General features: G+C 37.9%; 1 protein-coding gene across 2 annotated transcripts; it reads right to left on the bottom strand.

Moving 5' to 3' along the window:
* Positions 1 to 2,500: 2,500 nt before the first annotated feature.
* LOC104111569 (1-aminocyclopropane-1-carboxylate oxidase homolog 1-like) lies at positions 2,501 to 6,311 on the bottom strand. Of its 2 annotated transcripts, XM_009621295.4 has the most exons (4): positions 5,721 to 6,305; positions 4,188 to 4,509; positions 2,972 to 3,019; positions 2,501 to 2,847 (listed from the first exon to the last, which is right to left on the bottom strand). In XM_009621295.4, exons 1-4 carry the CDS (start codon positions 6,233 to 6,235, stop codon positions 2,596 to 2,598), a joined length of 1,137 nt encoding a protein of 378 aa, XP_009619590.1. In that variant the 5' UTR covers positions 6,236 to 6,305; the 3' UTR covers positions 2,501 to 2,595. The 2 variants fall into 2 exon arrangements, with proteins under 2 accessions (XP_009619590.1, XP_009619591.1); XM_009621296.4 differs by lacking the exon at positions 2,972 to 3,019 and having other exon boundaries at positions 5,721 to 6,311.
* Positions 6,312 to 62,305: the final 55,994 nt, after the last annotated feature.

Below are 62,305 nucleotides of genomic sequence, written 5' to 3'. Positions count from 1 at the left end.
TTGAGTTATTATTTGTTCTTAATGTATCTGTGATTTCAGATTTAGGTTGTGTTTACGTTCACCCTTCTGTGTCATTATTATGGTATTCCCCTGATACATGTTGTTGCCCTTTCCTATTGCAATTACTGTATTGTTAGTCATATCGCGTAGTCTTTATGTAGATATTATACCTTGTTGTTTTTATACTTATACTTTGTTCGGGTCATTTAGTCCAGTAGGTGTCTTGGCTGTTCCTCGTCACTACTCCACCGAGGTTAGCCTTGATACTTGCTGGGTACCACCGTGGTGTACTGATACTACACTTCTGCACATTGATATGCATATCCAGGTATTTCGAAGTTAGTTGATCATTAGCTAGCTGTGCGGATTGTTGCTGTGAAGACTTATGGTAAACCTGCTGTGTTCGCAGGCTTTAGAGTCACATTCTGATTTGTATTCATACTGTTATTTTATTTTAAATAGTTGTATTTAGAAGAATTGTAGCAAACTCTGTAGAGCTTATAACTTCTACTACCGGTTTTGGAAATTCTAAATTTTATAGAAATTTCTATTTCAAAAGTAGTTAGATGTTATTTATTATTGTTGTTATTCAGTAAATGTTAGGCTTACTTAGTCCCTAAGACTAGGTGCCATCACGATACCCAAGGGAGGGGAAATTGGGTCGTGACAAGTTGGTATCAGAGCCCTAGGTTCATAGGTGCTACGAGACATAAGCGAGTTTAGTAGAGTCTTGCGGATCGGTACAGAGACGTCTGTACTTATCTTCGAGAGGCTACGGAACTATTAGGACAGTTTCACTTCCTTCATTCCTATCGTGCAAGTTCATTGATATCAAAGTTTGAACTTTTATCATTTCATTCTCTCACAGATGGTGAGAGCACGAGATGCAGTCACTGATGACGTTACCCCCGGAACAGATGTCGCCAGGGGCGGAGGCAGAGGCCGACGAGGAGAACGTGTCGCAGCTAAGGCACCTACTAGAGCAGCAGTTGAGGAGGGTCCAGTAGTTCCAGTTTGGGGGGAGGTACCAGAGGCGCCTGCTGTTACCCCGGACTTCAGGAGACCTTATCACAGTTCCTGAGCAAGTTTGGTAGATTTGCTCAGGTGGGGTTGATTCCGGTTGCACCAGCTATTTGACAGACTGGGGGAGGAGCTCAGACTCCTGCTGCCCACACTCTAGAGTAGCGAGTTCATGCTGGTCAGGTTCCAGGTGTCATGGCGACACATCCTGTGGTCCCAGCTCAACCCTTGGTTAGGTCAACAACATCTGAGGAAGAACAACTTAGAGTTGAGAGGTACAAGAAGTACCACCCTCCTACCTTCAGTGGATTGGCGACAGATGATGCCTAGGGTTTCCTGGAAGAGTGTCACCACATTCTCTGTACCATGGGTATTGTGGAGATGAGCGGGGCTGCTTTACTACGTTCCAGCTCAGGGGAGCGACTTATCAGTGGTGGTGGGCATACGAGTTGGGTAGCCCAGTCCAGTCAGCTTCACTTATATGGGTTCAGTTTTCAGAGATGTTCCTGAGAGAGTTTGTACCTTAGTCCCTTCGAGATGCATGGCGCGCGGAGTTTGAGCGGCTGCGCCAGGGCACTATGTCAGTGTTAGAGTATGCCGTTAGATTCAGTGATTTGGCTAGACATGCGCCTCTTTTGGTCGCTACAGTTAGAGAGCGTGTCTATAGATTCATTAAGGGGATCAGGCATGATATTCGGTTCAGCATGACTCGGGAGTTAGAGTCGGATGTTTCATTTTAGCAGGTAGTAGGGATCGCTAGCCGAGTAGAGGGCATGTGAGATTAGGATAGATGATACATGTGGGGCCATGAGAGAGACGTCCCTTTTTTTCCATAACTTCTGCCGCTTCCAACTCCAACGTAAAATTGATAATTTAGTTCCACTAATTTTGTTAGAATTTGCATCAATTTAATTGCTTAATCTGTTTATAAGACATATTTGGTGATAAATTGGTAGAAAGAGATTTTCTTAAATTATTTTATTCGTAATTCTTGATAAATTTAATATTTAAACAATTGAGGGTATTTTAGTAAACTTATCAGTTACAATACAGTACGATACAGTCAAACAAAATAACAAAATATTATTTAACAACAACAAACAATGCAATCTATCCAAACATTGTATTTATAAAATCATACAATACAATACAATACAATACAATACAATCCATTATAAAACGATGGCCAGCAATCATCCAAACAAGCTGTTAGTGAAAATATCTAATGCTTTTTGATCTCTAGTTGGCACATAACTTGTAGCAATCCCATATTTAGTGCTATGCTTATCTACAGGATATCTCAAGTACAAACTGATACATATAAGTACGTATCAATAATTGAGGATATCAAATAGAAAAATAGAAAGGAAAAAGAAACAGTAAAAACAGAGGATTCTTCATTTACACATCCCCATCTTTCTGATGCAAACTTTCGAATTTTGAATCAGTGATAATTGGAGAAACAAAGTGCTGCACAATCTACAGAAATAACCATCCATTTTCAAGCTTATTTTTTTAATACAACAGTGATACAATATTGAAAGCATATATATAAACTCTACTTAGAAAAAATTCCTAGAGTCTTAAATGGAGAAGTGAAGGGCGAGCTCCAAGTCCTTTGGAGTTGTAGTAGGAAACATAGTCTCTCACTGTTGTTTCCTTGTACTTAGGAGGATTTTCATCTGACAACAATTCCTTTATTGGTCCATAGAGTCTGTCAAATGGCTGAAATTGAGTTGTGAAAAAACATGCAACTGAAATCCTTGGCCCAATTTGTTTCGACAATACTCTGTGCTCAGCACTTTTGAACTTGTCATTTGAGAGAAGCTGCAATATTGCAGAAAAAATGATGTTAACAATGAACAAATGGGCAGTCCGGTGCATTAAGCTCTCGTTATGTGCAGAGTCCGGGGAAGAGCCGGATCACAAGGTCTATTGTATGCAGCCTTACCCTGCATTTCTGCAAAAGGCTGTTTTCACGTCTCGAACCCGTGACCTCCTGATCGCATGGCAACAACTTTATCAATTACGCCAAGGATCACCTTCTTAACAATTAACAAATGATTGTCTGAAATGTTTTGTGAATTTAGTTATAGTTTCCAAACGAAAACTGTTTCTTGACAACAAATCTCAACATGGATCCTGCTTACAAAAAAACGAGCTTTAAACAACTTCCAAAACTTTCCAAACACCAAAAAATTCTTGGTTTCCTTTCCAGTGTCTAGTGCCCGCGTTGGACATCCGATTAAATCGGATTCGTGTCGCGTAAGCATTCCCTGATTATTTCTATTCCGAGGGCTCAAACCCAAAAAACTCTAGTTAAAGATGGAGAGATATTCTATCTATCTCACCACAACCGTTGGCGGTAAATATAGCCTAAAAGTTATCATTATTTGTTTACTTTTCACATGATTAACAGAGAGTGGGAAAGTCCACTTTAGGTGCAAAAGTCACAAGGTTACTGATATTTCACTTGTATACTGCAGTTCATGTTTGTAACCTTTGGCTATAATTAGACTGTCCCCTTGAAACAAAAGCTGTCCTTACTTCAAGTGGAGAAAGAAAATCCAACACTATAAAAATACTTACAGATTAAAAGATAGAGGTATTTTCAGAATTCAAACATAACCGGTTCAAAATCTTAGTTCCTTTTGTTAAGAGGGGAAATCCGAAGCACTATGTGGTGAGCACTTTGTGCGCACGGGGTAAATCCCGTGTAATAACCTGCAAACCACACAGGGGATGTAAACCGCACTAGGCAAGTCCCGTGCGACAAGCTCAACCCAGAAGACATTGAGGGGGGAATCGATCCCATGTCATCCATATGGATGACCGCCCTCCAAGCCAACTGGACAACCCCGAAGGGTTTCAAAATCTTAGTTCCTTAAAAACTTAGCATTTATATACTTTTCAGCTATGTTGTTCGGACTCTTCAAAATTATTGCCGCACCTGTGTTATATCCTTAAAAATGCACTACTTTTGGAGGACCCGACACGCACCCTACAATATTTTTAAAGAGTTCGAGCAACATAACTTTTCAGGGGTTCTCACACATATCTACAATTTTTATTGAAAAAATGTGTTCGATTGAACTCACTCCTAACACTCAAGATCCGCCTCGAGTAAGGGTCACTAGACTAATATAATTTGTTTTAGGTATACTTGCCTGCAAAAGGTCTCCAAGATTGATTACTAGCGCGCCGGTCACCGGATGAATATCAATCCAGTGATTTTGGTGATTAATTTGAAGGCCACCAATGTGATCTTGTAAAAGAATGGTGAAGAAATCTGGATCAGTATGCTTTGTAATTCCAAGAGTCTTGTTTGGCTCAGGACAAGGTGGATAGTAATGACTGAGAATGAAATGCCCTTTTGCACACTCCATTTCCAACAAGTGATTAGGCTTCAGCCCAAGTGCCTCTGCTAGTAACTCAAATATTGTATGGCCCAACTTTCTAACATGCTCAGAATATTCAAGTAATTCCTTCCTAACATAGAAGAAAAACACAACAAAGTCACACATTTATAGTAAAACACAATAGAGAAAAGTTGCATAGTAAAAACATATTGGTAACATGACCAATCATATATTTCCTATCTGAGATAATAGAAAAATGAATTTCCGGATATTTTTGCTGTTTGAAAGAGTAATTTCTCATTGGAAGTGAAGCAATAGAAGCAAAAGTGGATTCAGAATCTAACTTTAATGGGTTCAACTTCTAAGATTTTTAGTATAGAACTCATTGTACTGTTAAAATAATGAGTTCAGATATAATATTTGTCAAAATTTTAGTAAATTTTTACATAAATATATATATTTATTCTCTGTGTCGAAAGTTATGGATTCAGATGAACCCATAGCTAAAGGGCTACGTCCGCCCCTAAGCAGAAGCCTTAGAAATGAACACTACTAGTAACACACTTACTATACCCCACTACAACCTCGCTTTATCCTTTCGTTAACTAACCTACCTTACTTTTTAACTACAAATAGAAAATCACTGAAGTAAATAGCTCATTTTATCATGGATCACTGTCCCTAATCAATTTTGATCACTAAAAAAGACCTAACAGAACCTTCACCCAAAACACAAAATCAAAGACACAACAGTCAATTATTTAGCACAAAAAGGCTAAAGGGAAAGACACCTTGATTTGGAAACTCAAGAAAGATTTGTCTCTCTTTCATACAAAATTCTCCACCAAACTAAAAGCCCCCCCAAAAAAGGAACCATTTTCTTCCTTCATAAGTTTTGGAAGATTTTTTTCAAAACAAAATTCAAATATGTGTTTGTTTATAGAATTAATCAAGTTTTTTTGGGGAGATTTTGAAAATCAAAAATTCAAATCCCAAATATAGTTTAAGACCTCTTTTTGGGCTAAATCATGATCATTCGAGATTTTTTAGCCGGAAAAAAAAAAAGATTTTTTAGCATGTCAAAACTTACCCCAAAATTAATGTTCAAACACGTTTTCAATTTCAAATCAAATTTCACCCAAATCAACTTTTTCAAAAAATATTTGAGAATCTATATCCAAACGGGTCCTTCATCTCGGGTCGCTCTTTCCTTCACAAAATTCTGCACTACCTAAACGAACCCTATGTGGTATAGTTCATAAGTTGTATTAAAACAACTACAACTTTTACAGCAAAATTAAAAAGGGTGTTAGCAAAAAATTTAATTGCATAAAAAATAACCTGCACGTTACTGGTAATTCATCACTACGAGGAGGATTAGGAGCCATGACACAAGCTAGTGTATCTCTCCAATTTGCAGCCTTAGACTGATAAAGATCAAAATTGCTATTAAACTTCACCTTCTTCAAATTATCCCTAGAATAAAACTCCATCTTTTGCTCATTTGGTTGCTCGTTAAATCTTTGAACTCCTTTGATCATCTCATCCATTACATGTTGAGGGATACCATGGTTCAAAACTTGAAAAAATCCCCAAGTCTCACATGCCTCTCGAATTTGTTCAACGATTTTTCTACGTTGAAAATCATTTTCCTTCATGTTCTTGAAATCTATAACTGGAATTTGAGCATTAACGTCCGAGCATAAATTAATATTTTTAGCATTGAACTCATTTTCTGCTCCCGGTGTGACGAAGAACTCGGGGATGTGAACAACTCCAGTATCAAGGAGTCCTTTTACGCCGGCCTTTGTGTTGTCGAAGGCTTTGAGCTCTTTTGCTCGGTCATATTCAGCCATTTTTATAAGAAGAGTATGTTTTTCAATCTATTAAGAATTTGCTTCTCCTTTAGATTTGATATACTGTAGAAGATAAGGGACAAAAGAAAGGACAAAGCATGTGACTGATGTATATTTCGTTAAGTTGACTGACACCTACCACGAAATCCTTGTAATCGGTAAAACCCAATTAAGTGGGCGTTTGGAGTTTGGACATAAGAATTGTAAAATTTCGAAAATAAATGAAAAACAAATTTTAGTAAAAATGGTATTTGAAAATTAGAGTTGTATTTGGACATGAATATAATTTTGGATTGTTTTTGAATTTTTGTGAGTGATCTGAAGTGAAAATTTTGAAAAATAGCTTTTTGAAGTTTTTCAATTTTTCGAAAAAAATTAAAATTCATCTTCAGGTGAAAAACGAAAAATTTATGGCCAAACACTAATTTTGAAAAAAGGAAAACAAATTCGAAAAAAAGGAATTTTTTTTTATGGCCAAACGAACCCTAAAAGTCCAAAACTAAAGAGTTAATTTCTTGCATGATCTGCGAGCTTTACCCATTGTATGAGCAATAAAGTTATAGAACTTTACCTGTTATATCAATAAAGTAAGAAAATTATATTTTTTATCATTGAAATTACTAAAAATTATTTGTTGTATCAGTAAAATTACAAAATTATTTCAAAAAATACGATTAACTGAAAAGTCAAATAAATAACATGTTAATTAATTAAAAAGTTTTTAACTTATGATTACCATAATTTAATAAAACAACAATTTTTTTTTAATTAAAACTGAAAATAGTTTTTAAAAAATTAATTCAAACTCCACCATTTTGGTGAGGGTTAAGCAAACCCACCAATATATTACCATCACAAAATAACAGAACATGAAGGAAGATATAAACCATAAGCTCCATTACAATGTGAAGATTAGTTTAGTTAGAACTAATCTTTTAGTATATCATTTTGTTCAAAAGAAACTAATATATGAGAGGTGTGTAAGATCTCCCATATAAGGTTAGTAACTAACACAAATTAAGTCCAAAGAAGACTTATGTACAAGTCACTTTATGTAACAAATAATCAAAGTTCTCACTATATTAATAAGAACTAGAATACGATTACAACTTTGGGATAGCAACTGCAACACTCAACTACTGAATTACAATGAAAAATACTACTAAAATAATAAGTAACTAAGAATAGAAATAAGAATGAGGATGAGAAGCACATATTCTGAGAAAGGAAAAACACCCTTATTTGCTTTGTTCTGAAATTTGGCCATCCCTTTTGTTCATGTGGAAAAAATATTTTATGTTAGAAACTGTTAGATTGAATAATGTCAGACGTGGCCAACAATTTGCCCTTTCATATTGGAATTTGTTGGCAATAAATGGCCTTGTATTTTGAGAGAATATGACCAATTATTGGTCAAGCATGTCTTTCCAAATTTCTTATCAAATGAGCACTCTTAGCTCATTCCCAAAAGCACCAACAATATATGAGTTGTTCATTTCTTGTTTCTTCTTCTCCTCCTTTAGTATTTTAGAGTATTTTATAAGAAAGTTGAGTGTCGGGAAACACTTGTGTGAATCCTTCTCGAGAGTGATCTTGTGAGGATATTCTCTTGGGATATTTTGGGTTGATTAGAGTATTTACTCTAATTTTGTACTCTCTTTTGTATTCTTACTAATATAGTGAAATTGCTCTTCTCCGCTCGTGGACGTAGGTCACACTGACTGAACCACGTTAAATTGGTGCCTTCTTATATGCTTTAATTACCATTATTATCAACTTGCATTGTCTTTGTTATTGTTATTATAACATTGTTTGGCTAAATTTCACACTAACTGGATTCCCGAACCTAACAAATTGGTATCAGAGCCGGATCTAACCGGATTAGTTTCAATAGCCAAAATGACTCTAACAAAGACCTATGTTGAGAAATTTGATCGAAGTGCAAACTTAAGAATATGGTAATTAAAGATAGAAGTTATCCTAATTCAGGATGGTTTAGATTTGGCACTGCAAGGAAAGGAGAAGAAGACGGATAAAATGACGGACTAGGAGTTTGCCTTCATAGACAAAAAGGCAAAAGCATGTATTATTTTAAATCTCTCAAATGAGGTTTTGCGTGAAGTTGCTGCAGAAAGCTCAGCCAAAGGCATATGGGAAAAATTGAAAGCCCTATGTATGAAAAGGACAGTAGAAAATAGGCTTTACCTAAAGCAAAAACTCTACACTTTTCGTATGGCTAAAGGTACCTCTATACTTACACATCTTGATACTTTTGATTCCCTTCTTATGGATTTAAGTAACATAGATGCTGAAATCAAAGATGAGGATCAAACCGTATTATTACTTATTTTCTTACCCCAGTCATTTAAGCATATAAGACATACTATGCTTTATGGAAAAGATAATATATCTTATAAAGATATCAAATCTATTTTAAAATAAAAAAAATAAATAGATAGAGATATTACTTAGGAAAAAATTGGTGGGAAGCAAGGGGAAGACTTGTTTATAAGAAATAGATCCAATAAGAAAGATTCAAGTAGTGAGAGACCTAAATCAGGGTCAAAATTCAGATACAGAAATGTCATGTGCAAATAATGTCATAAGAAAGGCCACATTATTTCTGAATGCTTTAAGTTGAAAAACACAGAAAAACATATATAAAAGAAAAATGAGCACAAAAATACTAACACTGTCGAAGCAAGTGTAGTTGCTGATGAGACCCAGAGAATTATTTTCTTGGCAACTAATAATAGTGTCACGACCCAAAATTCATAACGATCGTGATGGCGTCGGATACCACTGTCAGGCAAGCCAACAATAATTACTTAATTGGGTTCTCATTCTATTATTTTTGAAATCATATTTTTCCTTCAATTTAAATAGTAAAGAATGGGGATTTACAGAGTAAATAATAATACTTTTAACAAATTCAATACAGATAACCCATAATCATCCCAAAATCCGGTGTCACAAGTGCATGAGTATCAACTAGGAATATAAAATAAAATACAATATCTGTCCGAAATACAAATTTGGACAGGAGAAATATAAATACTCTGAAGGAGACTCTGCCGGCTGCGGGTCGTAATGTGGAATGCAGCTCACGCAAGTCCCCGTATGCATATACGCCTCTGCTTTCTCAATGCCACTAGTCACATATGTACCTGCACAAAATATATAACAAGTGTAGCATGAGTACATAAGCAACATGTACCCAGTAAGTATCTAGCTTAAACCCATAGAACTAGTGACGAGGGGTCGACATCGACGCTTACTAGTGGTCCAATAAGGCCAATACAGTAAGAAGTAAAATAGATATGGGGCAGAATAAACAGATGGGTCGCCATAATTCAAATCAGGAAAACACCCAGATACACTGGCCCTTTGTACAATTAATACGCACGATTCCCTAGAAGAATTTTTATAGAAATGCCGATGCATACAACCCGATCCCATCATAATATGGTATATAACCATAGATACATCTATTATATATATTGCCGATGCGATCGGCCCGCTCCCATGAGAGTGTGGTACATAATCCTGTCGAGGCGAACGACCCGATCCCATAAAGTGTGCGCACTACCGAGGGTCAAACATCACGAACCATAGATGTATCTATCATGCCGAGGAGAATGACCAGCTCCCATTAGAATAAGAAAGCTTTGACGGGTCCTTGACCCAACTCACGAAGGGACAAGTGAGTTTTAGAAAAGCTTTGGGGAAAGTTTTTTGATGAGAACGCGTAATGCAGGGGAAATTCGTAAAATGAGTACAATTATTACGTGGCAAGTCATAAAGTTCATCTGATCTCTACAATAACGAGTCTACCGCTCTACACAAGTCTAGTCTCAAATTTTAACATGTAATAAGAAACTAATGGGCAAGAGACAACTCAAATAGTACAGTTATAGCATGGCATGAACCTGAGTCTACCCGGATAATAACATGAATATAGCTACGTATGGACTCTCGTAACCTCGTGCGTACGTAGCCCCCGCAACAAGTAGCAAAAATTAATTACAACACCTAGAAGGGATAGTTTCCCCCTCAGAGAGTTAGACAGGAGACTTACATCGCTCCGAAGTTCCATAATCGGCTCCAACGCCGCTCTAACACCTCAAACCGATGACCGACGATCCAAAACTAGTCAAATAAGAAGCAACCCAATCAAACTATACTCTAATACTCATAATTAATTAATTTATAACAATTTTCAACTCTGCTCAAAAAATCGATAAAGCAACCCTCGGGCCCACGAGCCCGAATTCCGAAAATATTCGAAGATAAACACTACCCATAGCATTACGAATTCCAATATATAATTTATTCTCAATTTCATGCCCAAATTCGTGATCAAATTCCAAGAATACCAATTTCTAGATTTTTCTTCAAAATCCCAAATTTCTACAAATTTTCATGCTTGAATCAATGTAAAACCCATGTATTTAACTCACAATGTGAAGAAATCACTTACCTCATTATAGTTGATGAAGATGGCACTCCAAAAGTGCTCCAAAATCGGCTCCCATGGACGAAATAAAGTGAAAATGAGCCAAAACCCATTTTATAAAACCTCACTGCCCAACGATCCTCGCACCTGCGGTGCAATAGCCGCTTCTGTGGCTCACCTGCGGAAAATTTCATCGCAGGTGCGGTTCAAGCTCAGCCCAACACTCCCGCATCTGCGCTCCATGTAGCGCATCTGCGCGTCCGCTTCTGCGGTCCATGCGCTGCATCTGCGCCCATCGCCCATCGCCCACTCCTGCGTTGCCCACTTCGCACCTGCGCCTTTGCAGTTGCTGACCAGCCTCCTATCCTTCGCACCTGCGACTCGTGGCTCGCACCTACGGCCCTTTTCACGCAGGTGCGATTGCGCCATGTATCAGCTGCCTCAGCATTTCATCCAAGTCCAAACTCGATCCGTTTATCATCCGGAATCCACCCGAGGTCCTCGGGACATCAACCAAATATACCAACACGTCCCAAAATACATCATGAACTTAGTCGAGCCTTTAAATCACATCAAACAATGCTAAAAGTACGAATCACCCTCCAATTTAAAGTTAGTGAACTTTGAAACTTCAACTTCTACAATCGATGCCGAAACCTATCAAATCACGTCCGATTGACCTCAAATTTTGCGCACAAGTCTTAATTGATATTACGGACCTACTCCAACTTTCAGAATCGAAATTCGACCCCGATATCAAAAAGTCCACTTCCGGTCAAACTTCTCAAAATCCTTCAAAGTTCCAACTTTCGCCAAATGACCCCTAAATGACCTACGGACCTCCAAATCCACATCTGGACACGCTTCCAATACCAGAATCACCATACATAGCTATTCCCAGACTCAGAAATTCCCAACGGACATCGATAGCATTTAAATGCACTCCAACCTAAATTTATGAAATCTTTCCAAAATGCCAACTTCCACAATAGGTGCCAAAACGTTCCTGGGTCATCCAAAACCTGATCTGAACATACGTCCAAGTCCAAAATAATCATACAAACCTGTTGGAACCTTCAAATCCTGATTCCGAGGTCGTTTACTCAAAAATCACCCTTTAGTCAATTCCTCGAACTTAAAGTTTTCAAAATTAGAATTTTCTTTCCAAATCAACTTCGAACTTCCCGAAATTAAATTCCGACCACGCGTACAAGTCATAATACCTGAAGTGAAGCTGCTAAGGGTCTCAAACCGCTGAATGACATGCTAGAGCTCAAAACAGCCGGTCGGGTCATTACATTCTCTCCCACTTAAACATACGTTCGTCCGCGAACGTGCTAAGAACTGCTATAGAGTTGTCTGAAATCGCTGTTTAACACCTCATGCACCTACCCATGCTACCATAACCATGTTGAGAACATTTGCTCGAGCAAACTTGAAAATCCTCCCTTTTATCTAGTCAAATAAGCCTTAGAGCCAAATTCCAGCATCTGAAATCCTCTACCAGGTCTATTTCCAACATACTAACACCGTATTAATCACTACACGATGCACCAATACATGTTTGCATACCTTCGCGGAATCCACACCATGTACCGCATAATTCACATGACCATAATAACATCCCCTGATAACAACAACCAAAATCCCACGAATCCGATGCTCGCAACACGACTCATGACCCATATAAGTCATGTCCCAACTCTTGCAATATTGCCACGACAGAGAAGATGTGTAGAACTTATAACCACCTGCCGAATCATAATTTATGGAGTCTCTCCTCCCAACAAGAACCATTACCTCATTCTGGACAGAATAACAATATTTACTCTTCAATATGCTTCATATAAATCTGATCGCACTGATCTCTCGTCTCACCCAGTACAAGCTACTCAGACAATAAGCCACCTCAGACACTGCAAAAAAATCTCGTATGATGCCACAATGTGCCAACAAGCTAAAGTCTCGAAGGCGATACATAAGGAAAAATAAACTCGGGAAAGAACTACTCAACACACGTAACTAATTAAACAACCGAAAGGATGTTATGAACTTTTCTCAGGAAATGAGAAGCAAAACACGCAATAATAGATATGGGAAACTGTACTCAATAACACACTGTTAAGGCGTATAACCCGATCCACACATGATACTATTGCGGCGTGCAACCCAATCCAACCATGATACCCGTGGCGGCGTGCCACTCGATCCAATCAACATATCCGTGGAGGCGTGTCGCCCGATCCAACCATATACCCATGGCGGCGTGCCACCCGATCCACATATAATAATCTAAAGAAAACACACATCGAGCCATAACGCTCATACACACGAAATGCCCGAATATCAACCATAAGCATGCCAAGTGCATAATACAAATCCTACGGAGACGGGTAGCGTCACGCGCTACAAAACTCAAGCACTACTAAGGTGCGATATATGACCTGCATCTCGAGAGCCATCCTGCTCACATAATACCACAAACCATACGGGATCTCAATACGAGTGCGAATAATTAAACCACCTCACAACCCACTTGGTATAATAGATTACACAGAATGGATGACGACAAGAATAATATCCAAGGCCCGAAGACCCTTCCGAAAACAACGCTATGCTGAGAAGAGCACATCCGGCCTGATATAGAGCCCACATTCATATTTAGATCCATCCACGGACCTCAAACCGATTTTGATCATACCATGCTTGGATATATAGCCCTTCAAGGACCCACAATGATCTATTCACGATACATAAGAACAACCGTCTAATCCGGAACAAACTTCCACATTCCATAACCAAATAAACCGAGCGCCCTTCAGGCATAAATTCTCACATTAGCGATAGTACCACAATCTCCATACTTGGTTTTAAATCTTTAATCAATCAAGTGATTACATGTCACACTTATACAATCTTTCTGTGGGATACACTCCCACGACCCTCCGCATCAGGTAACAAGTCTGCACATCCATACCACCGGTCACACTAATGCTGTAAAGTAAATTAAGAAGCCGCAAATCAGTACACAAAGAGTCTTACACAGGACACCGATCTCAGGTGACGCTAAAGAAAATACCAGCTTACTCTAAACATTCGAATTCTTCCCTGATCATCCGAGCTCGTGACATTCTTGTCAACACCGAACCGCAACCTTGATCCTCAGCTTCCAATTTCCCATGCCGCTCACTGCACCTAACATGCCAATACGTGAGAGTACCAGAATTCCATAATAACCCCTGATCCACTAATAGGATAAACACTTCATCATATAGAAACCTTTTACTTAGCTTATTTCGGAATAACCAATGTAACATGCAACCTAATTCCTAAACCGCAGAAAATACAACCTCATGTCGTAATCTAAACTGCCATAACTCTTTCGAAAATCCCTTTACATAACAAAGACATACGAATCGAATACCTCCCAAATCAACCAAGTTGTGGCGGCACTCAAGCCCAAGTGTACAACTACAAACTACATATATAACTTCACATTGGAGAAACTGGCCATTGCCATAATCGTGTTGATTCAACCATTACCAACCGAGCCACTTCTTCTAATTTACTTGGGACTTGCCCTAGAAATAATGATAGCTCCATTCAAAACATCATGAACCCAAATCCGTACTCATCCTGAGTGACCTTATTTCACGAGACTACGCTGTCTCCAAAACCCACGAACCATCTCATACCCTCCTTATGCGCATATTTGCATCTTCAACTGGCACACCCATTCTGAAAACCCCTCTATGAATACGAAGTTATTTTCTCCCATTACTCAAATGCCACACCGTAGATAGATGATAATGTAGAACACTCCAAGCCACCTTTCATAATCCACTGCAAAAGCTCAAATACTTAACCATACTACTGGATCAAAATCCTTAGGCACCACACTTTTAAATAATTTTTTTTTGGAACCTACTAGGACCATTGTTGAGAGTCACTCACTTAGGCTTGTTCCCAATTATGATTAAACTCCAAGGCCCTGCTAGCACATGAACACTTTCTCAAGAAGCAACCGGTTGAATTCATTTCCTTATACATCGCATCCACACAAAACATAGACTCTGAGTCTACCCAATACCTGAACATGAACCGATAAGGCCAAAGATAGCACACATTCCTCAAATCCTTTGCTCAAGTTACCATTGATGTCTTCTTTCCTTTTTCGTAATAACCCATCAATACACCGATAACCAGAAATCGCACAAGTTGACAACTACGCAATCCAATCATAGGCGGTGAGGCTCTTCCACTTAGCCATCCGGAATCCACCGTTAACCATGCAGAGCTATTCCCAGACTCAGAAGTCCCAAACAGACATTGATAGCATTGAAATGCACTCCAACCCAAATTTATGAAATCCTTCCAAAATGCCAACTTCCACATTAGGCTCCGAAACATTCCCGGGCCATCCAAAACCTGATTCGGACATACGTCCAAGTCCAAAATTATCATACGAACCTGTTGGAATCTTCAAATCCTGATTCCGAGGTAGTTTACTAAAAAATCATCCTTTAGTCAATTCCTCCCACTTAAAGCTTCCGAAATTAGAAATTTCTTTCCAAATCAAGTCCGAACTTCCCAAAATTAAATTTTGTCCACACGTACAAGTCATAATACCTGAAGTGAAGCTGCTCAGGATCTCAAACCACTGAATGGCACACTATAGCTCAAAACGACCGATCGGGTTGTTACAAATAGTTTCAAATCTAACAGTGAGTGGATTTTAGATTTGGGTTGTTCTTATCATATGTGTCTCAATCGGGATTTATTTACCATATATGAATCTGTTGAAGGTGGAGTTGTCTTGATGGGTAACAATGATGCCTGCAACGTTATTGGTAAAGGTACAGTCCGAATCAGAATGTACGATGGTGCGGTGAGAACTCTCACCGATGTTAGACATATTCCCGACTTAAATAAAAATCTCATCTTTTTGGGCACTCTAAAATCTCCTGGGTACAAGTACACAAGTGAATGTGGAGTTCTGAAAATTTCTCATGGTGCTCTTATGGTTATAAAAGCACGCAGATCTGATACGTTGTACACTCTATTGGGATCTACTGTTACAGGTGTTGCTGCAGTTTCAATATCAGATAAATCAGATTCTGACTTTACCATATTGTGGCATATACGATTGGGGCATATGAGTGAAAAAGCTCTTTCCATCCTCAGCAAAAGAGGTCTCTTGTGTGGTCAAAATATCGGAAATATGGAGTTTTTTGAACATTGTGTGTTCGGGAAGTAGAAAAGTGTTAGCTTCAAATCTCTAGCAATTCATAGAACAAAAGGCACTTTGGATTACATTCATTCAGATCTTTGGGGTCCTTCACGTACCCCGTCAAAAGGTGGTGCCAGGTATATGTTAACTTTTATTGATGATTATTCAAGGAAAGTTTGGGTTTATTTCCTGAAAAATAAAAATGATGTTTTCTTAACTTTCAAACAACAGAAAGTTTTAATTGAGAAGCAAACAGGAAAACAGGTTAAGCGGCTTAGAACAGATAATGGCTTGAAATTTTGTAATGATGAATTCAATTAATTTTGCAAGAATGAAGGGCTTGCTCGACACTGTACTGTGAGAATGACACCTCACCAAAATGGTGTGGCAGAAGGGACAAATAGAACTCTTTTGGAAAAGGCTCGTTGCATGATTTCAAATGCTGGGTTGACAAATGCCTTTTGGATAGAAGCTATCTCTACAGTTTGTTATATTGTCAACCGTGCTCCTTCTACACCCTTAAACTTTAAGACTCCAGAGGAAATGTGGTCAGATACTCCTGCTAATTATTCTGATTTAAAGATATTTGGTTGCCCTGCATACATGCATGTAAATGATGAAATATTAGAACCAAGGGCTAAAAAGTGCATTTTTCTTGGATATGCATCTGGGGTAAAGGGATACCGACTATAGTATCCTAATCCCATGGTACTAAAATTTATAATCAGCAGAGATATAACCTTTGATGAATCCTCTACGTTACATTCTAGAAAAGAGTCTTCTAGTTCTTGTAATACAGATGAAGAAAAGAGTACACATAAGCAGGTGGAGGTTGAAATTGGCATTCCTTGTGAGCCAAGCTCATCAACTTTGGAGCAAAATACAGTTGAAACTCTTGAAGTTGAGCCAGAAGCTGAAATTCCTGAAGTTGAGACTCCTGAAGTTGAACTGGAAGAAGAGGAGTATTCTATAGCCAAACATAGAGAAAGTAAACAACCATTAAGGTTTGGAGATTATGTTGCATTTACTTTTTTAGCTGCACGGGAAACTGAAGAAATTGGAGAACCATCAAAATATTCAGAAGCAGTTTCTGGTGCTGAGTCAGCCAAGTGGCTGATTGCAATGAATGAAGAAATTGAGTCTCTCCACAAGAATGGTACTTGGTCTCTTGTGAAGCCTCCATCTGAATAAAGAATTTGTTGGTTGTAAATGGGTCTTTGAGGAAAAAATGGCATTTCAAGGGTCGAAGATGTGAGGTATAAAGCACGATTAGTTAAAAAGGGTTATGTCAGGTACAAGGAGTTGATTTTAATGATATTTTCTCACCTGTTGTTAAACATATCTCTATTCGTGTTTTTCTTTCCTTAGTTGCCATGTATGATTTGGAATTAGAAAAACTTGATGTTAAGATAACTTTCTTACATGGCGAACTTGAGGAACAAATATACATGCATCAACCCAAAGGATTTGAAATTGAAGGTAAAGAAGATCACGTTTGCTTGTTGAAGAAATCCTTGTATGGATTAAAACAGTCTCCAAGACAATGGTACAAAAGGTTTGATTCGTTTATGTTGGGTCATGGTTATTCGAAGAGCATGTATGATAGTTGTGTTTACTTCCAGAAGTTAAATGATGGTTCATTTGTGTACCTATTATTATATGTTGATGACATGCTCATTTTTGCTAAGGATTTGACAGAAATTCACAATTTGAAAAGTCAGCTATAAAGTGAATTTGAGATGAAAGATTTAGGAGCAGCTAAGAAAATCCTTGACATGGAGATCAAAAGAGATCGAGGAGCCAACATGCTATTCCTGACCCAGAAAAAGTACTTGGAGAAAGTCTTGGAGAGGTTTGGCATGAAAGATACTAAACTAGTGAGTACCCCTCTTGCTGCTCATTTTAAGATTTTAGCTACTCAGTCCCCGCAATTATAGGAAGAAGAGAGGTATATGGCACATGTACCTTATTTCAGTGCAATCGGCAGTATTATGTATGCAATTATTTGTACACATCTAGATATTTCACAAGCAGTGAGCTTGGTAAGCCGGTATATGGCTTGCCCTGATAAAGCACATTGGCAGGCTGTGAAATAAATTCTCAGATACTTGCGAGGTAATTCAAACACATGTTTGGAGTTTGGGAGAAACACTAACACTATGGTTGGTTTTGTTGACTCAGATTATGCAGTTGACCTTGATAAAAGAAGATCACTGACCGGCTATGTATTTTGCATTGGTGGTTGCGCTATCAGTTAGAAAGCTACGTTACAACATGTAGTAGCTTTATCTACTACCGAAACAGAATATATGGCAATGACCGAGGCAATCAAAGAAGCCTTATGGTTAAAGGGTCTATTTGCGGACTCAGTTCACACCAAAGTGGTATTATCATTTTCTGTGATAGTCAAAATGCCATTCACTTGACTAAAGATCAGATGTATCATGAGAGAACGAAGCACATTGATATAAAGTATTATTTTATCCAAGAAACCATTGTTGAAGGAAAAGTCTCTGTTCATAAGATCAGCACTAAAGACAATCCTGCTGACATGTTCACGAAACCTTTTCCAGTGTCCACATTCAAGCTTTGCCTGAACTTGATTGGCATTTATAAAGAATGATTTTGCCCATTGGGGCTTTTGCGGAGAAGGCGGAGCAAGTTTACTATATCAACTAAAGTTTGGCTAAGGTGAAAATTTGTCAGACATGGCGAACAATTTGCCCTTTCATATTGGACCTTGTTGGCCAATAAATGGCCTTGTATTTTGAGAGAATGTGGCCAATTATTGGCCAAGCATGTCTTTCCAAATTTCCTATAAAACGAGCACTCTCAGCTCATTCCCAAAAGCACCAACAATATATGAGTTGTTCATTTCTTGTTTCTTTTCCTCCTCCTTTAGTATTTGAGAGTATTTTGTAAGAGATTTGAGTGTCGGGAAACACTTGTGTGAACCCTTCTCGGGAGTGATCTTGTGAGGATATTATCTTAGTATATTTTGGTTGATTAGAGTATTTACTCTAATTTTGTACTCTCTTTTGTACTCTTACTAATATATTGAAATTGATCTTCTCCCCTTGTGGACGTAGGTCACACTGACCGAACCACGTTAAATTGGTGCCTTATTTATATGCTTTAATTACCGTCATTATCAACTTGCATTGTCTTTGTTATTATCATTATAACATTGTTTGGCTAAATTTCGGACTAACAGGGTTCTCGATCCTAACAAATAAATTGGTCTTTTCTTTGATTTGACAATTTCAAACTTACAAGTTCTAACTGATATTAGCATAATGGTTGAGAATCATGTGTGCCAAAGTTCACATAAGCACTATGTCTATATTGTCACATTTTAATTTGTACATGAATTTGGTCTGAAACCTTAGTAGTTTTAGAGTTTTACTTTTTTTATTTTAACAGAAAGCAAAGTACAGATCGAACTTCGAAGTGCAGCACATGCAGAGCTACTGTTAAGTACAGGCAATAATAACAAAGTCTAATATCTTTGGGAGAAGGTCTAACTTCTCTCTAAGCTCTTCATCTTCTACAAACTCCCGTTTCCAAGAATTATGACTAACCTTTCACACTCCACCAATTAAATTTTTTAGATTCCTCCTAAACCACCAGACATTAACCATGATAACAAAGACATTAATAATAACGATATTGCAGGGACTCATTCACAGCCTACTACATTTTTCCCACCTCCCCAAAAACCTACACCCTCCTTCAAGGATATGCTGCTAGTGAATTCAGAAGAAATTCACATATCCATGCAGCCTGAGGAATCCCACACACAACCCATGCCAATCGCCCCCCCCCCCCCAATGGATGACTTAATACATGCTCGCCCACATACGCAAGAGATGGAAGCAATCAGTGAGAAATTACAAATCAACCTATCAATGGATGATCTCCAACGTATTTACCAGCCTTGAAAATATTCACTCATCATTAAATTTATGGGCAAACACATCTTCCATAACTGCATAAAAGGAAAAATACAAGAGCTATAGAAGCCTACTGAAAATTTTACACTCATGGATCTTGGAGCAGACTATTTTATAGTAAAATTTAACAAGGAAGAAAATATGATTAGAGCCTTAAATAACGGTCCATGGTTCATTAATGGATTCTTTCTATCATTCAAAAAATGGGAGCCTCAATTTGTGGCAAGTGAAGCCAAACAATTATTCTCAGCGGCATGAATTCGATTGCATCAACTCCCAACAAAGTTTTATGATGGTGTCATACTACAAAAAAATGGGAATAAAATAGGCAAATTACTGCGGATTGATGCCTGCACGTCATCAACACTAAGAGATCGATAGGCAAGGTTATGTGTCGGGGGTGGGTCCAATGGATTTACCTGTTAAACCATTCATTTTTATTGGGACCTATAAACAACAAATACTATATGAAGGAGAAACATTTTTGTGCAAAAACTGTGGAAGATTAGGTCATAATCTCATCAATTGTCAATACTAAAAATGCAAGCTACCAGGTTCAACTCGCAGAAAGAAGATCAAACCTCCAGAGCACGGGACATAGGTGTAGTGGAATGGAAGACATTATTCTTAACCAAAAAAAGGTACCTAGTACACGTTTAACATCATCAACTAATTCAGTAACAGCTGGTATAAATGCAAAAATATTTGCTGCTGACACAGGTAAGTATCTGAACACCCAAAAACTTAGGTACATTGAAAAGGAGACTATTAATATTTCTGACCCTGACAAGATAATCAAGCATGCTCCTTCCAAGCCAATTAATTCTTCCAAACAGACCCTAGACACTACCAACAAATTTGCTCACCTAATGGATTTACCCACAGTTTGTAATAAAACTACTATTCCAATACTAGATGGATTATAATACCGTCAATGCATGCAAACGGTAATGAACATTCCTAATGAAATGTCCTTACACGTGGAAGCAACTGGTGAAACCTTGGAAATTGAAACCCAATCATTGGAAAACAATTTATTAAACCAAAAAATATTAATATTAGTAAAATAAATTTGCATACACAATTATCCAATACACTATCCAAAAATACTAGTTACACTACTAATCATAATGAGTCCAAAAAATACTTGGCTTTGCATGCAAAAGCCGGCTGCCATATATAGAAGAAATAATAGAACATGTGGCAAAAGACAAATCTACCAATGATCTTGTTAAATCCCATACGTTACTCCACTCAAGGTCCATGCAAATAGATCCTACTACGAAAAGCAGTAACCCTACATTCCCATCATTACCTCCTAACCAAAATCAAAATATAAGCGCATTCATTAACAAAACTGCCGAGGCTACCGTTCACTGCAAGAAGGATATTCAGATTAGTACATGTCCTCCATCAACAGAGGAACCAAATCATGGACAACCTACCATCACTCCCACCTCACCTACCAAATCAACCCCTCTTCTTCACATCTCCTCCTCCACCATAAAATTACCAACCAACTTCTTGGCTAGAAGCAGGTCTTTTGGGACATGCCATCACCTTCAACATCCAAATCAATGGGCAAGAGATGGTGATAATAATCTAAAACACACGTTATCTAGCCCAACTAATCTCGGAGGGAATGCACTTAGCTATGAAAAATTACATATACCAAGTGTGGATCAACAACATACTCAATCCCTTAGCTTCCAACATGAACCACACACTGATACAAATAATGCAAAATCAGTGGAACCTTCCACAAATTACCAACCCATACATTCCACTAAACCTACCGATAAACCTCCTCTTCTTTCCACCAGAGGAGAACACGAATCTAAATCCAATATTCATGCCCTGGAACCTGCATACAAATCAGGAACAAGCACAACGTATAAACAACAATCCAATCAACATGCACCCCAATCCCCAACACATTGTACAATAATCAAATCAGAATCCAGTAGGGGAAGAAGAAGAACTCCCACAATAAGGTATGGAGCCGAGTGTGGAGTTTTCAAGCCTAAACGAAGTAAAAATAGTAGTCTTCCCAGATCTGTGGAGCAAGAAGTATATTTTCAGCTGCCCCAGCACAATGTACAAATGCTCAATGCACATACGACCATCACTAGATCCAACTGCGGAAAAACAAGCAGTGATACTAGTGCCATCAAGGAGGAAGAACCACGACTCTGTGGAATAAGAGGTGAACACCAACCAACATCAACCAATAAAAATGAACAGGGCCACTAGTATTATTTTCAGGAATGTTAGAGGGGCAAACAACGATGATTTCCGTAGAAACTTCAGGGAACTCATTGACACCCATAGACCATGCATGATAACTTTACTAGAAACTAGGATGACAGCCCATGCAAAATTGCTCAATGACTTTAACTTCTCAGAATTAATAGAGGTGCTAACATGTGGTATGGCTATCCTCTACAACCATAACCTCATCACAGTCTAACATTTTACTAGGAGGGGTCAAGAAATCCATGCAATGCTTCATGTACGACCTTATAAAACCTAATGGCTATTTAGTTCTATATATGCTAGCACTAAGATTAATTATAGGGATACAATGTGGGAAAACCTTGTTTCCATCTATAAAAGTTATAAGGGACCTTGGATGATAGGTGAAAATTTTAATGATATCATAAACAATGTGAAAAGTTGGGAGGAAGACCTATGAAAACAGCTAGGTCATCTAAAGTTTGGAACTACATTAATAAGTGTAATCTAATTATTCTAGGCTTTAAAGGTTACAAATTTACGTGGTCAAACCATAGGAGAAGAAACAAAGGACTTATCATGGAGAGATTTGATAGAATTCTTGCAAATGAGCAATGGTTAAAAATATTCTCAAATGCCACAGTCACCCACCTTCCCAAGACCTACTCGGATCATAACCCTATATTAGTCGAACTAAATAATTCCTACAATAATTCCAAATAGCCCTTTAGGTTAAAAAATATTTGGTGTACTCACCCAGATTTTCCAAATGTGGTAGCCTCAAACTGGAAAAATAGAACTCCTAGATGCTACAAATACTTTACCAAAAATATTCAACTACAGGGGAAATTAACTTTTGGTAACATTTAAAAAAAATAAATTCTGCCACGTTTAAATGGTATCCAAAATTCAATTAATCATGGACATAATCAATTCTTACAAGACCTAGAATAATCCCTAATAAAAGAATACAACAATATTTTAAAATTGGAAGAAGATTATTTAAAACTCAGATCTTGCATTAATTGGCTTAATGATGGGGATACAAACACTAGGTTTTTCCACATCTCAGCATCCAATAGGAAAAGACAAAACCATATTAGCTTCTTCAATAAAGCACAAGGAAATTGGATTGACAACCAAAAAGACTCCTTATCTTATACACACGACCACTTCAACACTATGTTCACTACTAATCATATTTTAACAAATTGGTCTAACATTCAATCAAGCATCACTAGTTTTGATAACGTAGACTTATCAGCTCTAGATAGGCCTCTACTAGATAGTGAAATTAATTCAACCATTTTCTCCTTTAAATGTGTCACGACCCAATTTCTCCTATATACCGTGATGGCGCCCAACGTTACCGCTAGGCAAGCCAACAGTGTGTTAACCATGTGACTGTTTATTTTAGCAATTTAGAAATAGTTGATTTTTAACTATTGAATAAATAAGAAGCGCAAAATTTAATAAAATGAGGAACGAACAATTTTAAGAGCAAGTGAGGCGAAGTAAATAATCAAAATTGTCAAGTGTCTACTAACATAATCTCCAAGACCTGGTGTCACGGGTGTATGAGCTACTAATAGAATATACAAAAAATACTAAACTACTATCTGAAATAAGGTAGACAGAAAGTAAATGCTAAGAAAGACTTCGGGTGCTGCAGAACGGGCTCAGAGGGCAGCTCACCGCAAAGTCTCAGGGTATTAGGAGTGCGCGCCGGGATGATAAACTGATACACCTGCCTCAGATCCTGCACGGTTAATGTAAAAGTATAGCGTGAGTACATAAACAACATATACCTAATAAGTATCTAGTCTAACGTCGAATAAGTAGTGACGAGGGGTCGACTTCGACACTCACTATGGTCTGACAATAAAGTACCGAGATTCTAAATAAGCATGGTCTATGAAAATGATAATAAAAACTCAATAACAAGAAATAAATAAATAATTCTTTCACCGATAGTAAATCCCAAATCCATTTCCATCATTTAACAATTTAACCTCTCGAGCCAATAAAACGATATCAAGTATAATTGGGCTCCAAGTATTATTATGCACGAATTATGCCGAGGTCGTACGACCCGATTCAAAAATACATATACATATACTGTGTGCACTGTCAAGGGTCAAAGGATACGAACCAAATATGCATCTATTAACCTGCCGAGGCAAACGACCCGCTCCCATGAGAGTAAAGGAATTTACCTCGCTAGGGAAAATGCTTGCGATGCGAGTGATTCATAGATTTCTTAAGTCATTATAAAGTTCTTCAATTCTTTCCGAAAATAAGAAGTCTAAACTGGAGACTTTAAATCTTAACATCTTCAATCTCAGCTCTATTTAAGACAATCAAATAACGGTGCCAGCAAAAATATGATGTAAATCTAAGACTACCCGATCATCACATGGAATATAGCTACGTACATACTCTCGTCACCTAGTGCATACGTAGCTCCCCGCATAAGTAATTAACAACAAAACACACCTAAGGGGATGAGTTTCCTCTTACAAGGTTAGGCAAGAGACTTACCTTGTTCTTAAGTTCACTTTCGATCCACAAATATGCTTTAAATCCTCAACTCGGTGCCAAACAACTCGAAACTAGTCAAATGTTATATAAATTAATCAATAAAATATTCAAAATTTCATACTCCAACTATTAATGATTACCCAATCCCAATTGAAAAATTCTTAAAATTTATTCCCGGGCTTACGTGCTCGGATTCCGAAAATTTTTAAAAAAAGTTGTTACCCACAATCTCACGAACTCAAATATATAATTTTCACTACATTTCATAACTATTTTCGTGGTTAAATCTAATTTTTATCAAAACCTAGGTTTTTCATCTAAACCCATGATTTCATAAATTTTACATGTTAAATCTACCCATAGTCTATGTAATTAACTCACATTGCGTAGAAATTACTTACCTCAAAGTGTTAGGTGAAAACCCGTCTCTAAGACCTCTAAAAATCGCCCAAGGAATGAAATAAATGAGCTCAAAATGCTTAAGTCCCGACTTAAATGAAGGTTCTTCCTTCTGCAATTTTCGCATCTGCAGTCAGTGGGCCACATTTGCGGTACCTCTTCTGCGGCGCCAAGCCCGCTTCTGCGGAACTTCATAGGACCAACGCTGGCCGCATATGCGGACGTGTTTCCACTTTTGCGCTCTCGCTTCTGCGGCTTCTCATCGCAGAAGCGGGGTCACTTCTGCGCACACCCCTTCTCTCCTTCAGACCACTGGCCAAGGCTCCAAGCCTCTTCTGCGAAAAAAATGGCACATGCGGGCTCGCACCTGCGGTCAAAAGCTTGCAGGTGCAGGAACACCAGAACTGGTGCACCAGTAGCCCTTTTGAGTCTTAACTTAATCCACGCATTGTCCGAACGGCATCCGGGGCCCCTGAGGCCCCGTCTAAACATACCAAAAAGTCCTGAATCATAAAACGGACTCATTCGCGCTCTCGGAACGCGGAAAACAACATCAAAACTAAGAATCACATCCCAAACCAAATTGAATCAACTTATGAACTTCAAGTTTTTCCAACTTACTCCGAACGCACCAAAACATACTTAAACTACTCGAATTGACACCAAATTATGCGTGCAAGTCTTAAATTACCATACAGAACTATTCCCGATCTCGGAATCTCGATTGGACCTCGATAACACAAAATCCTACCTCTAACCAAATTGAAAGAACTTTAAAACCTTCGAGGTACAAACTATCAATATTAAGCGTCGAAACGCTCCCGGGTCATCCAAAACCCGATCTGAAGATACGCCCAAGTCCGAAATCACCATATGAACCTATTGAAACCATCAAATCCCGGTTCCGAGGCCGTTTACCCAAAATGTTGACCAAAGTCAAACTTAGCCCTTTTTGCTAACCTTGAGGAACCAAGTGTTCCGATTCCAACCCGAACCCTTTCAAATCCCGAACTAACATTCCCCGCAAGTCATAAAACAGCAAAAGCATATACGTGAAGTCTTATTTAGGGGAACGGAGTTCTAGAAAGCAAAACGACCGGTCGGATCATTACAAAACCCTTTAAATCACCAGGACCAGACGGATTGCACCCTTTTTTAATAAAAAATATTGGCCTATTATAGAAAAATCTGTTCGAGCCCAAAAGTATTCACTGAAAACACAATCCCTCCTAAAATAAATACCACGTACTTGTGTCTAATTCCAAAATTCCCCAACGCGAAAAATCTGAATAATTTCTGGCCAATAGGCCCATGCAACACTATTTACAAAACAATCACAAAAATAATAGCCAATAGACTAAAGTCATTTCTTGACAAGCTAATTATCCCATCCCAATCAAGTTTCAATAAAAACAGAAGAGCAAGTGATAATGATATTATCATTCAGGAAGTTATTAACCAATTTAAAAAAATAGTGGTAAGATTGGTAATATGTTTGTCAAAATCGATTTGGAAAAAGCTTTCGATAGATTGGAATGGTCCTTTATTTATCGAACATTATTATACTTTAAGTTCCCTACTAAGATTTCTAAGCCAATAATATCATGTATTACTACAAGTTCCACAACAGTTCTAGTAAACAGATCCAGAACAAACTTCGTCTACCCTAGTAGAGGTATTAGGCAAGTGACCTTATGTCGCCATATCTTTTTATCATATGTATGGAGATGCTGATTAGGTATATAAATCATCAGGTTGACATCAGGGAATGAGCTACCATTAAATTAAGTTCTAAAGGTCCCCCCTTGTCACACTTAACTTTTGAAGATGACCTAGTTTTAATGGGGAAAGCAAACAATAAAACTTGCTCCACAATTCGTAAGGGTCTTGATTTTTTGTGTGAAATATCGGGACAAAATATCAACTGTAATAAATCAATAATTGTTTTCTCCAAAAATTGTACTAAAGCATGTATTACTAACATCTCCGACTGCCTATGCATCAAAAGTAATAATTCCTTTGGGAAATACCTAGGTTTTTCAATAGTTAATGGAATCCTACTTATAAAGACTACCAACACATCATTGATAACATGCGTACTAAACTTTCGAGCTGGAACAAACTGTATGAACTTAGCTGGGAAATCCACACTCATTTCATCGACCCTTTCAAGTTTACCAGCCTACTACATGCAATATACTTTCCTACCCTAAAAAACACTCAAAACAATTGATAAAATACAAAGAACTTTCCTATGGAGTACTACTGAGACTAAAAAGAAATTACATCTTATTAGTTGGGATTTGATAACAAATAAAAAGGAGAATGGTGGATTGGTCATAAAGAAAGCTAGATAAAAAAACTTAGTCCTGCTGGCTGGCCTGACATGAAGATTAACTAATAATCCGCTGAACCTTTGGGCAAACATTATCATCAACAAATACAGTAATCATACCAAATACAATACTTCCTTTATTTGGAAGAGCTTTATCAAAGGATGGTCAATCTGCCAACAAGGGGTAGCATGGTCTATCCACCAAAGATCTCCCCTAAATATTTGGGAAACTAAGTGGATTCCTAACTGTAATAGTCTTAGAAGTTATTGTTGATACCCAATTTTTCCATCATATTTTTATAAAGGTTATATATGCTTTTAAAATATCATTCCTTTATCATCACCAATTTACAAGAGTCATACAAGTATTTTTTTTTATAGTTTTCCATAATGTTTAAAACTTTAAAATTGATTTCTTGCATTTAAATTATTTGAATATGTATTAATTACCCCTTTAAATTATTTTTGTGATGACTTAATCATACAAATTTATTATTTGCACCAAAATATATGTTTCATAATATTTTACCTTATCTTTATATAATTATATTTGTATTTTAAAGTTATTTACATAATTTTTGCAATAATAGCATATATGCCATGCACAATTGCATTTTATTACATTATTTGTGCCCAAACAATATTTTTATATTTTTATACCATTAAATTATTATTTTAAAGCATCTTACTACATAAATAATATTTTTATTATTTATTAAATATTTCTTATAAATTAGTTTTTATAATTTTCGTGTATTTAAAAAACTTTGGCCCAATTTTGAGTTAATTTCGGACCCAGAACCTTAGCCCAATTCCCATGGCCCAACCAAACGACCTTTTAACAAATCCGGTCGCAACCCACTTCAAACGACCTACCCCGACTATTCTTTAATCCAGACCATTGATCTCTCAAGATAAACGATCCACGATAACCTTACCCTTTTTAATTATATCCTCCCAGACCCTAGCCCCATTCTACTGAGACGACCACCCTTGAACCCTCTCTACTCTCTTCTCTTCTCAAACCCTAGTAGCCGCCTCCTCTATCCTCCCTAACTCTGGTTCTATTATGGAATCTCTCCATGACTTTCCTTCCATATATGCTCGATCTCTCCGTTATTTACACGATTTTAGTATCACATAATACTTGCCTATCTTTGGCAAGTATACGAGCCTAAATCAAGCACATTAATATCCAGAACCTCAAGATCTTGAAGGGTTTTTGTCTATATGCAACATGGCAAGGTTATATGATGCCGATTCACCTAGATCTTTGGTGGATTCTTTGATATCTGTCAAACTAGGGCTTGAAATTTTAATTTTTTCTTTACCGGTTCCATTATCGATTGTATGCGATATTTTCTTTCCTTATTTGTGTTTGATTAATTATTTTCCATGTTTTCTTTGTTCGATTTCTACCACTATATAACCCTTCCCCAATTTCCCCTTTAGACATACCTTAATCACTGAAATTACTACTACTCTCTCATTCTTACTCCTCTAATACTACTATGAGGCTCAATCTCTTGGCCGACTGAAAGCCAAGACCACCAAAATTCAATTATCGAATCTTTCTCAGTGTGAGCACTGGCCGGGGTTCATTCAAAAACCTTGGAAACTTTGACGCACTGATATTCCTGGGTTCTACTATTCGTTTTGCTATTGAGATTAAAGTATTGCTGAAATTATTCCTCTTGTTTACTTGTTCATTAATCTGTAACGGGTAAGTACCTATGACTCTTGCAATTTTATTTTTATTTTCGTTTGAGTTCCTGCTCTACATATCTATGTCTCTGAGATTTTTATGAATCAACATGCTATTGTCTGCTCTGAAGCTATTCTTGAGGCTCTATACCTTCTAGTGATCGAACTTACCTATTTGTTGCCTTAGTTATATTTTCTTAAGTCTGTTTGCTCTAATTTGTGTGCTCGAATGCTTATCTCTATTGCTTAGTCTGATTTTAGCTTCTTTCCTTAGTCTATACTTTTGTAATGAGCCGAGTCATGCCCAGAACCTGTTCTAATTCTTGTTGAGTCACTCATGTGCAACTTAATATTTTCCCTAGAGTTAACTCCTGATCATGTTATTAACCCAAATATTTTTCCCTGCTACTTGTGAATTAGTGCATGTTCCCTTCCTGGTTCGGTATCTTTGTGATCAATCAATGCACGTGTTTCAGACCTTGTTAAGTCATTCCTGTCCAACCTGCTAAATTCCTAATATTGGACATAATTTGTGGAATGATTTACTATCATGTCACTCTTAAACTTTGTTTCTAGCATTATACGCATAAACCTTCCTTGTACGTGCCTTGCAATTTAGCCTGGTTCTATTTATATGTCTTGGCTAGAGCTGTTGTTAGCTACAACTCTAAGAACTAACTGTTTAAGTTGTTTAGTTAATTCTATGAGTATTCTATCACATGTATGGCTGATTTTGGCATGGTTTGGGTAAAGATTATTCGTTAAGCCTAGTGTTGGGCCTTACATGTTGGGTTTGAGCATGGAACTCAGGTTGCTATGATAAATGGTGTATGGGTTTGCTGTGGTGCGAAGATTAAGACCTTTGAAGGCCTAGGGACATCCCTAGATTGTTCTGCATTGGGCATATGTTTGTTCTATTGGGCTTATATTGTTTCATCATGTAACTAGTCATATTTAGGTTTATACTATGTCATTAGGGCCTGTAATAATTTGTAATAATGAATAATGGAGAGATTAATGAAAGGGGGTTGGGGTATTCTAACATTTGCATGAAAAGGTAGAAAATATGCATATAAGGTCTACATGCTTTATATGCTACTTTGTTTAACTTGCTTTATATCTTCACATCAATAGAAATCATGTATATAGGAATCATGCACACCTCACTTGTACACTGTTCAAACAAGTCAGTTCAAGTATTTACCATACTCGATTCTATGTTACTAGTGTGCATTTGGACAGCATGCCTATAGGATGAATAACATATGCTTTTGTTAACCTAGATACATGCCTATATGACTTCAAATAATCAATTGGTCGATTGCTTCTATTACTTTTAGTGTACTGCCCATCTAGATATCATGACTATAAGACACTAATCTTTTAAACAACTACTTTTGTTGTTTTCATTACACTGCCCTGCCTAGATGACATGCCTATAGGAATAAGGTGTAATAAGATTCAATAATGATTGTCAATTATTAGAAATCCTACCTATAGGATGTTGTCACTCGCTTAAAAATTATTTATGAGATCAACGTTGTTAATACTGGACTCTCAAAGTCGTTTCACTTCTTAATCATGCAACTATTAGAAATCATGCCTATAGGACAATGTCGCCTGCCTAAGACGCATATTTACAGAATCAACGCTAATAATTCTGAGTCTGCAAACAGTTTAATGCCTCCTCGCCTAAGACATTTAGAACAATAACATTTCATATACGATGCTGTAATTCAGAATCACCTAGAAATAGAGGCGGATGTAGCTTAGTGGCTACGGGTTCAACTGAACCCATAACTTTCGACGCGGAGTAAAAATTTATATGTAAAAATTCATTAAAATTGCAAAAATAGTAGATATGAACCCATAACTTTAAAAATATAATGGATTCAATATTAAAAATCTTAAAATTGAATCCATAGGATTTAAATTCTGGATCCGCCTCTGCCTAGAAACCATGCCCATAGGACTCTAAGTTTTTAATTCTGAAATCATTTACTCCCTATCTACCACATGCATTTGTTGTCAATGTGTGGAGGCTAACTTGGGCCTTTAATTGTATTTACGCAAAGTCCTATCTGTTTTGAATGTCGCCTAACTTTCTCATTTTGAGCAACCTAAGTTGAGTTTAGAACCACCTCATAGTAGGTCCAAAGCCTCCTGGACCATAGGTATGGGACGGGTAGGGCACACATAGTATAGAGTTTAGAACTGAATTAGAGCACCTTTAAGTAGCAACTTCAACATAGTAATTGGGTAGCAGGAGATAATAGTCTGTGCTCGCTGAATAATATGAGCAACCCCTACCTTAAGGGAGTTACGAAGTATTATTTATGTTGCACGGGGTGATCCTTTAGGCTAAAAAACTTAGGACCCCTCCATTTTTCTATATATGCTTGTTATTTATGCTTAGTTATTTAACATAGACCAATGCAGTTATACACTTGTAATCTTTAAGACTTGTACCGATTATTTATTCTTATGTGTTATAATAAGAGTCTTCAATTTCTATATTTTTTATTGGTTGTTTGATCACCTAGCTTAATTACATAATTCACATAGTTTAAAATTCGGCCAGGACCCACAGTTGTGGACCTCGAAGAGTGCCTAACACCTTCTCTTTGAGATAATTTGAGCTCTTACCTAATCTTTGGTGACACGGACTAGTTAAAATATAGTTATTTGCAAATAGGTGTCATAACGCACCTTAAAATCGTTAGGTACAGACTCTTCTCTTTTAATACCTCATTTAAAAGAGTTGTCACACGTCGAAACCCGCTTTCGCGAGAAAATGGGGCGTGACAGTTATGTGACAGGACCTCTCAACAAACATGAGACAACTCTTAGAGTTAGAAATATTTGAACAAACAATATGTGGAATCTGGGGAAAATATCCTTAAATATTCCTACTGAAATACAAGAAAAGAACACATCCATTATCTTCGATCCAGGAGCTAAGAATGATACTCTAATATGGGATATTAGCAATAAAGGTACATTCACAACAAATTCATGTTATGACCTCATTGACAAGAACCCTCTTATACAAATGTTTTTTAAATGGATGTGGAAACTCCAATGGCCTAACAAAATTAAGTACTTCCTTTGGCTTAGTTACCATAATAGATTACCACGCAGATACCATCTAGCACACATAGGAATGAATATTAATGATTTGTACACAATTTGTCGTAAGAAGGCTGAAGATATTAGCCATATATTTTTGGGATGCTCCGTGGCAAAAATATTGTGGCAACAATTAGACATATATATTAAGTGCCACCACCCCAATAAGGACAACTGGCTAACCTTCCTTAGATAACTAGCTCCAAACATAACCAATAACCATATCTCATGGAGTGATGTATTCCCTTTCATAATATGGAATATCTGGATAAATAGAAACAACAATAACATAAACAACACATCGAAAGAAATCTCCTTAACTTTTATACTAAACCAAGCCACTCAGTACCGTAATGATTCGATCGGTCATTTTGAGCTCTAGCACGTCGTTGGGCAGTTTGAGGCCATGAGCAGCTTCACTTCAGGAGTTATGACTTGTACGTGTGGTCGGAATTGAATTTCGGGGCGTTCAGAGTTAATTTTAAAAGAAAATTCTCATTTCGGAAGCTTTAAGTTGGAGAAATTGACTAAGGTGTGATTTTTGAGTAAACAACCTCGGAATCAGGATTTGAAAGTCCAAACAGGTTCTTATAATGATTTTGGACTTGGGCATATGTCCGGATCGGGTTTTGGATGACCCGGGAACGTTTCAGCGCATATTATGGAAGTTGACATTTTGGAATGATTTCATAAATTTGGGTTGAGGTGCATTTCAATGTTATCGATGTCCGTTTGGGATTTCGAGTGTGGGAATAGCTCCGTATGGTGATTATGGTAATGGGAGCGCGTCCGGATGAGGATTTGGAGGTCCGTAGGTCATTTCGGGGTCATTTGGCGAAAGTTGGAAATTTGAAGGTTTTTGAGATATTTGACCGGGAGTGGACTTTTTGATATCTGGGTCATATTATGATTTCAGAAGTTGGAGTAGGTCTGTAATGTCGAATGTGACTTGTGTGCAAAATTTGAGATCAATCGGACATGATTTGATAGGTTTCGGCATCGAATGTAGAAGTTTGAAGTTCTAAATTTCATTAAGTTTGAATTGGAGGGTGATTCGTAGTTTTGATGTTGTTTGGCATGATTTGAGGCATCTATTAAGTTCGTAATGTATTTTGGGATGTGCTGGTATATTTGGTTGAGGTCCCTAGGGCCTCGAGTGGATTCCGGATGGTTAACGGATTAAGTTGAAGCTTCAAGGATGGCTGAAGCGCACCAGTTCTGGTGAAATCGCACCTGCGCAAATTTGACCGCATGTGTGTGACCGCAAAAGCAAGGAAATGGTTGCAGGTATGGTTTAGGTGAAGCTGGGCAGTGACCGAAGGTGCGAAGGGTTGTCCGCACTTGCGAGGTCACAGATGCGGAGGTACGTCGCAGGTGCGAGAATGAGAGAAAGCCTGGGGGCACAGGCGCGGAAGCATATCCGTAGATGCGCATCCGCATCTGCGGATGGGAGACCGCATATGCGAAAATGGGCTAAAAGCCCTGGATCGCAGAAGCGATGGGAGATCCGTAGAGGCGGGACCGCAAATGCGGTCAAGTAATCCGCAGAAGCAGAAACTGGGCAGAACATAAGGGATCGAACTTGGTCATTTCTTCATTTTCATTTGGGATTTTTGGAGCTCGGTTCTTGGGCGATTTTGAGGAGTCTTCATCATGTAACATAAGGTAAATATTTTCTTACTTGTTGTCAGCTAAATATAAAGTTTATATGTGGATTTAAGAAGGAAAACTTTGGGAAAATTGTGCGATTTTTGGTAGAAAACCTAGAATATTTATTTTGACCATGCATTTGGGCATGAAATTGGAAATAAATTATATATTTGAGTTCGTGAGGTTATGGGTAATGGTTATCTTCGAAAATTTTTTGAGTCCGGGCATATGGGCATGAGGGTGAATTTTATCGACTTTTCACGTGGAATTGGGAATTTGTCTAAATTTATTTGTTATGAGTATTAGAGTATATTCTTATTGGTTTGCATATTGTTTGACTAGTTTTGGAGCGGCGGGCACAGGTTTGAGGTGTTAGAGCGGCGTTGGAGGCGGTTACGAAACTTCGAAGCGAGGTAAGTCTCCTGTCTAACTCTGTGAGGGGGAAACTACCCCTAGGTGATATATTTATTATGTGTAACTTATTGCGGGGATTACCTACGTACGAGGTGACGAGAGTCCGTACGTAGTTAGATTCATGTTATTGTCCGGGTAGACTTAGGTTTACATCATGTTGTACTTGTACAATAGAGATTATCCTTGCTCGTCTAATTCTTTATTTCGCATTATGACTTGAGACTAGACATGCGTAGAGAGATGGACTTGCTATTGTAGAGTTTTCGCGAGTTTTATGATCAACCACGAAATAATGGTGTTCCTCTTACCGATTTCTCACGCGTTATGCGTTGTCATTGAATAATTTTCCTTAAAACTTATAACTCACATGTTCATTCGTGAGTGGGGGTCAAGGACCAGTTTAAACTTCTTATTCTAATGGGATCGGGCTGTTCGCTTCGGCAGGATTTATTTACCACTCTCATGGGAGTGGGCCGTTCGCCTCGGCAGTTTAATAGATACTTCTATGGTTCATGCCGTTCGACCCTTGGCAGTGCACATTTTAATATTTATGTTGGATCGGGTCGTACGCCTCGACATTTCTATAAAAATATCCTCATGGAATTGTGCGTAATCTTTGGCAAGAAGCCAGAGTATCTGTGAGTCTTTCCCCAATTCGAATCATAACAACCTATTTGGTGAGGTCCATTATACATATACATATATATATATATATATATATATATATATATATATATATATATATATATATATATATATATATGTGTGTGTGTGTGTGTGTGTGTGCTCCGGTTGAGGAGGAATTGCTAATTAAGAGCTTGAGTTTATCGTAAGGAGGATAATTGTACCATAGATTTACACTTGTTTATTTCATTCATTTACTTTGCCTCATATTTGTTCACTTTCTTACTGTACCTGGTATTATTGGACCACTAGTGAGTGTCGATGTTGACTCCTCATCACTACTCCTCCGAGGTTAGGCTAGATACTTACTAGGTACACGTAGATTTACGTACTCATACTGCACTTGCTGCACATGTTGTGTAGGTAATTTTATGTCCGGTGGTCCTTTGGGCACGGAGGCACGGATGATGCGGGGATTTGGCATGATCCATATTTCATGTTACGATCCGCAGCTAGCAGAGTCTTCTCCAAGGTTATTTGTATTTTCCTGTATAATTTGTATTCAGGACAGATGCTGTATTTTATTTTACTTCGTAATTGATGCTCATGCACTTGTGACATTGGGTTTTGGAGGTACTTATGAGTTGTTCAGTATTGTAGTTGGGAAAATATTATCATTTACTATGTAACTTTTATTTCTGATTATTTAATTGAAGGAAAATTTTGATTTCAAAAATACTAAAAATGAATAATCGAGTTAATCAACTATTGTTGGCTTGCCTGACAGCGGTGTTTGGCGCCATCACAACTATTAATGGATTTTGGGTCGTGACAACATGGTATCAGAGCACTAGGTTCACTTAGGTCTCACGAGTTATGAGCAAGTCTAGTAGAGTTTTGCGGATCGGTGCGGAGAGGTATGTACTTATCTTCGAGAGACTACAGGGCTGTTAGGAGCACTTCCCTTCTTGATTCCTCATCATGCGACTTGATTCATTTGAGGCTTATGCTTTCATTTCCTTCCTATTCAATCTTATGCCATGTGGAGCGCTTGCTATCAATTGGGAATCGAGAAATTTTAATGGTACTGTAGAGGTGGTGCAGGATGTTTCTCCCTGCGTATTCGATTGGGTTAATGTCGTCGCCTTGCGAAAGGATGTTCTGTCATTTCAGCTCGGTAGTTGTATTTCCGATGGTCTTGAGGCTATGCATAGATTACTATGATGTTCATGAGTTGTTATCGCATAGTATTAAAGTAATGGTAGGATACTTATCTATGTGTATGGGAAGTGAATGATTTGAAAGAAAGTTTTTCTCAATACATGATTCAGAGGTTCAGTGTTTTATTTCCAGCGGAGGAAAGGGAATCGGGCTAAGAATGTTGAGGTTTGGGTTGATGGAGTAACGAGAATTGATATTTTCGAGCGTAGTGGAATCTTCATCCGTGATGTGGTGTCGTCGTCCTTGATTGAATGTGTTATGTTTGCCGGTGTGATGGACTTCTTCAAATCGCCTTTGGGGAAGAGTATTATGAATGGTTCCTGGGAAGCGGCTGCCATAGGTCGCAGTGTGTTATGGTTCAGAATCGAATCGGTAATCCTAATGTTGATGGTTCTAGGAAGATGATCTTCGGGGAGGTTTAGAGTTGGCGGCAATCTGTTGGTTCAGGTAGTTTTGATTTAGGCAACAATTGGGCAGCGAAGGATGAAGAAGGACATGTGGAAGGTGTCTTGCATTGGTTAAACTTCTAGAAGGACAAGTATAAGGAAACAGAAGTCGAGTAGTTACTTAAAGGAGAGGGTTTGACCAAAGTGGGAGAGTGGCAGAGTATCAGATGGGTTCTATGGTAGGATAGCTACACGCGTTGAGGAAAGTTTTGAGAGATTTGGAACTCATAGTGGACAGTGACTAAGTCTACGAACTTAATTTGGAATATTGGATGCTATACGAAGAAGGGTTGGATACGACAGGAAGGAGTTGCTTGATATGAAGAGAGATGCAACATGACTTCGGATTGGAATGTATTGTCGCACCTGTAGTTGATGTCAATGGGGAGTGAACGGACTTTCACAGCTGGTGGAGGAGCACGAGCTCAGAATGGTTTATTGATTTCGTAGTAATTGTATCCAGAGCAACGTCGTTGGAAGATGTCGGAATGGAATTTTCCACAGGTGGATTATCTGATGTGAGCAGGTTAGCGGTTGCGTGGTGTTGACGAAGCTTCTGCAAAGAATTTTACTGGCTATCCGGTAAGAGGTCGAATATGTAAATGTGTCTAGTGATTCAGAGTGTTCATGAAATGGTTAACATGAAGATTTCAAGATTTTGGCGAGTCGATTGTGCGAGGTCATGTCAATGAAGAATAAGAAATCTTGGTAGGTTCCAGGATTATGAAATTGTAGATTCAAGCTAAGTGGGAGAGCCCCACCGTCTATGATTGGATTGCATGGTTATCAGCATATTGGTGAGTTATTACGACTAAGGAAAGAAAAATATCAGTTGTAATTTGAGCAAAGGATTTGGGGAATGTGTGCTATATTTGGCCTTATTGATCCATGTTCATGCTCTGGGAAGACTCAGAGTTTATGCTTCATGTAGATGTGATGTACAAGGAAAGTGAGTCAGCCGAGTGCTTATTTGAGAAGGTGTTCATGTGCTAGCAAGGCCTTGGATTTTAATCATAATTGGGAACAAGTCAGAGTGGGTGACTCTCAACAATGGTCTTAGTGGATTCAAAAATATAAAGTGCGGTGCCTAAGGATTTCGAGTCCGTAGTATGGTTAAGTATCGAGCATTGCAGCAGATTACGAAAAAGGGGCCTGGAGTGTTCTTTGTTATCATCGGTCTGCGGTGTAGCACTGGAGGAATGGGAGAAAATAACTTCGGATTCATAAAGGAAATATCATAATGGGTTTACCAGTTGAAGATGTGAATATGCGCACAAGGAGGGTATGAGATGGTTTGTGGGTTTTGAGACAACGTGGCCTCGAGCAATGAGGTCACTCCGGATAAGTGCAGATTTGGGTTCGTTATGTTTGAAATGGAGCTACTATAATTCCTAAGGCAAGTCCAGAGTAAATTAGGAGAAGTCTGATCGGTTAGCAATGGTTTAATTGGTATGGTGGTGGCAACGATTAGTTTCTTCAGCGTGTTAAGTTATGCACGTGATTTGTGGCGGTACGTGCGAGGCTTGACGGCCGCCGTAAATTGATTTATTTGGAGGCATTCGATTATTAAGGCCTGTTATGTATAGATGGATCCCGGAAGTGTTATGGTGGTTTAGACCACAACTTGAGGTTTGTATTTTCTGCGGTTATGGGAATTCAGTCGCGTGTTACAATGGTCCTCCTGAAATGAGTTAAGTGAAAGGTTTCTATATGATGAAGTGTTTATTGTATTAATGGTTCAGGAGTTATGATGAAATTCTTGTACTCTCGCGTAGTGGCATGTTAAGTGCAGTGAGCGGTAGTGGAATTGGAAGCTGAGGATCAAGGCTGCAGTTCGGTGTTGACAAGAATGTCACGAGTTCGGAAAGCAGGAAAGAATTCAGATGTTTATAGTAAGCTGGTATTGTCCTTAGCGTCACCTAAGGTCGGTGCCATGTGGAAGAGGCCTTGTGTATTAACTTGCGGATTTTTGATTCACTTTACAAAATTATAACGGTTGGCGGTATGGATGTGCGGACTTTGCTACCTGAGTGGAATGGTCATGGGAACATGCCCCACGGGGAGGATTGTATAAGTGTGACATGTAGTCACTTGATTGATTAAATATTGGAACGAAGTACGCAGATTGTGGTACTATCGCTAATGTGAAAATTTGTGCCTGAAGAGCGCTCTATTCAATTTAGTTGTGAATTGTGGAAGTTTGTTCTGGATTTGATAGCTATTCTTAGGGGTGGATCCTTGAAAGGTCATTAGCTCAGTACAGTACGATCAGAATCGGCTTGAGGTCCGTGAATGGATCTAAATATGAATGTGGGCTCTATATCAAGCCGGATGTGTTCATTTCAGCATAGCGTTGCTTATGGAGGGGTCTTCGGACCTTGGATGTTATTTCTATCTTCAGCCATTCCGTGTAATCTCTATTGTGCCATGTGGGTTATGAGGCGGTTTGATTATTCACACTCGTGTTGAGATCCCGTGTAATTTGTGGTATTGTGAGAGTAGGATGGATCTCAATATACAGGTCATTTATTGCACCTTAGTTGTTCTTGAGCTTCGTAGCATATGGTGCTATCTGTCTCCCCAGGATTTGTATTATGCGCTTCGCGTGCTTGTGGTTGATATTTAGGTATTTCGTAGATATGAGCATTTTAGCTCGTAAGTATTTCCTTATAGAATATTATGTGTGGATCGGGTGGCACGCCGCCATGGGTATGTTGTTTGGATCTGGTGGCATGTCGTCACATGTATCATGGTTGGATCGGGTTGCACACCACAACGGTATCATGTGTGGATCTGGTTGCACACCGCAATAGTGTGATATTCAGTACAGTTTCCCCATATCTATTATTGTGTGTTTTGTTTCTCATTTTCTGAGGAGGGTTCATAACATCCTTTCGGTTATTTAATTAGTTACGTGGGTGGAGTAGTTCTTTCCAGAGTTCATTTTTCGTTATGTATCATATGTGAGTTTGTAACTTGTTGGCACATGGTGGCATCATATGAGACTTTTGACAGTGTCTGAGATGGCTTATTTCCTGAACAGCTTATACTGGGTGAGACGAGATCATTAGACCTGGGATTAGTGCGATCAGATTTATATGAGGCACATTAAAGAGTAAATATCGATATTCAGTCCAGAATGAGGTAATGGATTTTGTCGAGAGGAGAGACTCCATGAGTTGTGATTCGGCAGGTAGTTATGAGTTTCTACACATCTCTTATGTCGTGGAAGTATTGCGAGAGCGAAAATGAGACTTATATGCTTCATAAGGTGTGTTGTGGGTATCAGATTTATGGGATTTCGGTTATTGTTATCAGGGGATGTCATTATGGTCATGTGAATAATGCGGTGCATGGTGTGAATTCGGTAAAAGTATACAATCAGGTATTGGTATATTGTGTAGTGATAGATACGGTGTTCGTATGTTGGGAATAGACCTGGTACAGAATTTCAGATGTTGGGATTTGGCTCTAAGGCTAACTTGACTGAAAAAAGGGAGAATCTTCATATTTGCTCGAGCTAATATGCTCAACTGGGTTGTGGTAGCACGGGTAAGTGCACGAGGTGTTGACCAGTGATTTCGGACAACTCTAGAGCAGTTCTTAGCACGTTCGAGGACGAACGTATGTTCAAGTGGGAGAGAATGTAACAACATGATCGGTCGTTTTTAGCTCTAGCACGTCGTTCGGCGGTTTGAGGCCATGAGTAGCTTCACTTTAAGTGTATGACTTGTATGTATGGTCGGAATTGAATTTCGGGGAGTTCGGAGTTAATTTGAAAAAAAAATTCTCATTTCGGAAGCTTTAAGTTGGAGAAAATGACTAAGGTGTGATTTTTGAATAAACGACCTCGGAATCAGGATTTGAAGGTCCCAAAAGGTTCTTATAATGATTTTGGAATTGGGCGTATGTCCGGATCGGGTTTTGGATGTCCTGGGAATGTTTCAACGCCTATTGTAGCAATTGGCATTTTGGAATGATTTCATAAATTTGGGTTGAAGTTCATTTCAATGTTATCGATGTCCGTTTGGGATTTCAAGTCTAGGAATAGCTCCCTATGGTGATTCTGGTATTGGGAGCGCGTCCGGATGTGGATTTGGAGGTCCGTAGGTCATTTCGGGGTCATTTGGCGAAAGTTGTAAATTTGAAGGTTTTTGAGAAGTTTGACGGGGAGTTGAATTTTTGATATCGGGGTCGGATTTCAATTCCGGAAGTTGGAGTAGGTTCGTAATTTCAAATGTGACTTGTGTGCAAAATTTGAGGTCAATCGGACGTGATTTGATAGGTTTCGGCATCGAATGTAGAAGTTTGAAGTTTTAAAGTTCATTAAGTTTGAATTAGAGGGTGATTCATAGTTTTGATGTTGTTTGGCATTATTTGAGGCCTCGATTAAGTTTGTAATATATTTTGGGAAGTGTTGGTATATTTGGTTGAGGTCCCGAGGGCCTTGGGTGGATTCCGGATGGTTAGCGGATCAAGTTGAAGCTTCAAGGATGGCTAAAGTGCACCCGTTCTGGTGTAATCGCACCTGCGCAAATTTGACCGCAGGTGCGTGACCGCAAAAGCGAGGAAATGGTCGCAGGTGTGGTTTGGCCGAAGCTGGGCAGTGACCGCAGGGGCAAAGGGTTGTCCGCACCTGCGAGGTCGCAGATGCGGAGGTGCGTCGCAGGTGCGAGAATGAGAGAAAGCCTGGGGGCTCAGGTGAGGAAGCATATCCGCATCTGCGGATGGGATACCGCATATGCAGAAATGGGCTGAAAGCCCTGGATCGTGGAAGCGATGGGAGATCCGCAAAAGAGGGACCGCAAATGCGGTCAAGTAATCCGCAGAAGCGAAAACTGGGCAGAACATAAGGGATCGAACTTGGTCATTTCTTCACTTTTCATTTGGGATTTTTGGAGCTCGGTTCTTGGGCGATTTTGAGGAGTATTCATCATGTAACACAAGGTAAGTAGTTTCGTACTTGTTGTGAGCTAAATGTAAAGTTTATATGTGGATTTAAGGAGGAAACATTTGGGAAAATTGTGGGATTTTTGGTAGAAAATCTAGAATTGGTATTTTTGAATTTTGACCACGAATTTGGGCATGGAATTAGAAATAAATTATATATTTGAGTTCGTGAGGTTATGGGTAATGGTTATCTTCAAAAAAATTTGGAATCCGGGCACGTGGGCCGGAGGGTGATTTTTATCGACTTTTCGAGCTGAGTTAAGAATTTGTCTAAATTGATTTGTTATGAGTATTAGAGTATATTCTTATTGGTTTGTACATTGTTTGACTAATTTTGGAGCGACATGCACCAGTTTGAGGTGTTAGAGCGGCGTTGGAGCCGGTTACGAAAATTCGGAGCAAGGTAAGTCTCATGTCTAACTCTGTGAGGGGGAAACTACCCCTAGGTGATATATTTAATATATGTAACTTGTTTCGGGGACTACGTACGCACGAGGTGACACGAGTCCGTACCTAATTAGATTCATGTTATTGTCCGGATAGACTTAGGTTTACATTATATTGTACTTGTACCATAGGGATTATCCTTGCTCGTCTAATTCTTTTATTTCACATTATGATTTGAGACTAGACATGCATAGAGTAATGGACTTGTTATTGTAGAGTTTTCGCGAGTTTTATGATCCGCCACGAAATAATGATGTTCCTCTTACGGATTTTTCGCACGCTATGCGTTGTCATCGAATAATTTTTCTTAAAAATTATAACTCACATGTTCATTCGTGAGTGGGGGTCAAGGACCTGTTTAAACTTCTTATTCTAATGGGATCAGACCGTTCGCCTCTGCAGGATTTATGTACCACACTTTCATGGGAGCGGGCCGTTCGTCTCGGTAATTTAATAGATGCATCTATGGTTTGTGTCGTTCGACCCTCGGCAGTGCACAATTTAATATTTATGTTGGATCGGACCGTACGCCTCGGCATTTCTATAAAAATATCCTAATGGAATCGTGTGTAATATTTGGCAAGAAGCCAGAGTATCTGTGAGTCTTTCCCCGATTCGAATCATAACAACCTATTTGGTGAGGTCCATTATACATATATATATATATATATATATGTGCTCCGGTTAAGGAGGAATTGCTAATTAAGAGTTTGAGTTTATCGTAAGGAAGATAATTGTACCACTGATTTACACTTGTTTATTTCATTTATTTACTTTGTCTCATATTTGTTCACCTCCTTACTGTACCTGGTATTATTGGACCTCTAGTGAATGTCGATGTCGACCCCTCGTCACTACTCCTACAAGGTTAGGCTAGATACTTACTGGGTACACGTAGATTTACGTACTCATACTGCACTTGCTGCACATTTTGTGCAGATAATTTTATGTCCGGTGGTCCTTTGGGCACGGAGGCACGGATAATGCGGGGACTTGCCGCGAGCCGCATTTCAGGTTACAATCTGCAGCCAGCAGAGTCTCCTCCAGGGTTATTTGTATTTTTCTTATCTAATTTATATTCCAGACAGATGTTGTATTTTATTTTACTTCCTAGTTGATGCTCATGCACATGTGATACCGGGTTTTGGAGGTACTTATGAGTTGTTCAGTATTGTAGTTGGGAAAATATTATCATTTACTCTGTAAATTTTATTTCTGATTATTTAATTGAAATGAAATTTTAATTTCAGAATACTAAAAATGAATAATCGAGCTAATCAACTATTGTTGACTTGCCTGACAGCTGTGTTAGGCGCTATCACGACCATTAATAGATTTTGGGTCGTGACAAGTACAAATTATTGACTGATCGGGAGATAAATCTAGATAGGCAGATTCTCGTTAAATTTAGTTGGTCAACACCATGTAGAGGTTGGTACAAACTAAATATAGACGGAGCCTTCAAAAGGGGAGATACACATGGAGGAGTAGGGGAGTATTTAGGAACTCCAATGGAGATTGGGTTCTAGGATTCCGAATGAGATCTTACTCAAGAGCACCAATTGAAACCGAACTACAAGCCCTCCACCAAGGACTACATCTTGCTCATGAAATGAAGCTATATCCTTTAGAGGTGGAAACGGATGCCACACAGGTAATTTTCTACATTAACAATAGCTGTATAAATTATGACTCTATCATTAATATATGCAGGTGGTTAATCTCCAGAATGGGCATGGTAGTGATCCAGCATAACTTTCGTCAAGGCAATAAAGTGGCTCACCTTTTGGCAAAGCATGCATCTATGATTTCTAGTGTCAATAAACTCTGCTGCCTAGTTATTCCTCCAACCTATGTCATGACTAGGATGCTGGCTGACAAAGTTGGAGATGGTTATGTAAAATCTGTTTCTATTAATGGTTGCAGGCATCTAGCAAAACTTGGTAATTAACATGTTATGCATGGGTTATCTTCTTTATGTAATGATCCACAGGATCAGAACTGTTGTAGTGTGTAATTTCTAATAAATAAATTCCAAGTTTATCAAAAAAAAAGTTTTACTTTTTTTATTCAATCCATCCATCCAGGATTTCATCTCATGTGGTGGTGGGGGTTTGGCCTAGACCCCTACCTTATACATTAATAAAGGAAAAATTAGTACAATCAAACCTCTCTATAACAGTTTCGTTGTTCCGAATATTTTTGAATGTTATAGCGAAGTGTTGTTATAGAGAACACATATATGGAAATTGGTTTCAGAGAAAACTTAGCTTTTATAGTAAAATGTTGTTATATAAGAATGATATTATAGAGGGGTCTGACTGTACAACAAAGGGGAGATATGAGACCTAACCTCCATAGAACCTAGTTAATTTAAACCAACAAGGAAAAATTAATATGGGTGAGACCGTGAGAGAGGCTCAAACTCTAGACCTCATGATCACTGGAAGCTACGAGACCTACGCGCTAGCCATGTGCGCCACCACCCCGTGGTTGTTTTAAAGGTTTACTTTATGTCCCTAATTGGTTAAATTTGAATTACTTTTCAAATCGTGTTTGACTTTTCTATATATTTACAATTTTTTAGACCATACATTTTTTACGCGCATAAAACGAAACTTTTATAAAGCTGTGAATCGGATGACACCCATATTATTAAAGGATGTCTTTGCGACTAGTTCAAAAGGAAAAAACATGGCATGCAGTAGAGCATTAACCCTAAAACTTTCGAGCGATTTTCCTGAAAAAGATATCTTAAATTATAAAGAAATAAAAAAGCAAGAAAAAAGAGATATGGTTAACCAGAACAAGTATCAGATAGACAGGCGGATGTTGTTCATTAATGTGGGACTCATTACTTTTAACGATTTAGGTATAAAATTCACTAAAATTACAATACAAAATAGATATAAACTCATAATTTTAAATATACAATGAGTTCAATACTAAGAACCTTCAAGACTAAACCTATAAAGTTTAAACTTTGGACCCGCCTCTGCATATAGATGGTGCGGCACTAGGGGTAAGGTGCTGGTGGCGTTACACATTAAGAGGGTGGTGGCGGTGGCAGCGGCGGTGGCGATGGCGGTGGTGTAAGGAAAGGACGTACTGGTGGATTAGGCTTCGGAGAAGGTGGTGGCCGCTGAAGCGGTCTGCGACCAAACACAACCGCAGGACCCAAAGGCTTCTGGTTTATGTTGCATAATCCCAATGAATAAGCAAACTCCTGAATCAAAAGAAGCAGAAGAAAGTGGAGAATTATTTTCATGAGCGCATTTCACGAATCTTAACGACTAATGAGTTGGGCTTTCCCCTTTTTCTTTTCTTTCCTTTTTTGGGTAAGGATACGAAGTAGAAGTCAACCTCAACACCCAAACTATCTATAGTGAATGTTGATGAGTTGGATTTTTATTCTTTTGGTTTTTTTTATCACTTTTGAGACATTGATGTTTACGTTGAAATTAATAGCTTTTGTTCAAGTATTACCTTTTAAAAAATTCATATAATATATATAAACAATTTATTCAGAACCTATTTTTCTAAAATTCAAACTATCAAAATTTGAATATCAGCGTTAAATAATGCCAGATCTAAATAAAGGGCTTGGCGTTTTCTACTCTTGATGATGGTTTTCTTAGGTCATCCCTTTAACTCTTTTTAAAAATTTGTTTGACGAATTGTACAACTTTGTTTAATGGGTTTTGATAGCAAGTAGCATTGTATACATATTTATTTTTTTATAAATACTCCTAACATCATATCAGCAACATATGAACAAATGGGGGTTTTCCGTCCTTTCCACCCAGCACCAGAATTTCTTCAGAAAACAGAATATCAGATCTTGCTTCCCTTATAATGAAATCTCGATTTTTAACTCCTTCATAGGAAACTCCATTAACATTAATCCAAAAACTAAAGTATATCATTTTTGACTCCTCCTCCCTTAAAAGAAGCTCCAAACATTAAACTCAAACAACACCCTCTCTTAAGAGCCCGTTTGAACATATTTTTTTTTTTTTTTAGAAAAATTCACTTTTTTCCGAAATCAGTGTTTTGCCATAAAATTTTCAATTTTCACTTGAAAATAAATTTTGAGATTTTTTAAAAATTTTAAAAACTGCAAAAATCTATTTTTCAAAAATTTCACTCAAATCACTCACAAAACTTCAAAAACAACCCAAAATAATATTCATGTTCAAATACAACTCTAATTTTCAAATAACATTTTCACTTGAATTTTTTTTTCACTTATTTTTTGAATTTTACAATTCTTATGTCTAAAGTCTAAACGCAGCACTAAGTTTGTAAACCCTGCAATCAAAAGCTTAACCTAATCTAAAAATCATTAGTATAATTGGAAATATAAACCAAACAATCAAAGATTAAACTAAATTTAACCAATTTCATTTTGCAACGTACTGAAAAGTCCATCTCTAAACGAAAGGTTGGGTAAAAAGAATTTCCAAAAGAAAGGTAGGTGCAAAATTTACACCCGCAAAATCTCACGGCCAAATTGTTTTGCATAATGTTTATTAGAACTATTATTCCGTTCGACATTTGATTTAATATTGCTCTATCAGTGCTAACTTTTTTGCTTTGGTTTAAACATAGTCGATGGAAAGGAGGAGGAATTATGACAGTAAATATGTATACAATGCTAACCTACTATAACCCGGTAGTAGGTTAGCAAAACCTTTGTTTAATAATAACAATATCTCTTAAAACCTGAATGTACACTTGGATTGCCGAGTTATTTTACCGAGCAGAAGAAAAAAAATAGTTTGTTAAAAAAAACATCATACTTTCTTATTTAACGACGAATTAATATTAGACTTTCAATTTTATACTTAATATGATGATTTATAGTTACACAAATGTTTATGACTTCTTTTAAATTACAAATTTAAAAAATCTTTCATTTTTTTGTTTTACTCTATGTACAGTCCAAGCACATTCAAATAAATGAGACAGAGGTAGTTGCATAACCTTAAATGCTTCCCAAGTGATCATTTTTTCCTCAAATCCCAATTGTAATTCTTGATTAGCTTTCCAATAATAATTGCCAAACTTTCCAAATTGAAGCAACCAATACTGTTTTTTCCAATAGGTCGTAAACCTGCTCCCAATATCCTACTATCTAAGACCTATTTCCTATCCCTTAGGTATCCGAAGCAACCAATACTGTTTTTTGACGAATAAGGATATCAATTTTCTTATGGATATACAAAAACCATTTTCTTATGGATCTTATTGCATTTGATCTAACTTTGATATTAATTATGCAAATTTGATAAATATAAAAAGTTTCTTTATGCTTTTCTATGTCAAAGTTACGTTGTCTTCACATGATCTGAAAAAAGAGATACATTATATACTATTTTTGCACCTAGAAATGTTTGCATCTAGAAATGTTTTCTCAATTAAAAATATCTTTACTTTCCTCTTGAAAATATAGGAGTACTATATTCCACTTTCGGGAAATCAAAGTCCACTGTCTTAAAATAACTCTAATTTTTCAAGGCTTTACTAGCACAAAATTCAACTTATGCGGCAAAACTAGAAGTTCCAAACTTTACGACAAAAACAAAAAACAAAAAAAAAAAAAATTAAGTTGACTTTAACTCCTCTGCTAGGTCACTTTCAGTTTACTACGTACAATAATTTAGGTCTTACTTTCTTTTCTTTTTTTTTTAGCCTTCCTCTTATTTATATTGCGCTAAATTTCCAAGATATTATTGTATCCGAGTCGATTCTTTAAAATTATATTACTTTTGGAGAGATTTGACATGCACCACTGACATTTACTAAGAGTTCGATCAATATAGCCTCTAGTGACGACTCTAGACTAATAGAAACTCTAAACTAGTCAGGATTTAAAAAAAAAGAAGACATAAACAAAGTTCCAATCTTTACGGAAATGGTGTGAAATGAAGAATGATAAAGAAGATTGAGTTTCACTATATGTAAATCAAAAGTCAAATACATAAGAAATTTGTTGGACTAATTCCATTAAACAAGAAAGAATAACGCGTTATTTTGACGATCTCGAAAAATCCACAGGAAAACAAAAAACATTGTAGACAAAAAATATTCACAAGTTGTAATAACTAAAATGGCTAAATACTACAAGTGAACCAAGGGACATCCCTTTAAATTGCTTGTCTTCTCAACCATTCCATTCTTCAGAATCTGAAACAATGAAGCCATATTTAATTTCATGTTTACTAATATGTTTACTCATTAGTTCAAGCCTTTGTGTGGAAGCAAGATCCCTACAATATTATTCCAACAAGGAATTATTTTCTCAACTCAAGGTTGCCAGAGAGCTAAGAAGTTTAAACAGGAAAAAGGGAAGAAGCAGATCAACACCGCCACCACCAAAACCTAATTTGATTATTCATTGGAGCCCCCCTCCTCCCCGTCAGCTACCACCACCACCACCATCACCGCCAGAATCATCAAATAAATATCCATGATTTATATAGGTATTTTTGTGTGCGCGCGCGCATGCGTGTGTCCAAAATAAGAAATAACAGGTAAGTAGATCGAGCTTGAGGAGAGTTTGGTTTTGTGTTGGTTCTGTTTTTGGGTTTGTTTTTCTTCTTAGGTGTTTGGACTTGGTTTTGGAAGAATTGATTTGGGATTATTCTGTAACACTTGTATTATTTAAGTTTATGTTACGTTATTTCAGTTTTTGTTTGTTTCAAATAAAATGGTTCCTTTCTAATTAACTTACACTTTTAACGTTATCCTTACGGTCAAGCTTTTATAACAACAAATATATATTAGCCCATAAAATTCAAAAGCTTTTCCTTTTTACACTATTTATCCAATCAAATAGGTGGACATGGAATGAAATAGGGTGTAATTACTTTGCGTTTTGATTGTTCTGCTTCTTTTTTTTCTCAAATTAATGTATATATGCCTCCCCCACTCGGATCTAGGATTTATGGAACATGGGTGCACCACTAATAAAAAAAAGGAAGAAAAGTTTTAAGTAAAAATCAATTCTTGATACTTCGGGTAAATAACTCAGCACTAAACCAAGTACATCATTTAGTTTTTTTGGAGCATGTGTGCCAATAAATAATAGTATTAGATCAATTCTAAAAAATATGTACATATATAAAATATTTAGTGGGCGTTTGGACATAAGAATTGTAAAATTCCGGGAAAAAAATGATTTTTTTCTTCAAGTGAAAATGGTATTTGAAAATTAGAGTTGTGTTTGGACATGAATATAATTTTGGGTTATTTTTAAAGTTTTGTGAGTGATCTGAGTGAAAATTTTGAAAAAAAGCTTTTTGGAGCTTTTCATAAATTTTCGAAAAATTACAAAATCCATCTTCAAGCGAAAATTTAAAAATTTATGGCCAAACATTGATTTCGGGAAAAAGTAAAAAGAATTCGAATAAAATTGAAGTTTTTTTTTTAATGTCCAAACGGGCTCTTAGTTTGACGGACAGACCATGAGTTCACGTCTCGGTCAATATAACATTAAATCTGCCCCCACCCCCAATAAAGGTAACAACAGTGTTGGCAGCATGGGTGTCAATAGATATTCGAAAACCGATTAAATCGACCAAACCGTACCGTACCGAAACGATTTTTAGGTTTCTTTTTAAGAAATCATAGGTTTTTATATAAATCTATAATCGCACATATAATTAAGTAGGTTTTTTATTTTATAAAAATAAACTGAAAAAATACCGAACCGTACCGAATAAATTTTACATGTGAAAAATATATTTATCTAGTAAGTTTAAAAATAATAATGCATTAAATTTTTCTTTGGACCTTGAAATTATGAAAACTATTACAAGCCAACAAGTAATTAAACTCAAAATACTAATTCCTAAAATTTATTAGCAAGACACAAAGTATTCTAGCGATAATGAGTAGCAAACTACAATATATTGAATATGTAATGACCCAACCGGTCATTTTGAATTTTAGAACCCCGTTTCCCTAAATAAAAATTATTGTATGTATTTTTATTAATTTATCACTTGCGGGGATGGTTGGTTCGGGATTTAAAAGTGTTCGGGTTGAAATTAGAACACTTAGTTCCTTAAGTTGGCCTTAAAATGCTAAGTTTGACTTCGGTCAACATTTCTAGAAAATGACACCGGAAAAGAATTTTGATGATTTCAACAACTCTGTATGGTGATTTTGGACTTAGGAGCGTGTTCGAAATTTTATTTGGAAGTTCGTAGTTAAATTAGGCTTGAAATGGCTAAAATAGAAATTTAAGTTTGGAAGTTTGACCGGGGAGTCGACTTTTTGATATTGGAGTCGAAATCCAGTTCTGAAAATTTTCATAGCTCTGTTATGTCATTTATGACTTGTGTGCAAAATTTGATGTCAATCGGACATGATTTGATAGGTTTCGACATCGAATGTAGAAGTTGGAAATTTTAAGTTTCATTAAGCTTGAATTGGAGCATAATTCGTGGTTTTAGCGTCCTTTTATATGATTTGAGGTTTCAAATAAGTTCGTATGATGTTTTAGGACTTGTTGGTATATTTGGTTGAGGTCCCGAGGGTCATGATCGAAGGCCCATGCTCGAGAGCCATAATCAAAGACAAAGGCTCGAGGGCCATGATCGAAGCCACGATCGAGGCCGAGGATCGAGGTCATGATCGAACCCCGAGGATCGAGGTCATGATCGAACCACGATCGAGGACGAGGATCGAGGTCATGATCGAGGGCTACCTGGGAAGAATTATAAAGGAGGGCATTCGTCCCATTCGCCATTTTAACAAATTGGAGCTTGAGCAGAGGCGATGTTTGATAGATTTTCAAGGAAAAGACATTGAGGCAAGTGATTCTAACTCGGATTTGGTCAATATACACTAATATATCATTGTTTTCACCATTTAATTAGTGTTTTGAGATTGAAATTTGGGAAATTTTTAGAAATATCATAGAAACAAAATTTTGAGATTTCGGTATATATTCAGAGTCGGATATGAGTGAAACTAGTATGGTTGGACTCGTAATTGAATGAGTTTTCGGATTTCGTAACTTTTGCCGGATTCCGTGACGATGGCCCCACAAACGAATTTTTAATTAATTTTGGAATTTTTATTGAAAATGTAGTATTTTCTTATGAAATTGATTCTATAATTTTTGGTGACTGTATCGAATTAATTTTGGTTAGATACGAGCCATTCAGAGTTAGATAATCGAGGAAAGGGTTTACTAGTAGATTAAATTGGAGCAAGACGAGGTAAGTCTCTTGTCTAATCTTGTAAGGGAGAAATTACCCCATAGGTAATTAAAGTAATAATTGTTGCTAATTGTGGGGGCTACGTACACACGAGGTGACGAGAGTCCGTGCGTAGCTACTATTAATGCTAAAGTCCGGGTAGTTTAGGACTCAAAGTATGAATTACTTGTGTAAATTGTATTCTTTGTTTAATTAATATTATTTGATATATATTGTGAATTGTTAGATAAAAATATTAAAGGATGAAAATCTCATATATATATATATGTGAATTGTTAGATAAAAATATTAAAGGATGAAAATTTCATATACTTGATTTTCTGTTTAAAGTAATTAATTGTTAAGAGAAATTATTCCTCCTCCCAAATTTATCTTATAATAAATATACTCTCCTTCCGGAGGTACATAAGAAAATATCCTCCTTTCTTGTGAAGCGGCGGAATGCATTGGCAGGATAGATGCATCTATGGATCGCGCTGCACGTCCCTCGGCAGTGTACACAACACTCTGGATCAGGCCGTACGACTTCGGCAGAAATCGTGCTTAATAATAATAATTACACGATATTTGGATAGTTTATTGCAGCTTGTGAAACTAATTGATAAATGGCAGAAATTGTGCTTAATAATAATAATTACACGATATTTGGATAGTTTATTGTAGCTTGTGTAGTTAATTGATAAATTGGAAATCATTGGAATTTAAAGAATTAATTATCTCTGCATGTTAAGGAATTATTTTTATCCCTGTAAATGAGGCTAATTAATAGTTTGAAAATTATTGCATTTGAAGGAAGTTAATTATTTCTGCTGGTTAAATAAATTATTGTTAACTCTGTGAATCATGTTGATTTAGATATTCTAGTTTTATTACAATTATTATTATTGACCCATAGTAAGTGTCAAAGTCGGCTATCTCGTCTCTACCACTTCGAGATTAGGCTTGATACTTACTGGGTACACGTTGTTTACGTACTCATGCTACACTTGTTGTACTTTTTGTGCATGATCTGAGGCAGATACTAGTGGAGGACCTATCATCGCACATCCATGTTATTCAGAGGCGTAGTGGTGAGCTGCCTTTCTGAGCCGTTCTGCAGCTACCAATGTCTCTTCTTGTATTTACATTATGTCTATTTTATTTCAGACAGTATTTGAAGTTTTGTATAATCTACTAGATGCTCATACACTTGTGACACCACGTCTTGGCACACATATTGGTAGAATTGGGAGTTGATTATTTATCTTGGATTTAAATTAATTGGTATCTTTTCTATTTGCATTAATATTGCTAGGAAAAAAATAGAATTACTTGGAGAGTGTTTAAAGAATGATTGATATACGTTTAATTTATTAGTTAGCTTGCCTAGATGTATTGTTGGGCGCCATCAAAACCTATAGGTGAAATTGGGTTCGTGACAACATGGTATCAGAGCACTAGGTTCACGCAGGTCTCACGAGTTATGAGCAGACCTAATAGAGTCTTGCGGATCGGTACGGAGATGTCTGTACTTATCTTCGAGAGGCTATAGGGTGTTAGGAAACTACCTTTCTTCATATTCCATCGTGCAATTAATGTAGTACTAAATATTCTTCTCTTATTCTCTCACAGATGGTGAGAACGCGCTCTAATGAGGTTCCAGACCAGGGAAGAACTACTCCCCCATTTACTAGATGCTAAGGTTGAGGAAAAAGGAGGGATCTCCCCGTGGTAGGGGGCGAGGACGTTCCAGGACTGTTATAGTTGTGCCGCCAGTGGGTCCAGCAGAGAACTCCATTGTTGAGGAACATGGTGAGGTGCCGGTACCGGTGGCAGAGCCAGCTCCGGTAGATTTCACATATGCACTAAGATTTCAGGATGTCATGGGTCGTATGCTGCGGTTCATGGACAATATGACTCAGGTCGGTTTATTTCCAGCAGACCCAGCCATATCTCAGGCGGGCGGGGGAGCACAGACCCCTACCGCTTAGGCTCATGGACAGGCAACTACTGTATATTAGACCCAGGGTGACTACCTGTGGGTGGAGCCCAGCCAATGGCAGCAACTACACTTGAGCCTAGGCCAGCTGCAGCCGCTGATCCTCAAAAACTATTGGACAGATGGACTAGAATACATCCTCCTGTCTTTGGGGGTGAGCGACATGAGGATCCCCAAGATTTCATTGATCGGTGCAAGTATAGACTGTACAACATGAGGATATTGGAGTCTCATGGGTAGACTTTGCTACTTTTCAGCTAGAGGGCAGATCCCGTAGATGGTGGCAGTCTTATTTTCTTGGCAGACCAGCAGATTCTCCTCCCATGACATGGGACAGGTTCACCCGTATCTTCCTGGACAGGTATATTCCACCCTCCTAGAGGGAAGAGTTGCGATTTTAGTTTGAGCAGCTCCAGAAGGGTTAGATGTCAGTGACCGATTATGAGGCGAGGTTCTCTGAGTTATCTCGCCATGCACTTATGATACTCCCTACTAAGGTAGAGAGAGTGCGGAGGTTTGTTGCGGGTTTACATATTGGCATTCAGGCCACTATGGCCCGAGAGGTTGAGATGGGGACTTCTTATGAGTTGGTCGTAGAGATAGCCTGGAGGATTGAGGGTGTGCGTCAGCGGAGCCGAGAGCAGGTTATGAGAGATAAAACAGTTTAGATATTCTGGAGAGTTCAGAGGTGCTCCGTCTGGGGGTAGAGGTCAGTTCGGGAGAGGGAAGTCCAGCAGACCCCCATATCCACCACCACCGCCTCTTCGGGGTGCTCTAGTGCGACCTTATTTCAGTGCTATGCCGGAGAGTTCTTATCGCCCACCAGCTATACAGGGTCCTTCCAGTGGGTATTCTGGTTCCCAGGGTCAGACTTCTAGTTAGCAGCTTATCGCACCAAAAAGTTGTTATGAGTGCGGGATCCTAGTCACATACAGAGATTCTTCCCCAGGCTGCGGGGTAGACTAGTGCATCAGAGTCAGCAACCTATGATTACCGCACTAGTTGCTCCACCAGTCATCCGACCACCAAGAGGTGGAGGACAGGTGGGTAGAGGCCGTCCTAGAGGTGGAGGTCAGCCATGTGGAGGCCAGCTAGTTGGCGCTCCAACTCGGTTCTATGCTTTTCCGGTCAGGCCAGATGCAGATGCCTCAGATACCGTGATTACAAGTGTTATTTCTGTTTGCGGGAAAGATGCCTCAGTATTATTTGATCCAGGATCTACGTATTCATATGTGTCATCTCTATTTGCTCATTTTCTAGGTGTTTCTTGTAAGTCCTTGAGTACTCTTGTTTATGTGTCCACTCTTGTGGGCGATGCTATTGTTGTGAATCGAATCTACCGGACCTGTATTATTACATTCTGTGATTATGAAACTAGAGCAGATCTCATATTGCTTGAGATAACCGACTTTGAAATCATCCTAGTCATGGACTGGTTATCTCCATATCATGTTATTCTAGATTGTCATTCCAAGACTGTTACCTTGGCTATTCCAGCGTTGCCTAGGCTGGAGTGGAAAGGTTCGCCTGTTAGTGCATTTAATCGAGTTATTTATTTTATAAAGGCTCAACACATGGTTGAGAAGGGTTGTTTAGCTTATCTAGCCTATGTTCGGGATACTACTGCAGAGACTCCGGCAATTGATTCAGTGCCTGTAGTTCGGGAGTTCTCCGATGTATTTTCTTCAGATCTTCCAGGTATGCCACCTGATCGTTATATTGATTTTTGTATTGACTTGGCTCCAGATACCCAACCTATATTTGTCCCACCGTATCGCATAGATCAGAAAGAATTGAAAGAACAGCTTGAGGAGTTACTAGCCAAAGGGTTCGTCAAATCGAGCGTATCGCCTTGGGGTAAACCGGTATTATTTGTGAAGAAGAAGGATGGAACAATGCGGATGTGTATTACTTATTGCCAATTGAACAAAGTCACTACTAAGAACAAGTACTCGTTGTCGCGTATTGATGATCTATTTGACCAGTTGCAGGGTGCCAGGGTGTTCTCTAAGATCGACTTGAGGTCGGGGTGCCATCAGTTGAAGATACGGGATTCAGATGTTCTGAAGACTGCTTTCCGGACTAGATATGGTCATTATGAGTTTCTGGTGATGTCCTTTGGTTTAACTAACGCCTCGTCAGCGTTTATGGATTTGATGAACAAGGTACTCATGCCATATATTGATTCGTTTTTCATTGTCTTCATTGATGACATCTTAATCTACTCGCGCAGTAAGGAGGAGCACGAGCAACATATGAAAGTGGTGCTTCAGACGCTGCGGGAACAAAATCTATATGCTAAGTTCTCTAAATGTGAGTTTTGGCTAGAGTCTGTAGCATTTTTGGGGCATATTGTATCGGGCGAGGGCATTAAAGTTGATCCCAAAAAGAATGAGGCAGTTCAGAATTGGCATCGTCCCACTTCGGCAACTAAGATCAGGAGTTTTCTGGGTTTAGCAGGTTATTATCGTCGGTTCGTGGAGGTTTTTTCATCTGTTGCAGCACCTTTGACCAAATTAACCCAAAAGGGTGCTCCGTTCCGATGGTCCGATGATTGTGAGGTGAGCTTTCAGAAGCTCAAGACAGCATTGACCACAACACTAGTGTTAGTGTTGCATGCCGGTTCGGGGATGTATACATTGTATTGTGACGCTTCACGCATTGGCTTGGGTTGTGTATTGATACAGGAAGGGCGAGTTATTGCATATGCTTCACGTTAGCTGATGCCCCACGAGAAGAATTATCCGGTACATGATTTGAAGTTAGCTGCGATTGTTTACGCTCTTAAGATTTGGAGGCATTATCTTTATGGGGTGTCTTGTGAGGTTTACACTGACCATCGCAACTTGCAACATTTATTCAAGCAGAGGGACCTAAATTTGAGACAACGCAAGTGGCTTGAGTTACTAAAATATTATGATATTACTATCCTATATCATCCGGGCAAAGCAAATGTGGTTGCAGACGCCTTGAGTAGAAAGGCGGAGAGTATGGGTAGTTTGGCTTTCATTTCAGCAGAGGAGAGGCCATTGGCTTTAGATATTCAGTTCTTGGCCAATAGACTTGTGCGGCTGGATATTTTAGAGCCCAGCCAAGTTCTTGCATGTGTTGTAGCTCAGTCTTCACTATTTGAACATATCAAGGCTCGCCAGTATGATGATCCACACTTAATGGATCTTCGAGAAACGGTACTACGGGGTGGTGCCAAGGAAGTTACTATTGGAGCGGATGGTGTTCTGTGACTCCATTATCGTCTATGTTTTCCTAATGTGGATGGAATGAGGAAAAAGATCCTAGAGGAAGCACACAGTTCCCGGTATTCTATTCATCCAGGTGCTACGAAGATGTATCGTGATTTGAGGCAACATTATTGGTGGAGGCGAATGAAAAAGGACATAGTTGAGTATGTAGCTAGGTGTCTAAATTTACAGCAAGTCAAATATGAGCACCAGAAGCTAGGCGGCCTACTTCAGCAGATGACTATACCAGAGTGGAAATGGGAATGCATCACTATGGACTTTGTCGTTGGGTTGCCGCGGACCTTACGGAAGTTTGATGCAGTTTGGGTCATTGTCGACAGGTTGACCAAGTTGGCACACTTTATTCGTGTTGTGACTACGTACACTTGAGAGAGATTGGCCCAAATTTATATTCAGGAGATAGTTCGGTTGCACGATGTGCCAATTTCCATCATATCAGATAGAGGTCCTCAGTTTACTTCATATTTTCGGAGAGCAGTACAGAGTGAGTTGGGGACCCGTGTAGAGCTCAGCACAGCCTTTCATCCGCAGACCGACGGGCAGTTAGAGCGGACAAATTCAGATTTTGGAGGATATGCTCAAGGCATATGTGTTTGACTTTGGAGGCCAGTGGGATCGTTTCTTGCCTTTGGCCGAGTTGGCTTATAATAACAGTTACCAACCCAACATCGAGATGGCTCCATTTGAGGCTTTATATGGTCGGCGACGCCGTTCGCCCATCGGATGGTTTGAGGCCGGTGAGTCTAAGTTATATGGTACTGATTTGGTGAAAGATGCCTTGGAAAAGGTAAAGTTGATTTAGGACCGACTTTGTACAACATAGTCCAGACAGAAGAGTTACGCGAATCAGAAAGCGCGTGACTTATCTTTTATGGTAGGTGAAAAAGTTCTCTTGAAAGTTTCGCCGATGAAGGGAATCATGAGATTTGGGAAAATGGGAAAATTGGGCCCAAATTTTATAGGCCCATTTGAGGTGTTGAGACGAGTTGGGGAGGTTGCTTATGAGCTTACATTGCCTCCCGGAATATCATGCCGGCCTATCACATGTGTTAGACTTCAACACAGTTCAACTAGATAAATAGGTTCGCCAATTGAGGTCCAAGAGGATTTCTGTAGTAAAAGACCAGTGGAGGGGCCAACCAGTCGAGGAAGCCATTTGGGAGGCCAAGGAAAACATGCGGAGCAGATATCCACACTTATTCAGCACTCCAGGTACAATTCTAAACCCGTTCGAGGATGAACGTTTGTTTAAGATGTGGAGAATGTAATGACCAACCCGGTTATTTTGACTTTTAGAACCCAATTTCCCTAAATAAAACTCCTTGTATGTGTTTTTATTAATTTATGACTTGCGGGGATGGTTGGTTCGGGATTTTAAAGTGTTCGGGTTAAAATAGGAATACTTGGTTCCTTAAGTTGGCCTTAAAATACTAAGTTTGAGTTCGGTCAACATTTCTAGAAAATGACCCGAAAAAGAATTTTGATGATTCCAAAACATAGGAGCGTGTTCGGAATTTTATTTGGAAGTCTGTAGTTAAATTTGGCTTGAAATGGCTAAAATAGGAATTTAAGTTTGGAAGTTTGATCGGGGAGTTGACTTTTTGATATCGGAGTTGGAGTCCAGGTCTGAAAATTTTCGTAGCTCCGTTATGTCATTTATGACTTGTGTGCAAAATTTGAGGTCAATCGGACTTGATTTCTCAGGTTTCGACATCGAATGTAGAAGTTGGAAATTTTAAGTTTCATTAAGCTTGAATTGGAGCATAATTCGTGGTTTTAGCGTCGTTTTATCGGATTTGAGGTTTCAAATAAGTTCGTATGATGTTTTAGGACTTGTTGGTATATTTGGTTGAGGTCCCGAGGGCCTCGGGTGAGTTTCAAATGGTTAACAGATCAAAAGTTGGACTTAAAACAACTGCTGCAATATTTCCTTTATACTAGAAATTCTGGGTTGTGATCGAGCCCAAGATCGAGGCCCAGGATCGAGACCCAAAATCTAGGCCATGGTAAGGGTCATGATCGAAGGCCCATGCTCGAGAGCCATGATAGAAGACAAAGGCTGGAGAGCCATGATCGAAGACAAAGGCTCGAGGGCCATGATCGAAGCCACGATCGAGGCCGAGGATCGAGGTCATGATCGAACCCCGAGGATCGGGGTCATGATCGAACCACGATCGAGGCCGAGGATCGAGGTCATGATCGAGGGTTGCCTGGGAAGAATTATAAGGAGGGCATTCGTCCCATTCGCTATTTTTAACAAATTGGAGCTTGAGCAGAGACAATTTTTGATAGGTTTTCAAGGAAAAGATATTTGGGTAAGTGATTCTAACTCGGATTTGGTCAATATACACGAATATATTATTATTTTCACCATTTAATTAGTGTTTTGAGATTCAAATTTGAATCTTTTTTAGAAATCTCATAGAAACGATTTTTTGAGATTTTGGTATTGATTCAGAGTCCGATTTGAGTGAAACTGGTATGGTTGGACACATAATTGAATGGGTTTTCGGATTTCATAACTTTTACCGAATTCCGAGACGTGTGCCCCACAAACGAATTTTTAATTCATTTCGAATTTTTTATTGAAAATGTAGTATTTTATTATGAAATTGATTCTATAATTTTTGGTGACTGTATCAAATTATTTTTGGTTAGATTCGAGCCATTTCGAGTTGGATAATCGAGGAAAGGGTCTACTAGTAGATTAAATTGGAGCAACACGAGGTAAGTCTCTTGTCTAATCTTGTGAGGGAGAAATTACCCCATAGGTAATTAAAGTAATAATTGTTGCTAATTGTAGGGGCTACGTACACACGAGGTGACGAGAGTCCGTGCGTAATTACTATTAATGCTAAAGTCCGGGTAGTGTAGGACTCAAAGCATGAATTATTTGTGTAAATTATATTCTTTGTTTAATTAATATTATTTGATATATATATATATATATATATTGTGAATTGTTAGATAAAAATATTAAAATATGAAAATCTCATACACTTGATTTTCTGTTTAAAGTAATTAATTATTTAGAGAAATTGTTCTTCCTCCCGAATTTATCTTATAATAAATATACTCTCCTTCCGGAGGTACATAAGAAAATATCCTCCTTTCTTGTGGAGCGGGCCGAACGCCTCGGCGGGATAGATGCATTTATGGATCACGCCGCACGTCCCTCGGCAGTGTACACAACACTCTGGATCGGATCGCACGACCTCGACAGAAATTGTGCTTAATAATAATAATTACACGATATTTGGATAGTTTATTACAGCTTGTGAAGCTAATTGATAAATGGCATAAATCGTGCTTAATAATAATAATTACACGATATTTGAATAGTTTATTGCAGCTTGTGAAGCTAATTGATAAATTGGAAATCTTTGGAGTTTAAAGAATTAATTATCTTTGCATGTTAAGGAATTATTGTTATCCCCGTAAATGAGGCTAATTAATAGTTTGAAAATTGTTGCATTTGAAGGCAGTTAATTTTTTCTGCTGGTTAAATAAATTATTGTTAACTCTATGAATCATGTTGATTTAGATATTCTAGTTTTATTTCATTTATTATTATTGACCCATAGTGAGTGTCAAAGTCGGTCATCTCGTCTCTAACACTTCGAGATTAGGCTTGATACTCACTGGGTACACGTTATTTACGTACTCATGCTATACTTGCTGAAATTTTTGTGCATGATCTGAGGCAGATACTAGTGGAGGACCTATCATCGTACATCCACGTTATCTAGAGGCGTAGTGGTGAGCTGCCTTTCTGAGCCGTTCTGCAGCTACCAGTGTCTCTTCTTGTATTTACATTCTATCTATTTTATTTTAGACAGTATTTGAAGTTTTGTATAATTTATTAGATGCTCATACACTTATGTCACGAGGTCTTGGCACACACATTGGTAGAATTGGGAGTTGATTATTTATCTTGGATTTAAATTAATCGGTATCTTTTCTATTTTTATTAATATTGCTAGGAAAAAGAACAGAATTACTTGAAAATTTTTGAAAGAATGATTGATATATGTTTAATTTATTAGTTAGCTTGCCTAGCTGTAATGTGGGCGCCATCACGACTTATAGGTGAAATTGGGTCGTGACTGAATATGTTTCCTTTCATATAATTTAGATTTATCTTTTTGAATATTTAATCTTTTATAAACTTTATTCTTGAGTCCCAACTTGGTTAATATCTTTTCACTCGTGTGATTTATACTTTTCTTGCGTTTGCTTGGTTTCTTTTACATTGTTGTAGAATAATTGATAGATCTATATCCAAGTCGTCTTTCATTTTTTTATTTATTTCATCACCCTTTAAACAGTAAGATTGTCTAGAGAGGTTTGCTAAATCCTATAAAAGAACGTATGTTATTGCATTCTACTTCTATTTGGTAAATTTTACATGATATTTATAAAAATATCGACAATTAACCGAACCATACCGATACCGAAGAAAAATCGACATGATTAAGACGGTTTCGAAAAGTCTAATTTTGGTTATACTTAATAAAACAATCAAAAAATTAGTATGATACAAATTTTATAAAATAACTGCCGAACCGAACCATTGACACCACTGGTTGGAAGACCATAGATTTTAATGCTCGCTTTGCTGGAATTATATATCAAGCATTTACTTCAGCCAAGTAAACGATCGAGTTCCATTCTCCTGCTCAAAGTTGAACTTGTAATAATATATTTTTTATTTTTAATCTGTGAAGATTGAATTTGTTGTTCAAATTAGAACCATAATCCCGCTTTTTGAGATCTCTCTCTCTTTTTCCTGTTTTCCTTTTCTCCTCCCTTCTATTTTAAGGGACCTGCCTCTCTTGAATATTGATAAAACACTCTATTTTAACAAGCAGAATGCTAAAGACTTTAGAGTCAAACCGTCCACTTTTCAAAAACGAGTTGCTAATAATAGTCGTGGGACCAGACTAAAGCATTTGATTAGTTCGGGAAAGTGATGGAATGACCAAATACATATTTAATTATTTAGTTAGAAAAAATATTTTCCAAAACTCTTTTTTAACTTTTTCTATCCTTTTTCTCATCCTCACCAACCCTTTCCCACCTACCCCACCTATAAACCACCCCTACCCACCCACCCCAACTCCCACCCCCCCACCACACCAAAACCCCACCCCTACTCACCCAACCTCGCCCACCACCCACCCTAAATAGAATTATTATTAAAAAGACATTCTTTTCATATTGTAGATAGAGTTTTTTTTTCTTTCAACAAAATGAGTATATTCTTTTCATGATGCAGCAAAAATATTTTCTTTCATTTCAACAAAACAAGTACTTTTTTTCATGATGTAGAAAAATTATTTTCTTTTATTTCAACAAACTAAGTAAATTCTGGTCACGAACATGTGACAGGTGTTGTGTGAGTTCCGAAGACGCTGGACTCGGGGACAAGTTTGAAAGGAAGATATTGGTTGGAGAAAGCAGCATTCAATGAGCAGTTGTAACAAAGAATCTATGCATTTATACTCAATCGTTATGCAGCCATCAAGAGGGGTCTTTGTTCATATTAAAGAAGATCTTGATTTGGGGATCTTGTCTCCCTGAATTGAGTTATAAATAGAAAAATTTGCACTCATTGTAGACACGAAAGATTTGTACGCAAAAAAGACTAAACTTATTCTTATTCTATTAACAATATTCTTTCTTTCTGGTGTATACATTGTTCTTATTCTTACTTCCGGAGAAGCTCATTTCATGTCAGGCTTGTATCTTCTTCAAGTTTCTTTAATTAATTTATTTATGTCCTTAGTTATTTTATATTTTTTGATCAATTTAATTCATGTGTCTATAAACCACGTAACAAATTCAATTGTACCATTTTATGGG

The sequence above is a fragment of the Nicotiana tomentosiformis genome, chromosome 4 (assembly GCF_000390325.3).
Source record: "Nicotiana tomentosiformis chromosome 4, ASM39032v3, whole genome shotgun sequence".
NCBI classification, from domain to species: domain Eukaryota; kingdom Viridiplantae; phylum Streptophyta; class Magnoliopsida; order Solanales; family Solanaceae; genus Nicotiana; species Nicotiana tomentosiformis.
The sequence above is the reverse complement of the archived record's forward strand: the minus strand, read 5'-3'. Positions and strand labels throughout refer to the sequence as shown.

Excerpts from the sequence above, each read along its gene's own strand:
- LOC104111569 (XM_009621295.4), bottom strand. The coding sequence starts at position 6,235 with ATGGCTGAATATGACCGAGCAAAAGAGCTCAAAGCCTTCGACAACACA. Across the intron at positions 3,020-4,187 it reads ATCTTGGAGACCTTTTGCAG|GAGGTCACGGGTTCGAGACG; the intron begins GCAAGTATACCT and ends CCATGCGATCAG. Across the intron at positions 2,848-2,971 it reads GCCTTTTGCAGAAATGCAGG|CTTCTCTCAAATGACAAGTT; the intron begins GTAAGGCTGCAT and ends GCAATATTGCAG.